Consider the following 70,309-nt stretch of genomic DNA (forward strand, 5'->3'; position numbering starts at 1 on the left):
ATGTTTTCCTAATGTTGTTGTGCAAGACTTTTGCTACAGCTTCTGTGCTGCCTAGAGCATCCTTTCCAGGATGAAAATGAGGGTGATGGAAGCAGTTGGGTTGTGAGAATCCAAGCTGAGATATTTCATCTGCTGTGCACATGAGAACCGTTTGGTGTACTTGTGCAGTCCTGCAGCCTGCAGGTATTTGCAGGTAATTGAAACCTGAGAGATTTGCAAGTGCTGTTTTTCATGAGCTCAGTGTGAGGTTTGTAAAAATGGCATGTTGATCACATGTGATTAATACTGAAATAAACATATTTTTCTACACATTCACTCAAAACAGTCCAGAATAAAAGCCTTCAGAGGAAGACCTGTTGCTTTCACTTGTGGGTGGAGGATATGTTTTAAATAAAACTTGTTTTGTGCAGAGAGGATTGGTTTTATGTGACCAGTGACAGAAGTGAAGTCTGTACTACAAAGCCACAATGCATTTCAGTATTCCTACTGAGGATGGGAGGGTTGGCTCATCATTCACCAGCCCCCCACTCCTTGTTACGATACTCTGGATTAGAAAAACAGCTCTGTTCCTGCTGCTTTCTGTGCAAGCAGCCATTGGAGGGGGAAATGTGTAAGTTGAGCTCCCTTGCTGAGGGCCCTATTTGGTGTGTTGTTTCGACCTCCACATTAAAAATAATTATGGCAAAAGTCAAATCCACCAATTGGGATGACCACTGATCCCTGTCTCAATGTAATGGCATAGCAGCACAGCACCCTGACAGGGGAGTGGGTGCAGCTGGTGGGCCCTGGTGGCTCATTCCCTTTTCCACACAGAGGCATAATGACAAACTTCTTGCTGACCTCTCTCAGACCTTGACTTTGCGACCCTGCCAGGTTCCTGGCTCTGCAGGTCGTAAGGCGGGAGGCTGTATAATGAGAAGTGATGTAGCAGAAGGCTTACCTAAGACCTTGCTGTAGTAGATATCCCATTCTCCCCAGTAGCTCTGGAAAATGTAGTCTTGCAGGTGGTAAGACACGATGTTTTTTATTCTCTCGCCGAAGGACATGCAGTCAGTGAGCTCGGACAAGGCTGCGGGCACATAAGAGGGTGGGGCTGGGATCTTGCCGCAGTGCCTCTCAACGGTGGAGGCCGGGGAGAAGCGCAGCGAGTAGATGAAGGGGATGGCCAGCTTGAGAGCCAGGAGGTCCCCGCAGAGGGTCACCGGGTCTGACAGCAGCAGGTCATAGCTAGACCCCTGCAGGTGGGCCATCAGCTCTCGGTTGGTTAGCACTGCGTCGCACATTAGCCTGTTCATCTGGTGCCAGTTTTTGGACAGTCTTCCCAGTTCCTTGTAAAACTGCCAGAAGGTCAAGGTGGTTGGCCTGTTGTTCAGCCACAGTGCCACTACATCCTCGATCAGGTTCTCAACAGTGTCTTTCTTGAAGGGCACATTATAGACCTCAAACTTCTCCGCAGCCTCAGCCCTGGGTTTAATGAAGAGGGAGGCGTTGGATGCCAGGACCGTAACGCTGTGCCCGCGGCGGATGAGTTCCTCTATAACTATCTTCACGTTCAGCCAGTGGCTGCCTTCCGTTGGCCAGACCAACACATTCCCGCAGAAGACAGGCCCCAGAAGAGTGACCTGAAAAAGGAGCAGCTGGAGGTATTTCTTAGAGCCGGCAGCTTTTGTGGCCATGGCGGGGTTAAGGGCTAGATAGCCTAGGAGTTTTCCCTTCCAGCTGGGAGTGCTGCACCTCTGTGTTGTGCTTGATGGCTCTTTACTAGCCCTTTTAGCAAAAGCAAGAGTTTACTGTTGCACAGGTGGGGGCCTTTAAAACCCACGTTTGGTCTCAGGTCTGAAAAGACAGAAAAGGATGTTTGATGATTCCCTTTTCCCTTTCTGCCTTCTACCCTGTTAGTTTCCCCCTGAGGGAGCTCCTTTCCTTGCTTAGCAGGGTGGCAGCAATCCTCACTGCTGTCAAAGGTCTGCCTTCAAGCTACTCCCTTTGCACAAGAAGAATTTCATCCTTCATTTTTTTATACCTTTTGTAGTTTTTACGAGGGATCCTTCCCATGAAATAAAAGCAAGTAACAGGGGATCTCTTCTAGCTGTGTAATTACTGTATCAGTAAACGCTGGCAGATTAAGTATAAGTATTAGCAAATAAGTGGCACTGCTGCCTACACTGGAGAAGTACTGAGATTTGCTGGAGAGTGTATGACCACATCTGATTTTAAAATGCCTGCTTTCAATTGCAACAGCCATGGTATCTGTATACTGTAATGTTTCTATTACTTATGTCAGCAAACCTACCTGTACCTAAACATACATTTTTCTTACTCTCAGAGTGTCCCAGCTTCCTCCACCTTTCTTTCCAGAAGCAGCACAGGGGCTTGCTTAGCCGACAGGCAGCAGTGCTACAGGGAGTGCTTGCTTGAAGATACTGCTGGACTTGGGGCAAGAGCCTTGTTCAACATAAGGTGGAGGGACATCTATGGTGGGACTAGCAATGGCAAATTATACCGTAAGCATCCTTAAGCCTCCTCAACCTTTCTCCAGCCATGTCCCTGCTGGTAAGTAATATGAATTACGGGCAGTCATGCCCCAGCTCCTGCAGAGAGCTGCTGCCTCTCCAGGCTTCACCATTAGTTCAAGTTGGTGCTTCTTTACAGAGGAAGAAACTGGAAGTGAGCCAGTCCCCTGGATGCCAGCCCTGATGATACTCAAACAAGTCACTTGCATTGCTCCCATAAGCTAGCGATGCCAGAGGCAGGCCCGGGAGGGAGAGGCCACAGGGTACATTTAAGTGGCTGACATGGAAGCAGCATCCTTTTTTCAGGATGAGATGTTAGAAATCCTGATGTTTCCCATGCTGAGAGAAGGCATGAGAAACAGAGAGAATCCTTCATTTGGGCGATGATAATGCCAATAATAACGTACAATTTGTTCTGATATGTGATCAGATGGCTTCCGACTGCTCCCATACAACTCAACGCAGGGATCTCATTGGTACTGTCTGGGGCACATCATCACCCACCTGGTCACGTTGTGGGCTCAGTTCAGGTGTCTAAACAAGGGTCTAGGATCCTCCTGGTCCCTAAAGGTGCTTCTCAGAGCAAAACCCACATCTCCTGGGGTGGCTTTCACTTGGAAAGTGGGTGCTTGAGTGTAAGATGCTATGTCCTGGAAGGAGCTCTTAACCACCAGGAGCCAAAATGACCCTAAAACCCATGCATACAATGATACGCTTGATCCAACGCAATTTGGGGAATTAATGCCATGCAGCAAAAAACTCTTACCTAGCAGAGTCTTCCAAGGTACATAAGCATCATGCTTTGAGTTGCAAGGTGCCCTTTGCTACACCGATTTGCTTCTGTTTCTTTCTGCTCACCTCCTCTGTGCCTGGGCTGCTCTGACGAGGTTGGCTGTCGGGCAGAAGGAACTTAAATAAGTTACCCGCTGAATTGGGCTTTTCAAAAGGAGGCAGAAATATAATATGGGATGATCACAACAAGGCATGTAGTCTGGGATTATTCATTGCTTCGTTATGCTCCAGTAATTTAATAGTCGAGAAGGTCTTCCCCGTGCTAGGGTATATTATAATTACAGAGCCAGATTCTCCAAAGGACTTTGCATCCTGTAGCTCAGAAATATGGTGTCTGACTGCTAAAAAGGTTTTTCACTCCCTTTAGAGTCCCAGCTGGCAAAATAAAACTGTTGAGTAATAGACTTGTTATAAACTGTGGCCCTTGATTCTGGAGATCTAGGCAAGTTTTTAATGACTTGAAACTACAGGAATCTGAAGATGCCCCTCCATGATTCTTAAATATTGTCCATATTATTAAACCCTCAGGGCAATTATGCCAGCATGTTTCAACAGTAATTTGGCCTTACAGACAGGAGTTTCAGTATGATCTCTCTCTATAGGCTTTTGTATTCAAGCCAATTTCCTGTTTTCAGGAATAATTTAGCTTATTTGGGAAAGTTCTATAAGAAACTTAAAGCTTTTCCAGCAGCTATTGAAAGGCCATGTTCATGTGGGCTAGGACAGATGGGAACTTGGGTTTTGTTTCTAACCCCTCAGTAACTAATTCCTCCACAGCACATGAGAGCTATTACTAGGGGAACCAGAGGGTTAACTTCGTCTTGTTGCCACGGCCAACTTTTAAAGACAACACTCAGATTACTCTTAATGCAGAGGAGGTAAGCATTCTGAGAGGATTAAAGGACAAAACCCACCAAATGAGGGAAAACTGGAGCTGAAGAAAGTAGGTGGTGTTCAGTGTCTGTATTTCACACATCTAGAATTACCAAGCAGAAGTACTGCAGACACTGATGCAACCTCCAGCCTTCTCAAATAACAACCGGCTTTTCGAGGAGAAGGCGAGTTATGCAAAAGTTAGGCAATACAAAGTAGTGTTTTCCACATACGGGTCTCTTCACCATTTTGCTGAATTGGGGTTATGGTGTACGTGGCACCTTTATTTCTAGAAAACCTTGATGCCAGCCAGCAACTCAAAAATTCAGAGCCAGGGTAGGAAAGAGAAGCTTTTTCCCTGAGAAACACCAAGTGGTTTTCCTTGCACTTATTGCAATAAAGCAGCTTCTGGACTGAAAGCAGACTTGAAAGTCTTGACTATCATTTGGGGTTGGGGGGAAGGCTGGATGGGGAAAATGCAAAGGTTGGCCCATCCCTGAGTACAGAAAAAAGTGAGTGGATTAAGGAATTTTGCAGAGGCACGTGGGCAAATGCTCAGTAAAACGCCCACTCCCATGTAATCTCCAGGGAGAGAAACTCCAGCAAAAGTTAACGAGCCGAAATAGCCCTGCCATAACCACCTTTCTCAGCTAAATTCTATCTTTATACCTCTACCTTGCAGCTGTAGGACAGAAATACCACGGGTTAGATTTATAGCGTTTCACTTGTTTTTATTAATTCAGTTTAAGATTTTCTGAACTCTCTTCGCCGCTGTTGCAATGCTGCAAGGGACACCTTGGCGCCGGGGTGGCTTGCGCTGGAGCCACTTCCACCCTGCAGAGACCAAAAAAAAAAAAAGAAATGAGAGAAGGTCCAGGCCAAGCTTTGTGTCCATGCTAGGAATTGCACATTTTTGGTGGCGAAGAGGTGCTGCACTCTGTCCTTGCCAGCTCTACAGCGAGGTGCAGCAGCAGAGACTCGCCGAAGCTGCCTGCAGGTACGGCACACCCCTGTCCGGCCAGCTCCTGCCTGACCCCAAGGGAAAGCTGAGTCTACGGAGATGGGCAAATCTGCAAATACTGAGGGCATAGACGTGATGGGACTCGTCTAGCAGCCCACCAGCCTGGAAAGGGGCAGTTGCTCTCTCATGCATATTTGCTGCTCAGGCTCCCATGCTGAGCCTCTCCCCGTGCCAGGTCAGCTTGCCAATGATGTATCTTAGCGGATGAGTTTGCTGCTGGGCCAGGGAGGAGCTGGGCAAAGACCAGGCTATCACGGAGCAGGGGTCCCCCGAAATGTTGGCCAGCAGCCGTTGCACTGAGCCACATAGTAATGTAGTCACCCGCTATAATGCATTTGCGTGTTCATAGCTCTGCAGGGGAACGAAAACTAAATTGAAATCCCTGCTAAATTTTGACTGGATCCACCGATGGTACATATACCCTGCTGCTGTACTGTAGCTTCTTGCTGGCTTTCTGGTCTAAAAATGACATTTGGAAGCAGAGCAAAGCTCATCTCTGGCCAGGGGAAATGTATCACAAATAACTTTTTCTTACTTGGATGCAGCCTGCTCGAGGTCCTAAGCCGCATCTGTGTCTTGCAGGAGCAAAATTTTGCTGTTTGACACTGGAAGCTGCTGGCACGAGGTTTGTACCCGGGCCTCGGTACACAAGCGGTACTCCCACCACGGATTCCCCAGAGGTACATCCACATGGGAAGTCCGCACCTCAGCCTCAGCATGCATCCTCGGAAACAGCCTCCTTGCCAGCACTACCTGCGACCACGACTGCTCTTGTGCTTCAGCACGCAGGGAAGGCAGAGACTGTTTTTCTTCTGATATGGCAGGTTTGGGGACAATCCGTCACGGCTCAGTCTGGAATGCAGAGGGGCATCACCTCACCTGCTGCTCATCGGAGAGTGGGGGAGTGTTTCTGCAGGTCTGGCTGGGTGGCAAATAGAGGCACCCCCTCTGCTCCCAGGAAATCAGGTCTGGAAGTTTGGACTTGGGCTTCACCTCGTAACTGTGAGGGATGCCATTCCATCCCTCGGGATATTTCACCAGCATATCTTTGGGTTTCCTCCTCTGTTTGTGCTGGATGCATGGGTGGGATTTGGGCTGGGGCTGCTGGGTCCTGCGCCTGGGGCGTTTCAAGGCTGGAGGAGGGAGAGGAAGGGACATTCTCTCCTTTGGATGTCATCAGCTTGGATGTCTGGACCTCCACATGTCATGTGGGAGCACCCTTGGCCACCCTTGCTGTGAGCCTCAAGGACTTCCCCTGAGCTCCTGCTGGCCCCTTCTGTGGTTGACGGCTCCGCTCCCGGGCGTCTGCGCATGGCCGTGAGGAGGAAGGTTTCTCCGTCCCCGCCGGGGCTTTCACCCACCATGTGTACACCTCAGCATCGACAAGCAGTGGGAAGAGACGTGCCACGTCCCTATCAAGGGATTCAAAGTTCCTGTTTTTACAAGGTTGTTTACAAGGGAGCTGCACTCATCCTGCCCTGATTTGCTAGATGGTGCTTTTGAGGGCAACGTTACTTCTGCAATCCCTCCTCTGGCCTCATAACCAAGTATTTGTTTCTTTCCCAGGGTCTTAGCTGTTTGGGTCTACACAAAACTCCTGGGACACAGCATTTTAGCCTCCTCTAGCTGGTTATGTTGCACTTCTTCAGTTGCTAACAAACACCCTCTCTACAGCAGCGAGGGCAGGTGCTGTTAGGATTGCACTTTGAGCCCGGGGACAAAAGATGTAAATACAAAAAAAACCGGTTCTCATTGAGGGTAGTGAATGAAAGCACTTCTTGAGGCGTGTTGGATGCCCCTACCCATTTCACAGCACGTGCTGTCTGAATTACGAAGAGGAAAGAGGTGTCATTAGAGAGTCATCTAACAGACCAGAGATGCTTTGGGGAAACAAAAAATAAATCTGTGTGCTTCCACACAAATGGAAACATCTAAGGAGCAAAGCAGGAACGATTGGAAGGCCTGGCTTTATATCCAAGCAGCAACAAAGAGGCATGCATGCGATTTAGGGAGGGAAGAAGATGCCTGGAACAAGTTACAGAAGACCAAGTTGTTGACATTAGCGGAGGAGCAGTGTTTGGCAAGAGAGCAGGGCGAAAACACATGCTGGTGGTGCCCAGTTGCAACAGCAGGAGTAAGAATAAAAGGAAATTCCTGTAGCAAGACATGATGAGGTTGAGGGGCTGAGAGATAAACCAGCAGAGGAAATCCAGGGCCTGAATAGACTAAGATGCCTTCAGTCTAAAAATACACAGCTAGCGGAGGCTGTTATGAGGAAAGCCTACCGAATCCCGAAGGTTGGGGAAGATCAATGTGGATGAATCGCTGGCTGTATCTCAGTGCATGAAGTAAGGGACCTCAAACATCAAGTTGTGGGGGGAAAGGGAATCCCCAGGGGAGGCACCATGTGCTCTGGGATGTGGCGGATGTCACGGGAGTCAGGGGTTCAAAGGCAGATTTGTAGAAGATGAAACTACAGAGTGACCAGACACTACAGGGAACCGTGCCTGGCTCAGGAGCTGCTTTCCTACGTGGCATCTTTTCTGTACGACAGAAGTGGCTGAAGCCACCGCTCGCCAGTTCAGTTATCTCTGCTCCTGTCTGTAATTGCCTGGATTATTCTTACTGTCTCCTCTTCTGGCACCTCTGGCTCGGTTTTGTTTGTACAGAGACTGCAAGGTAAGAGGGGAGAGCAAGGTTCAGAGCCTGCTGCGTCGTTCTGTAACAAATCACTACAACCAAGCAACACACAAACTGCATCATACAACACAGAGAAGCCCCCAGCACCTGAAAGCAAGCCAAAAACCATTTGCAATTATTTTATTATGACTTAAAATAACATTTCTTCCAAGGAGGGATCACAGTTCTGTAGCTTTTCTTTTTCTCCTTGTTTTCTCCCCACACATCCAGGTAGGTAAGACCTATCTCTGCTGCCACACCCACTCCCCTCACTTCTGTTGGGTTTGTGGTATCTAACAGCCAAACTTCAAGGATTTTGCTGAATGATGGGATTTGACTCTGTTTTGCTGCCTGTATCCCCGGACAGGTCCCAGCTTACCGTCCGTCTCATCCCCAGAGCACAGCGGAGCCGTTTCACATCCGACAGCCCCTGTTTCCACGCTGGGTTGTGCCTGGCGGCATCCCTGTCACCTGGCCTCTCCCCTAGGTCCCCGGTCATTTTTTTTTAACCTCTTGGCCTATTTTGCCCACTCCTGAGTAAAAAAATTGCATCTTCGGAGATGCTCCGTGCCTACAAGCAATGAATATTTCCTTCAGGTTGCAGGCAGGTTTGTCTTGCATGTCTACCAAGCGGAAGGGAGGGCGGTGAACGTGGGCAGGGGAGGACAGCATCCGAGGAACCGGGACCCAACAACCATCCAACTCGCAGTTTCCTTTTCTTAAATGCTTGTGGCATGTAAACAGCTATTTGAAAAGCACCAGCTTTTAGCGATGCTGTTGCAGTCCCCCAGCTGCATCGCGTGCCGCGGTGCTGCAGCGTTCCCTTTTAGCTGTGTTTTTTCCGGCCACGGTGGGAGGGGGAGCAGCTGAGGGGACCCCCCGGGGACCGGCCACACCCGATGGGCGACAAGGTTGTGGGGAGAGCAGAACAGCTTCCAGCTCCCTGGGAGCCGAACAGCGCAAAAGCAACTGGCAAAATCCTCCTTTTGCCTCCAGCTCCGCTGCTCCTGGGTGGAAGCAATCGCTCCCGAGCTCCCCCGGCTGCGTCCACCTCCCGGCCGCCCTGGGGCTGGTTTTGTCCCCATTCCGCTCATCTCCTCGCTTCCACATGGCCCCACAGTGGGGGGGTCATGGCCATCACCATGCTCTGTCCTGTCCCGTCCCGTCCCCCCCAAAGTATGATGTCAACAGGGGGGTCTGAGGTAGGAGGCGATGGCTGTGGACCCGATGTGAGCCCTGGCCGTGGCAGAGACGCGCATGTGGAAGGTGCCTGCAGCTTTTATTCGCCGTGTGCTGGAAATGCCTCTGTACCACATACTGGCTTTTTTGTTCCTCCAAAAAAAGCTGCCCAGGCGTATCCTACCGATCTCCTGGGCGGGCAACGCGGGGCTGGGGCGATGCGAGGTAGGATGAGGCGCCGCAGCACTTTGTAGCAATGCAGCAGCGTTCACACAGGTGCAAATTTGGGAGGAAGACACAGAAATAAAACTCTTTTATTTTTCCAAAAGTCCCTGTGGCGCGGGGAGGCCGGTGAGACACAGGCAGGCTGGGGCAGAGCTGCTGCCGGGGAGCGGGGCTGGGGGGATGTGCGACAGTGCTGCCTCAGATCTGGGTGCGGAAGTGCAGGTCGGTGCCCGACATCTTCTGCGCGTAGTCCTGGTCGAAGCGCTCGCTCTGGGCCACGGTGAAGTGGTTCTTCCAGTCTCCAGTGGCGCCTGGGGCCGGGTGAGACCGCGCTCAGGGGGGGCCGGGGAGACGATGCGCCGGGAGCCCCCCACGGCCGCTCACCTTTGCGCATGAAGGGGGAGACGGCCTGGTCCATGAGGTGTGAGGGCACCATGCTGTAGTTGGTGGTGGGGTTGTCCCGCATGGCCTCGAAGGAAGTGTGTTGGGTGATGGTGTCCAGCGCCGCCTCCGGCAGTTCCCGCCCCAGGAACTGGGCCACCTTGGCAACCTCCCGGCGGAGGTTCTGCGGGACACAGGCCGATGCTCATCCCTCCTGCCACCCCCCCAGACCCCACATCACCACCCACCCTGGTCCCCCACCTCCTTCAAGTCCTCGTAGAAGAGGTAGAGGATGGGGTGATCCTTCCTCCGCTCCCAGTAGTCCTTGACGTGGTCGTACCAGGAGCCATATGCCACTGCGTGGGGAGAGCGGCCAGGGGGTGTCTGTGGGGGGCAGCTCGTGGAGGGATATGGGGTGACCCACCCCATGGGTTCCCTGTCCCACCTCTGCCAGCCATGAACTTCTCCAGGTACTGGGGCCATGTCCCGGGGTGCAGCTGGAACTTGTTCATCAGGTCGAAGTGGTAGAAGGAGACAGCCACGTCCTTGGCGTTGCGCCCCACATAGATTATCTGCAGAGGGGCCATGGGGTACAAGGGGCAGCCCCAGGACCCCCAACAGGGGGGATGCTGCAGCCCCTGGGGCTCCTGACACCACTTAGGATGCTGGAGGGAGCAGCAGGGGGTCCTGCCGCAGGGGAACAGGGGGCTGCCATGCCTCATGGGGCAGAGACCAGGGTTGGGGGTTACCTTGCAGCGGTTTTCCCAGAAGGATTTGGGCAGGATATGTGCGGGCAGGTGGGTCTTCACCACACGGGGCGAGGGCATGGTGGCCAGCAGTTCTGTCCCTGGGGACACCAAAGCATGTGCCCAGAGGGCCCTCAGTAGAGTCCCCCGAGGCTCAGCCCCCGGTGGGGTGCCCACGGCAAAGCCCCAATGCCCCGCTACCTGCCAGCATCTCCCCGGGGGCAGAGAACTCCAGCATGGGCACCCTGTTGGTGATAACGTCCCGCCTGCACTTCTCGGGGTCACCGCCTTGCAGGATCATGTCCACGATCTCGCTGACCCAGGTGGTGCCTGGGGAAAGCAACCCACCAGAGGGGCGGCCAGGGCGGCGTTGGGGGGCTTAGCACCGGGCTCACCCCCCAGACCTCGACTGGGCGCCGTGGGGGCAAAGGGAGATCCCGCATGGCTCTGTCGTGACGGCCCCGAATGTGCTGCGTCCCCCCAGGCAGCGGGTCGCAGCCGTGCCACACGCGCACCCACCCGGCACCGCTGTGTCTGGTGGGCCCGGGGACGCTCACCGGATTTGGGGAAGGTGACCACCACGATGTCCTCGGGGCGGCTCTGGAAGGTGTCGACCCGCTCCCAGTCGTGGGCGAAGGCGTTGACCATGGGGATGCCGTGCACCATGCGGCAGGGCTGCCGCAGGTAGGCGTCTGAACCGGCCATCCTGCTGGGGACGGGGGTGCGTGGGGGGGCTGGCCGGTGAGGGGTGCCCCTCGCCCTCCCAGGGCGGCCGCCGGCCAGTGCAGCGTGGGCGCCTGGCGCCGCGCCTGCCCGGGCAGCGGCAGTGACACCGGCGGCGCAGGGGCCGGAGGTCGCCATGGTCCTGCCGTTGCGCCCAGCGCTGGGGACGGGGGTCCCCTCTGCGGGCGCAGGAGCCCGCCCGGTGCCCCGGTGAGGACTGGGGGTGCCCGCGGGGTGCCGGTGTCACCCCGGCCAGGCAGCTGTCCCCCTGCCTCAGCACCCCAGGGGGGCAGGGAACTGGGTCCCTGGGGTGATCACAGCAGCCCCCAGCCCAGGGGGAGGTTCAGGGGTGCCGGCTGCACCCCAAAGTACGCCAAACCCACCGCCCTGGACCCCGCAGCACGCAGCCCCGAGGGGCTGAGTGCAGGCAGGGAACCCACAGGGCGCCCCGGGGCACCCGGCTCACCTAATGCCGTGCTGCTCTGCGCCGGGAGGGTGACGCCGGGGGGCGACGCTGGGGGTTGACGGCAGCGAAGAAGGAGACGCGGGGCCTCACGGTTGTTTCTACGGGGAGGAGAAGGGAAGAGGCAGGGCGGGCGAGGGCAGCAATGTTTGCCAGCGCTGCGGCTGCCGGGAGGGAGGAGCGAGCGTGGGGACAAGCCAACGTCCAACTGACCTCCCAGTGAGGCTGCAGCGGGCACCTCCGGCCCCACCGGCCCCGCTCCCCCCCACAGGTCCCAGCCCCTGTCCCCTTGCGTGGGGACAGAGAGGGCCCCTCTCGCTGCCCGCGCCCAGCCAGCACCTTCCCGCAGTCTTGCCAAAATCCTCTGCGATCCTTTGAGACGCCAGCGGCAATACCCCCGCCACGGCGGCTGAGGGGACGTGGGGTGGCATGGGCTTGTCCCCAACCCGAGGAGAGCTCAGGGCCCCATGGGGGAACAGCTGGGTTGGGGTCCGCGCAGGTGTAGGGCAGTGACCATCCCTCAGGGGGGGGCGGGTCAGGGACGACGTTTTGTTTCTCTCCAGCAGTCCTGGGGAGGGGAAGGAGCCCCCAGCACAGCGGTGGTGCCACTGGCAGGGGTCAGATTTGGGGGGTATCTGGCAGTGCCGCCTCAGATCTGGGTGTGGAAGTGCAGGTCGGTGCCCGACATCTTCTGCGCATAGTCCTGGTCGAAGCGCTCGCTCTGGGCCACGGTGAAGCGGTTCTTCCAGTCTCCGGTGGCGCCTGGGGCCGGATGAGACCGCACTCAGGGGGGGCCGGGGGACGATGCGCTGGGAGCCCCCCACGGCCGCTCACCTTTGCGCATGAAGGGGGAGACGGCCTGGTCCATGAGGTGTGAGGGCACCATGCTGTAGTTGGTGGTGGGGTTGTCCCGCATGGCCTCGAAGGAGGTGTGTTGGGTGATGGTGTCCAGCGCCGCCTCCGGCGGCTCCCGCCCCAGGAACTGGGCCACCTTGGCAACCTCCCGGCGGAGGTTCTGCGGGACACAGGCCGATGCTCATCCCTCCTGCCACCCCCCCAGACCCCACATCACCACCCACCCTGGTCCCCCACCTCCTTCAAGTCCTCGTAGAAGAGGTAGAGGATGGGGTGATCCTTCCTCCGCTCCCAGTAGTCCTTGACGTGGTTGTACCAGGAGCTATATGCCACTGCGTGGGGAGAGCGGCCAGGGGGTCTCTGTGGGTGTCAGCACCCCACAGGGTCCGCACCCCACAGGGTCCGCACATACACCCATGGGTGCCCTGTCCCACCTCTGCCAGCCATGAGCTCCTCCAGGTACCAGGCCCATGTCCCGGGGTGTGGGTGCAGCTTGTTCATCGGGTCGAAGTGATAGAAGGAGACGGCCTCATCCTTGGTGTTGTGCCACATGTAAATCACCTGCAGAGAGCTTGGTAACACGTGGGGACTTGCAAGGTCCCAGTGGGGCAAGTCTCCCCTCCGGGCCCCTCCAGGTGCGTCCCCTTCAGCCTGTTACCTTGCAGAGGTTTTCCCAGAAGGATTTGGGCAAGATGTGAGGTGGGATGTGGGTCTTCATGGCGTGAGGGGACGACATGGCCTCCAGCTGCTCTGTGCCTGCAAAGGAGATTTCCCCCAGGAGCGCTCCCCCGGCCGGCAGGGTGCCCCCCCACCAAAACCCAGCCTGGCCCCCATCCGGCACCCGCAGACCCCCGCCACTCCCTGCCGCCCTGCTACCTGCTGGCATCTTCCCAGGGGCCGCCAACTCCGGCGTGGGGACCCGATTGACGATGGCATCCCGCTTGCATTTTTCGGGGTCGCCACCTCACGGGATCACGTCCATGACCTCACTGGCCCGGGCGGTGCCCAGCGAGGAGAGGTCAGGTGTCCGGCGGGTGCCGTTCCCACCGGAGCCCCATCTCAGGCACCAGAGGGGCACCATCCGCCGGCACGGCCTTTTGGCAATCCCCAAGCCCAGGGGACTGCAGGCTGGTGCCTCCCTTCCTGAGCGTGGCCTCTCTCCGGTGCCCGGGGACGCCCACCGGATTCGGGGAAGGTGACCGCCACGATGTCCTCGGGGCGGCTCTGGAAGGTGTTGACCCTCTCCCAGTCGGGGGCGAAGGCGCCGACCGTGGGGATGCTCCGTGCGCCAGGGTTGCCACAGGGAGGTGACCGGATCGGCCATCCTGCTGGGGACAGGGGCGCAGGGGGGGCTGGCGGCAGGGAGCATCACGAGGCCACCTCATCCCCCGGGGTCCCCAAAATCCCTGCTGAGCCCAGCCATCCCAGCCACGGGAAGGAAACCATTGCCCTGCTTGCTGGCATCCTGGGAGGTGGTACGTGCCTCCCCACAGGGATTTTGGGGGCTGGCTGGCAGTGCAAGGAGCGTGGAGGGGCGCAGCCGGCCCCGGGGGGCTCAGGTCAGTGCAGGCAGCAGGCAGCTGCCCGTACCAAGCTGGCAGCGCTGTTTCTGGGGTGTGAAAGCTCGCGGGGGCTTTGCTGGCTGGGGCTTCAGGCTGCTTTCTGCCCCCCACCCCAGCTTTTTTGTCCCCGGCTCTCTGTGGCATGGCGGCACAGGGAAGCCCTGCTCGGGGGGGCTACGTGGGGTCTGAAGGAGTTGGGAAGGGGGAGCCGGGCTTGCAGGACTGGGAATCCTTTCCGCCAGCCGAGACAGAAACATTGGAGATGCCGGCTGTGAAACCCCTCGCTGTGATTTTTGGAGAGCAGCTCTGTGGCTCGCCTCCATCTCCCAGGGGCTTGCAGGGCACCGAGTCCCTCCGAGCACCCCCCATCTCCCTGTGCAGGCCCTCCACTTGCAAGGCCAGGACACCCCGAAACGGGCCGAGCCCCTGGACCACGGCCAGGGTCTCCCTGCTACCCGCCTCTTCATTGGGTGTTCTGGCAGGGAGGAGGCAAAGCTTTGCCCGCAGCTTCGGGTGCTTCAGGCATTATTTTCCCTTCCCTGTGTGGAAGATGGAGGCGTGGGCAGGCGCCCGGGAGGCCGGGGGACATCCTTAGGGAAGGGACCTGGAGCAACCTGGTCCCAGCGCTGCGGAGGGAGGAGGGCAGGGAAGGGGCAAGCGGGCATGGGGATGCAACCCCTCTGGGGACAGTCCCCAGATGCCTGTGATGAGCTGTGCCATGCTCAGCACTCCCCCCCGCCCCCATTAAACACACAGATGGTGGCGGGGGGAAACCGCAGCTTCCCCCCACGCCCACAGAGGCAAACGCAGGGAGGAAATCCCAATCCCTGTCCCAGGGGGTCTGAACATCACCCTGTCCCAGCCTGGAGGTCACCCCCACGGACGTCCCCGGCTCCTCGCACCAGTGCAGGGCTCGCCAGCAGGTCAGGCTTTGGTCACACGCCCCCCCCAGGGCGCCCAAATACAGGCCCGAGGTGTGCAGAGTTGCAAAGCACGAGCGCAGCCGACACCGCACTTCTGGGAGAAGGGTTTAAGGCTGCCCAGTGGTGGCGAAAAGCTCCCTCCTCACCCACTCCCCAGGGGAGAACGCGAGCCGGGAGGGAGTGGGGAGGGAGGAGAGATGGCAGCCGGGCGGGGGGAGCAGCTCGCCTGTTCGCAACCTCGAGAAAAACATCCCGGATTTGTCCCCAGGGCCGAGTTCCCCGTGAGACAGGACACGCCGTGTCAGACATTTGGGTGCTTTACAGGCAGGGACATGCGCTCCCTGCCCGTCCATCCGTCCGTCCACATGCCAGCAAAATGGTCTGCGTGTGCAAAGCCTGCAGGCAAAGCCAGGAGCTGGGGAAGCGCAGAGCTCTCCATCGGCACTGAAATGCATGGAAAGGGTTTATTCCCGTGGGAGAGCTCCCTCACAGGGCTGCTGCCCTTCAGGAATCGGAATCGGGCTGCATCTCTTTAGAGATGAAACAACCCCACGAGACTGCCTTGCCGCAAAGCTGCAACCTTGGCTGGAAACGGGGTGTAACTGGGGGATTTGGGGCTCCAAAGCAAATCCTTGCCCCCACTCTGGCAGGGACTGGTTTGCTCAAGCCATCCCCGAGCAAGGGCTCGGCACAGCCGGGCTGGAGGTTGCAGCGTGGGTTGCACGGCAAGGACAGCGACGTTGCCAAAGTGGCAATACGCCGGCAGGGAGGTGTTGCCCTTCGCCTTCGCTCTGCAGACCACAGGCTGACCAGCTCCGGCTGGGCCAGGGAGCCCGGGGTGAGCCCTGCCACCGCCCGCGCTGCCAGACTTGCCACAACCCGGAGGCGTGGAAGCTCCTGCGCAGGCAAGAGCTGCGGAGGGCAGCAGCTTTACTGGCGCTTTGGGGTTTTTCCACTCTTCCACGATCTTTGCTCCCTCAAGATGCCTTGGTAGGATGGGCCTGGGGAGGCCCAAGGGGTCGGGGGCCAGTGGCAGTTTTTGGCAGCATGCCCACCCCCAGTGATGCCCAACCACCACCAGCTAAAAATCCACCGCGTGTGCCCACCCTCCTGCCCTCTGAGCATGGGGGTACCCCCAGCCGCTGCCTGGGATTTGGGGGGTTCAGCCCCTCCACCTTTCCCTGCAGGCAGTGGCTCACCCTCCGGTTATCCCAATTTATTGCAGAGGGGAAAGCGAATTGGGGCGAGCGTGCTCTGTCTGGACCCACTCTCCCTGCTGGGGGAGCAGGGAGAAGCAGAGCCCCACTGGGCAGGGGGATGAGCCCCTCATGCCCCCATCTGGAAGCGGAGGTCGGAGCCCACCGTGTGCTCCCAGTAGTGCTGGTCGAAGTTGCTCAATCTGGGCCACAGTGAAGTAGTTCTTCCAGTTCCCAGAGATCCCTGGGGGTGCGAAAGCGAGCGGGGCAAATCCTGACACTCCTGAAATATTTGCAGCTGCAGATGGGGGCTGCAATACAGCCCTGGGACACCCCTCCCAAGCCCTCCACCGCTGGCTGGACCCCACCTTTCCAGAGGACAGGGGAGAGGCTGTGGTCCATCGGGGCGGTGGGTATGGTCTCCAGTTGGCTGCAGGGTTCTTCCTCATCCCCTGGAAGGAGGTGTGGTGAAGGATCCTTGCCACTGTCCCCTCCACCACCTCCTTGCCCAGGAACCGCAGGATCATCTGCACTTCCTGCCGTGGGTCCTGTGGGGCAGCTAACATGGGGAGGCTGCCACAAAGGCTTGAGGGGCACAACCGGGGCACCCTCCCCTCCACCCCACCCTCACCTTCTTCATGTCCTCGTGGAAGAGGTAGAGGAGCTGCTTCTCCTCCCACCAGCCCTGCGCATGCTTATACCAGGACCCATAGGCCACTGTGGGATGTGGTCCAAGGGGTTAGCCAAAAAGTGGGGTGGCAGGGGACACCCTCCCCACTGGTGTTTTGGAGTGGCCACTCCAGGGCTCAGCCCCCACCTTTGCCACCCATGAAGGTCTCCAGAAACTGGCCCAGTGTGCTGGGGTTGGGGGGTGCATCTTGGCCATCAGGTAGAAGTAGTAGGAGGAGATGACGACATCCTCAGGGTTGCGGGCGTGTAGATGACCTGGGAACCACCGAGGATGTGGCTGGCGGGTGCAGAGCAGTGCCCCCTCCCTGCCACCCGGGCGGGGAGAGAGGCGGGGGGCACCCACGGCGTTACCTTGCAGTTCTTGTCCCGGGAGGAGGTCAGGAGGAGCTGAACCGGGAGATGGGTCTAACACCAGCCGTGGGATGGGGTTTTCTCCAGCAGCTCGACGCCCGCGGGACAGGGGGCTTAGCGGCGTGCGCCCCAGCACCCTCAGCCCCACCCCGTGTCAGCCGCCTCCGCACCCAGCCCAGGGGGGCAGCCGGGCTGGGGGGCTCGCGGCTGGGTGTCTCGGGGGCCTTCATGTCCAAGAAGGGCAGCCCGCGGAAGACGGCGTCCCGCCGGCGCTTCTCCACGCCGCCGTCGTGGCAGGTCACGTCCAGGATCTCGCTCAGCCACGTCCTGCCTGCAGCACCGGGGCCGCGCTGCAAGGGCTGGCGTCCCCCCGCCCCCTCCCCAGGGCCACACACGCGATTTGGGCGGGGGTAGGGGCGATGAATGAGCCGGTCATCTGGCCGGGCTCGGAAAGCCCCCGCCAGTGGGCAGCCCCGAGGGGGGCAGTGGGGCGGCCCCGCTCCTCCCCGGCCGCCCCATGGCCGACGGCGCGTCCCCGCGGCGCTGGCTGTCCCCCCGGCGGCTGCCGCGGCGGCCTCGGGACCGGCTGGGTCCTCCGGCGGCGCCGTGCCCGGCCCTACCCCCCCGCCGAAGGCGGGCGGACGTGTTGCCGGTGCCGGCGGGGGGATGCCCCGTTCCCCGGCAGGACGCGGCCGCGAAGCCTTCGGTGAGCCCGGCACCGCCTCCGCCCCCGCTGCTCCCCCGCCTCTTGAACGGGCGCCGCGGGGCCTCGGAGCGCGGGGATGGCGCTGCCTCAAACCTCCCCCCGTGGCCGCCAGGGGGCGCCGCCGCGGGGCGGGCGGGGGCCGCGGGCCAGGGGCGGCGAGTTCCAGCGGGAGGCGGGAGGCGCTCTGGCCAGCGCGGCCGTGCTGCTCCCCCGCCACGGCTGCTCCCGGTGCCACCGCCGCGTCTCTCTGCGCCGCGCCTGGGTGTCCCTTCTCCCCGGGGCTCCTCCGCGGTGGCTCCGGCCGCGACTCTCGCCGTTCCGCCACCGGCCGGGAACCGGGGGCGACGGCGTCTCCCGGCCGCCCCCGAGCTCCCGGGACGGGGCAGGGCGAGGGAAACGCGGGACATCGGGGCAGAACGGGGCCGCCCGGCGCCGTTTCCTCCCTTCTGCCCCGCTCGCCGGCTCCGGTGCGGGAGCGGCGGCACCGCCGCTGGCCGTCGGGCGCTGCCCGTAGCTCAGACCGGTGCCCTGCCTGCAGGGTGGTGCTGCCCCCGCCCCCCCCCGGGACGGACCCCCCGGGCCGGCGCCGCGCTGGCGGGTGCCCGCGTGTTTCCCGGCCACTGGGTCACGGAAGCTGCCGTCGGGGCGCTGCCTGCGCTGGCAGCCGCGGGTGCGGGGGTTGTTCTCCTCTCCCCCCACTGGTGCAAGATACCCCCGGGTGCCCGGCGGGGCCCGGGGTGACTCTCCCGGCGGGTTTCGGCACCAGCTCCCCCGGGTCCCCGCTCGGGGGACAGCAGCTGCCGCTCCGGATCTCCGCCAGGGGATCAGCCCCAGCTCCATCACGCCCGCGGCTCCCGGTCCTGGCTCCCAGCCGCGTCCCCGGGGGCAGAGGTGGCCCGGCGGGGCTGGGTGACCCCTCCCGCAGCCGGTGACCCCTCCCGCCACCGGGCTCCCTCCTCCCGGCTGGTTCCTCCTCCCCAGCTCGCTGCCGGCAGGACAGGCCCCTCCGGCCCGGCGCCGGGGAGAGCGCGAACCGGGGCGTGTGGAGCCGCTGCTGGGGGAACTGGTCCCCGCTGGGGGTTCAGCCCTTCAGCCCCGCCCGGCCTCACCCTCGCAGGCGGCGCCCGAGGGCCGCGGCCGGCAGCGCCGAGCGCTGCCACGGCGGGGCCCCGGGCCGGCTCGGGGCCCTGCGCGAAGCCCTGCTTTTACTGAAAACCTTCTTTTCCTGCTCAAAACGTGCTGCGGTGGGAGCAGAGGCCGCTCCAGGGATCCGCGCCGGCTCGGAAGTGAAGGCGGCCTGGCCGGGCACGGGGAGCGGCGGCCGGTCCCGGTGCCGCCGGTCCCTCGGGAGGCGTTGGCGGCACCGGCGAGGCCGAAGCTGGGGGAGGCCCGTCTCGGCGCCTGGGCGAGGAGCGCGGCCCCGAGGCGCCGAGTGCCAGGGGGACGCCGGCCGGGGGGTGGCGCCGGTGAGGGGAGTGCCCCGAGGCGGCGGCCGAGCGGGTCTGCGCGGTGGGACCGGCTGTGCCGGCGGGGCCCGGGGATCGCCGGTGCCGCGGGAGGGGCCGGGTCCCTGCAGGCTTCCCCGGGAACTGAGGGGCGGGCAGGGGTCACGGGTCACGTCCCCGGCCGTGGGGAGCCGGGGGCTGCCGTGCCCCGGGGCGCCGGGACCGAGCGTGCGTGAGGGAGCCGGGCCTGGCCGGAGCTCGGGGAGCGGTTTTGTGCTCGGGGCACTTTGGTTTTGCTCCTTGTCCTGCCGGCGGGGCGGCCGAGGGACAGGGAGGGCGGGTGCCGCCCCTGGCAGCGCTCCCCACGGGTCCCCTGGGGGGAAGGAGGGGACCGGGTGTGAGAGGGGCAGCACCGATGGGTCACCGTGGGTGCCAGTGCGGGTCTCTCGGGGCTGATGGGCGCTGATGGGCGCTGATGGGGTCCAGCCCAGATCCCACTGGCACTGGAGTGGTGCCAGCCCCAGCCCTGGGGCTGCTGGTCATCGGTCTGTGCCGCTGCTGCTGCTGCACACAGCAGGTGAGTTTTCAGCCAGGTTCTGGCTCTCGCCTGCTATCCTGGGGACAAATGGGACATTTTGGTGTCCCATCCCCGTTTCTCCTTCCCCTCCCGTGGCAGGTGCGTGGCGTTGGGGAGCCATTGCCAAAAGGGCTGGTGAGGGGCCGGGAATTGCTGCCCGTGCCTGGGAGGCTGCAGGTTTGCAGGGGCAGCAGCTCTGGGGGCTCTTTGGGCCATGTCATGCCTCAGGGAGCTCGGACTGTCCCGTGTTTCTGCCTGCACAGGGACAGACAGACAGACAGAGGAGCCCCAGCCAGGCCAGGAGCTGCCCAAGCCAGAGAGACCCGCGTGGGGTGTGGAGTCCCCAGGAAGAAGCCGGCTGCCTGCACCGAGGACGATGCTGCTGCCTGCCCTGCACATGGCTGGGGACGGCCCTGCCTGCGCCCGCCCAGCTCTGCCTGCCCAGAGACGCTGCGGGGACTTTGTGGCTCCAGCTCAGTTGTGGCTCCAGGTCAGTTGCTTCTGCCCCCGTTTCGTTTTGTTTCTGCCCCAGCTCGTGGATAGCTCTTCATTCGTGGCTCCGGCTGGTTTCGGCTCCAGCTCACTTGAGCTCCTGTTTGTTGCAGCTCCAGCTCATTTGTTTCTGCTCCTGGTTTGTTTTAGGTTCAGCTCCAGTTTGTTCTTGCTTCCAGCACATTTTAAGCTCCAGTTGGGTTTCATCTTTTCTGGCTTCATTTCAGCTCCAGCTTATTTATGGCTCCAGCTCATCTGTGGCTCCAGCTCCAGTTCATTTCTGCTCCAGTTAATTACCGCTTGTGCTTGTTCAAATGATCTTGTAACTTGATTGTTGTAACTTGAATATGAACTGTCATAACTGTACATTGTCTAAGTACAGACTAATGAGTCAATGACTATTCCGGCTGTTGTTCACACCTTGAATAAGGAGTTGGACACACAAAAATGGTGTGAAAAGTGCCTTTTTCCCCCAGAGACTCTCTCAGATGTTTCATTTGGCCTGGTGCACGCTGGCCTCACAAGCTTTGGCGACCAACCGGACCGGACCCCCATCTCCATCGAGGGTCCACAGATGTGCCTCCATCTTGGTCTCCACCTCACTTCTCCCTGGCCCCCGAGCCACTCCCTCCTGGCTCTGCCTCACCCGGGGCAGCTTCTGCTGTAGGTGAGCATGACTGCAGCCTGAGTGACCTCTGGTCCTCTCTCCTCTCCCCAGGCCCCCCTAGCAGTGCCCCACTGCCAGGGCATGGTGGGGCATCGCCCAGACCCTCACCTCACCCTGCAGCAGGATGCGCTATGGGCTGTGCTGGGTGCTGGGGTCTCATCCCAGAGCTGCAGGAACAAGGTCCATGTTGGTCCCATTGGTGTGGAGAGGGGTCAGAGAGAAACCGCACTTTCAGCTCCCTGAGCCCTCCAGGCCTGGGACCCATGGCCCAAACCCTTCTCCCCTGGTGGGTGTCTCTCCCCGGAGAGGACCTTTCCCAGGACTTCTCCCCCACTAGGCTGGAGCCAGGGAGATCCATCACCCCAAAATCAGCTCCAGGCTGTTGACACAAGGTACGAGCTGCAGGCATCAGCTGGGACATTCACCGGGCATGGGCTGGAAATCCTGCAGTGAGCCTGCTACCAGCAGAGAGCATGGCTGGAGAAAAAGGGGGGAAGCCCACAGGCAGAGGAGTGGGCAGTGAGCTGGAGGCGCCCGGTAAGGTGCATGGCCACTACCAACACCCCGGGCTTTGGGCCTTGGCGCCCCAGGACCACGGCATGGGGCTGGCACAAGGAGGGCTCCCTGGGCAGCTCCAGGCTGGGCTCTGCCTCTTGCTGGGGTTTCGTCGTGAAAACACAGGATGGGAGAGGGACTCCGTCAGGTAGGAAGCCGTTCCCGAGGCCGTGGGGTGACAGGTAGGTGCACGGGGCCAGTGAGGGAAGGCGTGGGAGCAAGTGTGTGCCTGGGAGAAAGGAGGGCCACTGGGGCCAGCCGCTTGCAGAGGGCTGCTGGTGACATGGGGACAGACATGGGTGACGGTTGAAGGGAAGAGGTGTGATGCTTTCATCTTCCCGAGTGCTTCAAACAGAAATGGGAGCAGACCTGCTTTCATACCCATTCTTCCAAGAATTTGGCTAGAATCCCATGGCATCATTACTCTTCCTGGTCGATGGATTCGATCCTTTCAACAGCAATCAGGGCTGTGCACCGAGCACCAGATCCAGGCAAACGAGGGGCAACACACATAGGCTAACAGAGGGGCAATCAGTGGGCATGTAACATGCTTTACTTGCAAGAGAAAACTCATTTCCATCTCTCTGTTCCTCCAAAACAGCTTCTGCCGTGGCCTGCCATCTAACACAGCCCCCTCCACTCTTCTACCTGCATCCCACCACATTTTCTCTCTCCCAATATTCCCTTTTTTTCCCCAAGAGTTCCCTGGGGGATGACACAGACTTGGATCTCTGCCTTCTGGGTGCCTCATCTTCATGCAAATAAATTGTTCCCCTTAGTAGCACATGCAATATAATAACTGCATGTAGGTTTAAAAGCAGGTTATATTTATAGGCAAGAACTAAACGTCCTTCCTTCTCCTCACAGAATTTATATCAACACACAGCTTGTGTTTTACCCTGTGTTTCCGCAATGCCTAAGCAATGCATTAACAGCAAATCGTTTCTGAAATCAGAGTTTTGGGACAGAATCAGGCTCCTCAGGGTGCACTTCTCCCCCCAGGGCAGTCTCCACCGAAGAGCTGGGGCAGCCCTGGGTCCCACCAGCACAGCCTTTACGCTCGCCAGGGCTGAGAGGCTCAGAGCTGCTCCTGGCCCAACGCTTCCCATTTGCCCCATGGCTCCCAGTGGCAAAACTGCATCAGTGCAGAACAATTGTGGGCTTTGAAGAGTGAATAACTAAGTGGAAAATGTAAATGGCAGCTTTGTGAGCCTAGTGCTACTCGTAATAGCTTCCTTCCCTCTTAAAAGAACAGTCTTTCCCCTGGCAAAGCCATACAGTGCAATTAGCAAATATAAATATTGCAGTCTGTGTTTAAAAAAAACTCCAAAGCTTGTTGCCCAAAGTTAAAAACCTGCGAACAGACTAAATGAGGTGTCCTGGTTAGAAAAACTCCTTTCTTACAGAGGCTGGGTTTGGTTGGGTAGCTGATCCTATGTGCTTACCTACAGAAGCCCTCAGACTTTTCACCACACTGACCTTTTCATTGGCAAGTCCCTAAGTAATTTCGATATAGGAAGAGGATTCTCACTGTGTCGAGATCAAGGAATATTTGTACTTAATTCTAGCAGGGAAGAAAACTTTTTCTTCAAAGTAGAGCGATGTGGCCTCAAACTGTGTTCAGTAACCACTGCTGTACCAAATTATTTTTCCTTATTGCCCTCCCCATCCATCTGTGCCTGCTATAAGATAACCGCTGCCCCCTCCAGCAAAATCAGGGACTGCAGGGCAAGTCCGTTCAGCCACAGGTAATTTCAAGGTATTTCATGTTGTGGTGACCTCATTGGTTTTGTTCTTTCAAGTGTTGTATGCCAGCCTTACACAAAACGTATTTATGCTAAATAAGACACAAAGAGGTCTAGTTCTGTCTTTTGAGGGCCAAGCTTACACAGTCGTATTTTCCTTCTGTTATGACCGAACTAGGAGTTTTCCTTCTGTCTGAAACAGAAAACGGTAGGCTGAAGCAAAATTAAACCGAAAGAGAGGGTTGAACCACTTCCCTATTTAGAACAGGATGAGGATTTTAAAAAAACCCAACACACCAACAAAACAAACAAACCACCAACCAACAAAGACTGTAAAAATCTCAAAGCCCAGAAGGATATTTTGGTAGCAAACTTGCTGGTGCAGCTGCTGCCATAAATGTTTTCTAACAAAAGTGCATTTTATGAAGCAATGTGTGACAGTTAACCCATGAAGGCTTGTGCACTGAGCGCAAGGTTTGGGGAGGGATTACCTTTGGCCGCGCTGATTTGAGGTGGGTTTGGTAATTCTGCTTTGCTTCAACTTCTGCAAAAAAATTAGAAAGCCCTTCCTAAAGTTTGGCAGGGAGGTGGTGGCATTGCGGTGGCTGGAACTGGAGAAATCCAGCAAAAGCTGAGCAAAGTACCTCCTTGGTGCTGCAGGGCTTAGTCTGGGGCAAGGGAAAGCAAATTCAGTTGCATTCTTGTGGCCCACCTTCTTCACGAGGGAAAACAATTCCTGATGGTGCCTCTGCAGCCACTTGTTGCTAAGCAGAAGACCAGCTCCAAGGAGAAGCTCTTGATTCAAAGCAATGTAGTCTCACCATTTCCTGAACAACGTGGTCTAATCTGCTTTTTATGGGAAAAGCTACTTCATGACAATGGAAATGCTCTTGGCTCATCAGGCTGCACCCTGAAGCAGCTTTTCTTGTGTTCTCTTCTCATCTTTGAGGTTCTTGGGTTATTTTTAGTTTAAAGTTACTGTCACATTTACAGTAGAGATTTGAGCAGGAGGTTGAAGCAGCCACTTTCCAGAAAATTAGCACAAGAACCACCATTCAACTTGTCCACTATTTAATTTTATACCCTCCTATTTGATTCATTGGTGTAAATCATATCAAATTCCTATCTATGTATCTTTGTCTATTGTTTTCTTGGAGAACCTTTCCCTCCGCTGGCAGCACTGATGGTGAGGACCAGGACTAGGATGCCAGATGGGGGTGTCCCGTGAGCCTGTCGGTGGCCGAAGTGTCACCCGCTGCACCTGTGAGCAGGAACTCATGCCAGTTCTTCTCAAAGTGATTGCGCTTTTACATGTGTTCACGGATTTGTTTCCCCTATTAATGGTAGATGATTTACAGGAGCACAGAGAAGAGGCTGCTCTCCGGCAGGCAATTTAAATGCTGCGTGACCTTGCTTTTTGAAGAGTCATTTAACCTTTGAATTGCATTTACCTTATGGCTTTCAAGTCAACTATCTTACATACGAGTGGTAGAGCCCCCAAAGCCCTGTTTTGGCTTCCCACCTGCCCACACTTGATTTTTGCTATTTTTGGCTACTCTTGTCTCCTATTCCTCCACAAAACCAGCTCCTATCTATCAATCCTATAAAAAAACACAAGCAATAGAAAGTTTAACAAGACCTCTACCAGAGTTTTCCTACAAGTTACCTGCTCAGAGGTCCCACTGCCATTACTCCAGTCCTTGGCTTCCCTAAGTTTGATCTGTAAATATACTACTTACAGCTGGAACAGCATCAGCAAAAACACTTCTGGCCAAGTCTCGGTGATATGGCTTTCATTCAAACTTTGGGAACAGCATATGACTGGTATTATTAGGAGGACTTCCAGTTCCTAAGATCTTTAATAAAGTGACTGCTAAAAAAGAAATACTGCAAACCTCTCAAAATGCTTATGTGATTTCCCAGTGTTAAAATAGCTGGTGCTTTAAAGGGTAACTTTGGGACACAGCGTTATAAATTTCCTCTTACCACCGACCTTACAAGGAGACCCAACTCTGCAAAACTGCATCAATACCATGAAACTTGTTTGCTGAGCACCCTTCCACCTTGCCAACACAGTGTCCCCAGGTGTGGGAAGAGGGAGCAGTTTGTCACCACTGCATATGGCAGAGAACATCACGTCCTCCTCAGGAAATGCCATAGCAAAGCCATTCCCACTCCCGAGAAGCTGGAGCAGCATGGACATGTTGCATGCGTTCTGCTGATGGCTTCTCATCCGTCACATCCCAGGAAGCCTAACTTAACTAAGGAAGAGTCTTGCAACCATTACAAATGATCTCTGTCTCCCAAGTGCTTTGGGGGAAACAGGTAACCTGGGCAGGCAAAAGGAGTAAGGGTGGGCATGGAAGACACAAGAAGGAACCTTCAAAGACAGAAGCACATCCCAGACAGAGCGAGGAAAGGCACATGAAGCACCAAGAGGACGCACTGGGAGAGACAGGGAAAGAAACACCACTTAACCACCGCAGCTTTGCTCACTGCAAATTTCAACTCTGCAACATAAACCACTCTGGGCCGTGTCCAATACCTCCTGTGCAGCCAAGAGGTGAGGAAGAGGGCTGACATGGTGGTGAGGTGGATTCAAGCCTCTCACCACTGTATTTAGAGGCAGGGTACAGGACTCGAGCTCATGATCTGCACTTCCAGCTGGTTCCAGCCTCCCCTGACAGCCAGAGCCACACACAGCCTCTGCTCAGCTGTAGCAAGGACATCCTTAAAGGATGACTTTTGGCCATCCTCTTTTCCAAGCACCCCTCTGGCTAGTGAACTGCAACTGTCCTGAAGACTTTCTGGGGAAAAAGTAATTCTGCTGATCCAGAGCTAGAAGACCAAGCCTGACCAGCTGGCTGGCCTTTTCTGCCCCTGGGCAGAATATTTAGTGCCCTCTGTTTGACAAACCACTCAGCATTTGGCCCACAAATACCTTCTCACCTGAAGGGAATAAAAATATTTCACCTCCCCACATGCAACAAGTCTCTTTTGTTAAAAGCTCTTTCAATTTTAGACATCGTCATTCATTTCTGTCGGCCCACAGAAGGCACCTCTGCCAGACCATCAAGATCTGACCGTGCCCGGCGCTACCATCCAGTTCAGTTACTGTTTCAGATCCACAAAGGATGCAACCCTGGTGGTTTCTCCAAACAAAACCCACCTTGGTCTCAGACAAAGAGATTTTCATGTCCCCTACAATAAGAGCAACATCAAGTACCTTTTGAAGACATCGGTTTACCTAAAATAAGCCCGAAAATTTCTGTCGTTCATACTGTTCTGAGTTGAACTGATCTTAAAAAACACAACTAAAAGCTTAAGGGACCCATTTCTGGTTAAAGGCACTTTTCTGACACCCTGATCTGTTTGCAAACAGCTTCTCTTTCAGACAGTGCTTAGGAGCAGGAGGCAGCGAAGCTTAAATGGCGATCCTCCACCAGTGTCCCCCAGTTTTGCAGTTTAACAGACAGTTCAGGTACCCCAAGGGACGAGAGACTGTTCACCGACACCCTCCACACAAAAAGCTCTTCCGTCTCTACATCTGCCACCCCCCCATGGCTCAAGGACAGCCCAAGCCCCTTTGGCTGCTGAGCTGGAACGATTCTGCCATAAGGGGGTACTCAGAAAGCATTGCCCAGATGAGACCACCTCCCCAAATAGCCTTTTTTTTTTTTTTTTTTTTTAAATCAAGAAAACCATTTGTTTAAACAAAAGCAATACATGTTTGGAAGAGCAACTCCATGCTTCTGAAATTAGTTAGTATTTTTAATAGGGAAAATACAAAGTAACCAGAGAAACAAAACAGAAATGAGAAGGCTCATCCCCAACTCCTGGTCACTACACCTTCCCAGGGACTCCTGCTCCTGGCCTCTGCTGCAGCTAATGTTATGCTAGGACCACGGTCTGCTCTGTCCATGCCTTGAGGTCCTTGAGGAGCTTCTTGTCTCCCTACATATAGGTCCTCCAGCTGCTCCAAGCTCCTTTCAAGCTCTCCCTGCTGAAAGTGCATGGGGATTTCGATGCACTGGTGCTCCAACCAGCTCTGTCGCCAGCAGTTTTAGGGCAAGACACGTCTGGAAGTGGGGGGATGCTTGGAACAGCCTGCCTGATCCCAGCATGGGGGCGAGACAGGGGAAGGCGGACCAATGCAGCAGATATTGTCCTGCCAGTCTGACTTTATGAAGGTTGCTGTTGTGCTGTCCCGTTTCAACTAATTAAGTGTGCTCTGTGTGTGCTCCTTAGAAAGTTTCAATATTGCTCTCACCGGCCCCTCTACCACCTCCTTCTCTGTTATTTTATTTGGCAGAAGCCAAGCAGTCATACTTTGAAGCTAAGGTGCTCCCAACACTTTTTTCCAACAATTGGGTCCCTAGGGATCCAGCCCCTCTCCTGTAAGATGGTTAATTGATTTGCCTCCAGGATTTAATATATACTCCCACTTCACCCTGGCACAGGTCTTTCTGCCATGTCTGTGCCCTTTGTGCCTCCACATTACTGCCCCACCAACACCTTCCTTCCCCACCTCCTGTGCTATGTCCCAGTGTGCTTGTTCCTTAGACTCACAGGATTTGTGCAGATTTGTGCAGAAGCACACGAATGATCCCACTAGCTTAATTTCCTTGCAGCCTGCTGGCAACATTTCCCAAGAGTTTGTCCAGAAAGCCCCTGCTGGCCCTGGCCAGCCAGCCACTCTGCTCTGGTGTTGCACTTCATACGTCAGCCTCCTTGTGTCACCAAAAGTGCTGCCAACCAACCTCCTGATCTCCCTGAGTTTATCCAGATAAGATAAGGCAAAGAGTTGCTTTCAAGGTCTTTAGTCCACATTTCTGTTTTCTCATTTGGCACCTTCCCAAGTGACAGGAGAGCTCCCAATTTTTCAGTGAAACTCCTGTTGTAAGTGTAAATCCATGGGCATATAGCATCGCTGTGTGCACTAGACATGACCTGGCACCCTCGGCAGGAAGAGGGGTGCTCCTTCTCCCCACCTGCTTCATTCTGTCAGACAGGGATGTCCCATGCCAGGCTCACCGCGTGGGCGAGGTGCATCAGCAAGACATGTCAGACCAGGAGCTGCCTCAGCTCCTCAGCTGCTGACCATCTAAGTTGCCTTTCTTCAAACCGGCTGCACTACTTGCTCTCCCTTGACTTGCCCTAAGGCTGCCTTTGATGGATGAGAGCAACCCAAAATTCCCACTCCCACCTCTAAAGCAGAGCCAAAAGCCCTCCCCATCTTTCTTTGGTAAAACGAGGAAGGCTGGGCTTTTGATCATCAAAGTTTTCTTCTTTGGAAGGAGGAGGAGCTGTCTAGTCATGGGTTCATTGATTCCCTGCCCAGCAGGAATGTTTGCTTGGGCACAGCCAAGCCACACCTCTGATGACTGTAACAGGCAACGCTCTCTGTCTTTTGATATCAGCTGGGTTTATCAAAGTATCAACACAACCTCCCCACTCCACAACTCGTCCCTTCCGGCCAGCTCTCCCTGCAAGAGCAGGCAGGGGCTGCGTGGGATCTGAGATCACCTCTTATTTCAAGGAATCTTAACAGCAGGCTTTAAGCTACTTATTTACTTTTTTGGTCTGTGCAGGAAGTCTGAGCTAAAAAAAAAGACAGAAGTATAATTACTCTGGCACGCCTGCATTCCTGCTCCAGGCTCAGGCGGGGAGAGACTCTTTCTTGTCGGAGCCAGGAAGAGGATCTGATCCCCGGAGATCACCACCACAAACGTGCGTAACTGAAACCTGCAGCCATGCTGAAACAGATACTATCGGACATGTACATTGATCCTGACCTGCTGGCAGAACTCAGTGAGGAGCAGAAGCAGATCCTCTTCTTCAAGATGAGGCAGGAACAAATCAGGCGGTGGGAGGAAAGAGAAGCTGCTGCAGACAAGGCTTCAGCAAAGAAGCCACTGCCTAGAAAAGGTAAGTCTTTGCCTGCCGGTTGCTTCTCCCTCTGGCACAGTCACCTGCTCCCTAGAAATAGGAGGTAATGTGTGCTTAGAGTAATTTCCTCTCCCAGGGACACATCATAGTCATATTTCCAAACTGTAACTAAACCCACCTGCAATGGGGTAGTTTTAGCCAGGCACTCAACGGTTTTAGTCCCTGGCCCAGACACTCTGTCCTTGACCAAATTGCTCAACTCCCCTAGCTGGGAAAGCAGGGCCTACTTGCCCCCAGGAGATGCATCTCATTAAATTTCCCACTAAATGGGGCCTCTGAATCTGTCTATAAAATAACCATGGACTTGAACGTCTGTCCTGGGGCACCAGATCTGCAGGGGTGTTACTCTTGTGCCTTTAGACCTGAAGTCCCCTTGCCAGGAATATACAGCATGCCGGCTGCTAGGAAGATAGCACTCTTCTCTCAGCTCTCCCCTGGACGCTCTGTTTGCAGGTAGTTCTCCCTCGCGCAGTTTGGGAAGGGCAGTGGTAAGAAATTAAAGCAAGAAAGGAAGCAGTGGTGAGTCTTCTCCCTTGCCCCCAGACTCAGAAATGCTCCCTTCACTGACCTGGCTTCAGTACTGTGAAACAAAATGGGAGGTGCGTGCTTTGCCCCAGCCAAGCTTTCCCCACGTATAGCTGCAAAAGCAGGCTCTGCCTGGAGAGGCTCTGCCATCGGCAGCAACCAGGAGGGCACAGCAGGCAGGACACAGGCCCTGCACAGAGCTGCTGAGCAAACAGCGTTTGCCAAAGAGCTGCTTCTTTTTCAGCCAACGGGAAGACGGTGACATGGAAGCTCGGTGCTGACAATGATGTCTGGGTCTGGGTGATGGGCGAGCATCCTTCAGATAAATCCTATGCGGCCATCTGTGAAGAGATCCAGGCACAAAGGGCAAAACGGTTAGCGAGAGAGCAAGGCAAGGAGGGCAGGTAAGCACCCTTCAGCTGGAGGACTTGGTGGGCAGACACGGAGAAGAAGGCACTTCTAGGCACCCAGAGGCTGGAGTCTTTTCTGTAGGGGCTGTGATTATCACTGTCACACTTGACTTGCAGGCAAAAAGTGCAGGCAAAGGTTGACTTTCTGTGAGTACACACAATGCTGGCAGAGACCAGCTCCAGCCTGAGGCTTGCCTCGGCTCATCGAACTTCCCGTGATACGGCTCCTGCGCGGTACCCTCTGTGAACCACAGGAAATGCTAACTCTGTTATTGCAGCAAGTGATGAGTTTGGATTGCACTGATTCACTGACAGGTGCCCGTGTACAGCAGGACGACAGTTACTCACCAGGAGTCATTAATTTAATTGTTCCACCTACCTGATTTGGAGATATGATAGCTGCCTGCACATACGTCGCTTCATCACAGCATTGCTCTGCTCACATGCAGCTTCCTCACAAGATGCTCAGAGAGTGGAAAGTGACTCCCTCAGGTTCCTAAGCCCTCTCTCTCTTGCATTTCAGAGAGACTGATTCTTCTGTAACACGGTCTCTACATCCACAACCAGGAGTCCTGGGTGAGGCAGATCTTCACAGGAATAAAAAAAGCACTGTGGAGGAAAAGAAGGAAGGTGGGAGAAATACTGCTGCTGCTACAGCAGGGAAAAGCCAGGAGCTCACAAAGGTAGTTTCCCCCCTTTTCTCCATAACCATCAGAAACATGTGCTTTGAGATCTAGGAAGTGCAGCAAATCCTGGTTGCTATAAACAGAAATTTGAAGAAGAAAAGCCAGCTAACTGTTAAGGCTTATCTTCTGTAGTGAGAGAAGAAGCCGTGGTATTACCTCTTTCCTTAGGACTCGGGAGGTCCAAGTGCTATTCTCAGTTGGGAGAGATCTGCTCTGTACCAAGAGATAAGTCACTCTGGATTCCTTTGCTTCCATTCTCCGTAGGTAAAACAAGGGTCACAGTACTTTCCCTCCTGCTCTGTGGCTGGTTTGGATGGCTTTTGGGGCAAGACCGGGGAGGCTATCCCAGGATCTGTACATGCAAGGCCACAGCCCTCAGACAAATCATCTACTTGTATAAAAGAACAGATGAAGATAGTCTTACCCACTGAAATGCATATTTTAGGAGGGTAGGGGGGAAAAAAGCATCCTCTGACATGTATATTTTAGGTTCTTCTTTTGTCTGTGTGTGTCTACTAAAATAGTTAGAAAATAGCTTATGACCTTAACAGCACAGGACAACTCCAAATGTAGTAAATACAATGTCTGGTTTGCTGTGATGTTTCATTACAGAAATATTTTTTCCAGCAATAAATACATTTCTACTTTTTAACTGGCTACAAAAAGCCATTTGCAGAGAACTGAGAAAAAGATGAGTTAAATTAACTACCCATGCAACCAAAGTTGAATGGAAGGAACAGAACACCCTGCCAATTTAATGAGAGAAGTCCAATCTCATTCAGCAGAGTTTTCATTCAGCCTTTTGCTGCTAACTTGTATGAGTGTATATTCTTTTACTATACAGCCATTCCATACTTCAGTATAAAAAGCACAATAACTGAAGGTTGGGTTTTGGCAAAGTGCTTCTGCTGCTGCTACTAAAATACGGAAGGGAATTTGGAGCGGCTGTCTCCTTTATCAAAAGCCTCTGAGTCACACAGGGTTTTTCTTAGCACTATTTGCTAAAGTTGAGCAACTATGTGGGAGATTTTTTTTTTCTTTTGAAAGGAAGCTACTAGCCACAGCTAACCAAAAAAAAAAAAAAAAAAAGGCAACGAAAAAAACCCCAAACTAAAAATCCCACCACCACCAAAAAAAAAAATCTAAACCACTTTCAAAATCTTGCACGTGGAACAGAGAGGGGTTGTATATTTTACTTTTGTTTTCTGTCATTATGTTGTTAATCATTTTTGCCAGGTTTCTGGGCCTTTTGCAATTAGAAAGAGGGATCCAGACCAAAGACCCCTGTTGCATTTTCTAGGCCTGGAGAAGGGCTTTTTTTCACCTCCCTCATCAAAATGCTTTCTCCAAGATCTAGTTCCCATTTAACCTCAGGGATCCAGGCTTTGTCTGCCACAGGGGACGGGGGGGGCTGATTTAAGAAAACAAGCTGCTTCACACACATTTGAAGTTCCTAGTTTCCTGTCAAGGAGAGAGAAATTGGAAGGCCATGTTTATATTAAATATTAGCCAAGTAGGTGATGAAGATAAAACAAAGCATGTCCTTCGTAAGCAGCATACTAGTCAACTCATTACTTGCTGTGCCGTGGGAGGCAGTCTGGGTCCAACGAGGAGGTGGGTGGGTGTTTGCTCAAAGACAAGTCTAACTGTTTGCCTTCAAAGGCAGGTCTCGGCTAGCGACCGCTGCCAGGGTGGCTAGACTGGTTTACAGGGAAGAGCCAACACGAGACATGCAGCTAGTTGGGTCAGTTTGATGAGCAGGGGTTTGCAGCACCCCAGCCACAGCAGCAAACAAGCACAGGCAGGTAAAGCTGTGGACGACAGGTTCTGCTAGGGCTTGCTTTAGAGGGAGGGGGGAAGGGACTGCTCCCTGGGAGCACTTGGGAGCATCACTTAGCAAATCTAGATGTGCTTATGACAATCCTGACATCCCTGAGTTCTCCTGTGACATATTAGGCCTAATATGATGAAAAAAAGATGTTTGTCAGAGAAGGCTGGCAAAATTTGTTAACATAAATGTCACATCACTGCTTCTGCATTAAACACCTTCGCTCCAAAGAGCAGCAATGGTCCTAATGCTGCATTTATTTCTCACCGATCTTTTCCTCTGCCCAGAGGGAAACCAGAGATGTTCACCAGATGCTGGCAGACTGCCACATGAGGAAGCGTGGCTTCCAACAGGTAAGTGGCAACCTGGGGTGGTCCTAACACATTGAGTGGGGCCCAGACTTGATTCTAGATTCAGTCAGCCTCAGAGCCTCATCTGACCCAAGAACATCCTCACCTCTTGGATCAGTTTTATCCAGCGTTACCACGCTCCTCATGTACAGTGTGATGATTTGGAGATGATACAAAGCAGGCCAGGCTGGCAGACTGGGAAGCAGCACAGGGAGATGCTCCTGATGATTTCTGGTAGCCTGTTTTCCCTTACTTCCTCTGTTGTTGCTTGCAGTAAAGACAGGATCTGTATGTTGTTGAAATTGGAGAGATTCAGAATAAAGAATGGAGTTCCCAGTATTTCCAGGCTAGCTAAAAAGCAGGGTTAAAACTAGCCCGGGACAAAGCTGAACATACTGTTTCTTTCATAGACGAAGGAAGCACAGAGGAGAAATTCAGGAGAAGAGACCACAGCTGCCCAGAAGGTGATACCACAGAGCCACCCCAGCTTGGAGAGCCAGAGGATGCTGCAGAAATCAGATGAGAATGAGCCTGAATGGCAGGAATCCTGTAAGATCTTAGGATGACCTTTTCCTATGGGGCTTGAGAAATCCTAACGCTCTGTGGGGTCATCTCAATCCTTCTCCTGCCACACTGGAACTGAATAATTGGTCAGTGGGTGGAGAGTACTGCCAAGAAATGCAGCACTGCATTATCAGAAATATTTCTGAGTCCCCACAGCATTGAGACTAGAGCTGGGCAGGGAAATGGAAAATGGTTCCCACAGATACGATATTAAAACATGCAACAAATAGGAACCACATGAGTATAGCCAGGATAATTATTTTAAATTAGAAGCTGGCTGCCTGTAGGACTTTGCAGTAACCATTGCTCTTGAGGACAAGGGTAATGGGTGAGAGGGACTAACTAAAAAGGGCTTCCCCGTCATCCAAGTACAATCCGACCTAAGCAGAGCCTTGCTGCACTGTCTCATGTAATGAATCCAAATGATAGGAAGGAAAATGGCAAACAGTATGAGACTTGCAGTAGCATCCATCACTGCTGCCAAATACTTCCTGAAGGAAAACCTGATGTGTTTTTTTGACCTGTTGGAGTGGGTCCAGAGGAGGGCCACAAAAATTACCAGAGGGATGGAACCCCTCTCCTGTGAGGACAGGCTGAGAGAGTTGGGGTGGCTCAGCCTGGAGAAGAGAAGGCTCCAGGGAGACCTTATTGCAGCCTTCCAGTACTTAAAGGGGGCTCATAAGAAAGATGGGGACAGACTTTTCAGCAGGGCCTGTTGTGATAGGACGAGAGGTCATGGTTTTAAACTAAAAGAGGGTAGGTTTAGACTAGATACAAGGAAGATATTTTTCACGATGAAAGCAGTGAAACACTGTCACAGGTTGCCCAGAGAGGTGGTAGATGCCCCATCCCTGGAACCATTCAAGGTCAGGTTGGATGGGGCTCTGAGTAACCTGATTTGGTTGAAGATGTCCCTGCTCATTGCAGGGGGGGTGGACTAGATGGCCTGTAAAAGGTGCCTTCCAACCCAAACTACTCTATGATTTTTTTTTTTCCCCCCAGTTCTTCCCCTGCTGCTCAGTAGATGGCAATGCGCTACTACCAATTGTTTCCATGTCAGGCCAGGGGTTTTATTTTTCTTACTGATAAAAAAAAAAAAAAATCTGAAGTTGATTACAGAAGCAAGGAAAGAATTAACCTAACTCAGACCAACCGGAGAGCTGGTTACTCCTACAGACTCCAGGATGAGCTGGACCTAAACAAGGCAATTTTACAGCAAAAACAATACCCAGCCAAGTTCTGCACTTTCCCTAACAGTTTCAGCAAGACTCCCTTTCACCCTCAGAAAATGATCAGCACTTTCAAATCCTTCAAAGGATTGATTTGGAGTAATTTCAGCAGTTTTTATTCCATATGCCCTCCCCACCCCTGTGGCTCACATGGAAGGCATTACAGAAATCTATGTCTGAACCAGGAGTCAGCATGCAAAACAAAGCCAAGTAGTCTCTAAGTACAAAGGGACCTGGTGCCCAGAAAGAACCCAGATTTTTAATCTCTTGAAGGAATAAAAAATGGACCCTGTTAAGTTGCAGATGCCCAAAAGTCACGGGAGACATGTGGCAAATGGTGTCACAATTTGAGTGCATCTTTCACCTTGTGAAATGGGTTGTTCTTCCACTTCATCAAGCAGGAAGATGGCCAAAGGGCAGTAAGCTTAAAACTTCCCTGCTTGTTCGCTCCTGTAGGAATCCTTTTTTGTTCCAGTGCGGAAATCCAAGGCAGCAGATGAGAAGAGACGCTCCCTTGCACGGCAAGCCAGGGATGACTACAGAAGGCTTTCACTGCAGGGCATCCACAGGGGGAAGCAGGCAGATATTTCCAAGGATGCCACAGCAGGAGATCGGCGACCACTCCAATATCCGCCTCTCCCCCCCAAACCTAAACTTCTACCTCCTGCAATGGCAAACGGGAGAGTGATCAGGTAAGGAAAGCCCTGTGCACTGTGGAGGGGAGAAGGGATGAAATTATTCTTCTCTAGCATGGGGTGGTTGAGATGGAAACAGCTAGCTCTCCTCCTCACTTGGAGGAGACGCCCCGCAGGGAAAAATACAGAACCTAGGCTATATTCCAGCCTAGGGTGTGATAAGACTTATTTGTTCACCCCAGGAGAGTAACAAATTTATTTAGTAGAGTGTCCGAAGCCTAGAGTGCATACACCCTATGTGCTAGTTGTCCACTGAAAACCATATAATATTGCTGACAGCTACACTAGCGTAAGCCTTCTGTTTAGGGCTGTTCTTAACAAAAGGACTCAAAAGTTGTTGTTTGAAGCTCATGCACAAACCACAGCCTTTTCTAACAGGAAAGAGGGAATCCAGAGGACAATATCCAATTCCACTGAAGAAAGCATCATCAAGTGGTTTAAAGAGGAGCAATTCCCTCTCCGAGCTGGCTATCAGAAAACCACGGACACAATAGCACCTTGGTTCCATGGTGAGTCCTGAGCGTTTCTGCCCCAACCCAACTCTTTAAGGAGTTGTTTCTGCTAACATGGCTGCTGCCACAGTCTGGGTCCAGGAGCTTTTCAAAGATGGCTAGGTTTTCCATTTTAAATATCTATGAATGTTGTTTAAATTCCTTTAGCATTATGACAAAGGTCAAGCTAAACTGTTAGAACAGACGCCAGATCTTCAAAATACCCTGTACCTCTGTGCCACCCCTGCCTCCCTGTACTGGATGCATGGTCATCCTGGCAATGGTTTGGACCACAGTGAGAGAGATTTGGGCACACCTCACCCTGGCCTCAGGTCATTCTCCCTCCATATGTGCTCATCATGCATAACCTTTCCATCCCATTTCTAATGGGTTATCATGATCCCATCCATCTCCCTTGCTTTGGAAACCCCTTCAACCCAAGACTGCAGCAACGAAAGCGTTATCCTTTTGTAACAGTCTTTCAGTGCTTGCATGGCTTTCTGACAGGACCTATGATCGCTGTCTGCACAGCCCTGCTACACTGGAATCAACACGTAACACACTGCAATGCTGTTCTCTCTCATAACACAGAAGCTGTCCTTTTGAGCCCTGCACATCTATCATTCATAATTGGCTATGTCTGGAACAGTTAACATAAAGCACAGTTAGCACGTGGCCATGATCTCTTACTCGCAATGGCAGTACTGTTCTTCCTGGGCTACTGGGCAAGAAAACAATGCAAGGGATGGAAGTGCCACGGACTGGTTTTAGAGTCATAAAACAGATTTGTGAGAACTGCTCCATCTTGTGCTGCACAAATGCTTTTCCCCCTTCAGTTTTGTGTTTTGGTTTTGAACAGGTATCCTAACCTCTAAGAAAGCAGAGGAGCTTCTGGATAAAACAGTACCAGGGAGCTTTCTGGTCCGGGTCAGTGAGAAAATCAAAGGCTACGTGCTCTCCTATCGGTCTGTGGAAGGGTGTAAACACTTCCTCATTGATGCCTCAAGTGATTCCTACAGCTTCCTTGGAGTGGACCGGCTACAACATTCAATGCTGGCTGACCTTGTAGACTACCACAAGGTGAACATCTAGCAATGCATTTGTTAATTGTTTGTTTAATTGCCTCAGGGCACTTCAAAATAAGAAATAATATATTCAGTTGTTTTAAAGCAGGTAACTAGACCCATTTTAGCTGCTGTTGTGTACCCTGTGTGCTGCTCCAGAAAGGTATGCCAGCCTGATGGGTATATCTCAGGCAACCTAACACGTCTCAAACACCTCAGACCTTACTCACTCCCCCTCAAGTGCGCAGAACACCTTGCACACAGGGCTCAAGTTACTCACTATTTGGTAGGAATGCTGATAAGGTGAGAGGTGACAGCATAATCACACAGACTCCTTTTTTTTTTTTTTTTTTTTGCATTCTCTCAGTGGTTGTGGGGTCCCAGCAAGTTGGGAAAGCAGAAAATCCTACTTGCCTTCCGCTTCAGCATGAAAGAGAACAAAGTATCTTTATAATCTCAAAGCAGGCAAGGTGCGATACTGAGCAAAGATAAAAAATAGAAGGGAAGGAAGAAGGTGGCAGGTTCTTGCAACAGTAACAGCAGCGTTTACTAGCACTGACTGCAGTTACATGGGCTCCAAGGAGGGCCAGATGCATTGTTCATCCCTTTGCTATAAGATCTGCTCAGGAACAGGACAATCATTTTGCCTAAAGGTTCATTTAAAATCCATGTTTCTTTTAAATAAGAGCCTCGCCTAATACAGACATGGCTAAACAAAATTGGACGTGAGGAAAATATCTATGTTCATTCACTACTTGGAGCTCTACCTGGGCTACCTGAACATGTGTCTTGCATGGGTTCCACAGTTCAGGCTGAAATTGTTGAAAGCAGGAGCTATACGGCTATTGGCACCAGAGCCAGAGGATTTAAAGCCTGGCTGTGCATATCTAAATTAAAGGTAGAGCCATGCCCACAGTCTGCAAAGAATCCTACAGACCCCCTGCACTACAGCAGACGTGGGCAGGGTGAACCCACTCTGCTGAAGTGCTCTAGTGGGTTCTGCTTATCACTCACTGGGTGACCACAAAAGAAAGCAAGTTCCCACCATGCATCTGCTGCTAGGGTGGAGAACGAGACGGGAAGCAGAGACTGTACTGTCAAGGAATTCCCTTAGAACAGGGTGTGCCTGAGCAGAGGGCATGTTCTCACCCTGGGATCCACCCTCGTCCCTCCCACAAACGCAGCCAGAAGCACAGTCCACAACCACCCAGTCCTGCTTACCTGCGTGCTGCACAGTCCTTGCTCCAGCACTGTCTGGGCAGGGCAGCATTTCACGCCGTAGAAGCTGCAGTCATCTTACGAGACTAGCACAGCTCTTTCCGAAAACTGCCAGAGTCATGTCACCAGGTTACTGCACCAAGCACAGACATAGTTTTATGAAGACAGAGGTCAGCCATGCAGGTCCTTCCCCGAGTTCCCCAGGGCACCAAGGTGTATCTCACGGCAGGATGAACAAGTCCACACCTGAACAGAGGCAAGGGAGACTCCACCCCATGATGTTGTGATAGGTAGGGTCTGTTTGAAAGGTGGTGTTTAATCGTATCCTATATTAACAGGACGAACCCATCACTTCCTTGGGGAAGGAGCTGTTGCTTTACCCGTGTGGCCAAGAGGACCAAGAACCAGATTATGTCTCTCTCTTCGAGTGAACCTCCTGGTTTCACCGTGCAGCCCCATGCCTGTATTCACAAAGACTGAACTTCGAACCAGAGCTGCTCATGCTTACCTGAACCAGTTGCCATAAGTGCCTCTATTTTATATCCTTCACAAAGCAGTAGGAGGATAAGTACTGTTGTGGGCTTGTCATATCAACTGAGTTAAAGGATGCATCAGCCCAGCAAGCTGCAAAGCACCTGGATGTATCCTGCACAGTGGAGTGAATGAGGTGATGAGTAATTGGTTGAACAGGGAGATACTGCCATGTATTTTCAGTGGATTTTTGCAGATTTCCTGGGGGACTTCTGTACTCGAGCTGCCTTTTGTTCCTGAATGCAAGGTTGTTTGCCACCTGGGAAATAGATTAGTATCTATAGTTGAATGAGATCATACCTTCCTGAAGGCACAAAACAACTTGGAGAGGTGAATTGGTCTTGATAAAGTAATTTGCAATAATGTGAAGCTTAATCCTCTAAAATGCCATGCTCTTTGAATCAAGGATGTTCAAGCCAAATGTTCAAGCAAACCCTCGGTGTCTTTCAGTGAAAGGTGTTCTCTGTGAAGCGGGATTTTTATGAGAAGTGCATTTTTTAAACCCCTTTAGCCTCTGAATATAGATCCTCACTCTTTTAACCTGTATTTAAATCCCACACTGGCCTTTCCACATAAAGAGGGATTATCACTTTGAAAGGGAAAGGAAAAGGGATACAGGAATTTGTATGAAAGGCTACCACATGCACAGAGTCTAAAAAATGTAAGAAGCAGTGCCTGTATCAGTATTAGTACAGTTTACAGAAAAGTGTTTGCCAGTAAAGAATGCTATTTTCCAAAATGGAGCTATTTATTGCAAGTTGTGTCCAGATTACTGAGATGCATCTGGTGTAAACTTTAACATAGAACTTGTTCTTTCAACATAATGTTCACTCTTCATATATGTTACACTGCTTTTTAAATACATAATTCAGAGTATTGGGGGAGAGGCTGCACAGAATCACATAACAAATTAATCCTCACCCAGATTCCCTCATGTTGTTGCACAAACTGTACAGCTGAGGGTTGTCGTGTGAATCTGCTAACATCATTGTTTAGAGATACAATCCTCAAATACTGAACAAGAGTCAATCTTGTTTCAGTTGTTTACCTGCCCCCTCCTTTCTGTTGGATCTGCTTGATTTCAGGAAGCAGTGAAAAACTTCAGTCTTAAATTGATCTGTGTTTTGCAGAATACAGATTAAAATATATCATTGTAATAATCTAATCTTAAAATTTACAACTATGCCGATAGGTGGTTTCCATACGAGGAAAGAGGGGATAACTGCACTGCAGCTACAGCAGGTTTAACTTGCTAGAGATAAAGTCTTAATGTAAAGTGAGGTTCTGAAAGTAACAACACTCTGGCAGGGAAAATCACTTAAGGAGCTTCTTGAGCACTATATCACATGTATCAAAGAGATATTTTCAACATAATCTGCATCAATCATGAGAGGGAGTGCTAGATTATTTGTAGGGGGGAAAAAAATCTCTCCTTCCCTCTTCATGAACTGTTTCTTTTGAAACATATGGCCAAAATGAGAGGTCATTCAGAGATCCTAGAGAAAAGTTAACATCTGTTCTCATGTGAAGAACATGCCAAAGCTGTTGTCTGGCTGGAGACAAATCACGAAGTGTTTTGTATACCTATGGGCTGGTAAAGACAGGGGACAAATTCTCCCTTAAAAAGGCAGTTTAAGAGACACGGTGTTAACTTGCAGAAATAAGGTGCAGGCTGATCTGGCATGGACACAGCAGGACTGCAGGACGTGATCAATTTTAGCTCTAAGATCTATAGTGGACCTCCTCAGGGTTTGACCTGCTGACTAGTGGACCGCTAGCTTCACATACCTTTATAACTACTTATTTGCAAATGTTGGCGCAGTGGAGCCCAGGGAAAGTCATTATCAGTGTTCACATCTATCCCACATGGTTGAGAATCATGCCTCAGTTTTTTAAAGACTCCCAGCTTCACTTGTCTGCTATGAAGGAAGACACCTGAAGTTTTATATCTACACATTTAGATTACTGCACTGACTGCAAAGGCAGCACCCTTACCAGAACATATGCCTTCAAGAGTGGCTCTTCTATTGCTCTGAAATCTAGTTATCTTGAAAGTGTGTGGAGCACAGATGACTTGCAGTGGTCAGAAATCAAGGGTGCTGGCTTGTCTTGGGGAGCTTTTCTATAGAATTTTTCTTCAAGGGATGCTGTGCAAGGATTACAAGAGTAGTCACATTCGAAAATTGCTTGCTGGACAGATCATGACACCTGGAAGGATATGGCAATCGTTTTTGCCCCGTGCCCCTATGCTTTTAGCCAGAGCATGCAACAGTCATCAAAAATTAAAGCAAGGAGTCCCCATATGGCCTCCCCATCTACACAGGGTGATCTCTATTCCCTCTCCAACTAAGATACAGTCAGTCACCATTCTGAGAAAGATCATAAGCAGTTTCTGGGGCAAGGAAGGCAGAAAGCTGCCTGGCTATGGTTCTGTTGTCTGCTCTTTTTGGATTTCATCTTTTTCTAACTGGTCTGGAAGACGTGTTACAGCTCCACTTGGCTCACAGAAATGTAGCTAACAGCAGCTTCCCTTTCTCATGTTCTTCACTTCCCCCATCAGTGCAGTCTCCACCTTTAAGAGAGCCCTGCCAGACTTCTGCTGTGATTAGATTCTCCTGTGCAACACTGAGGTGGCCAACGACTGCAGGCTGACTTTCTCCATCATTGATTCAATCTCACCTCTTGCCAAACTGGCTTCTGCAGACAAGGAACAGGAACTGCATAGACAGTATTCTTCTCAGCGGGAAGAACAGCATCTCTGTGGAAAAGGACATGCAAGAGAATCACAAAGGTGCTATTTAAAAACTTTGACAGGGGCTGGATGACGTGCTTGCTAAGGTACCCAAAGTAACAAGTATTGAATTTACAGGTGTTCAGTGCTTAGAATTAGAGACTAATATGGGTTTGAAGGGACTTCTGGATATCATCTGATCTAGCCCTGGTCTACAAGTGTGGCCAACCTCAAAGTTACATTAAGTTGCTGAGAGCTTAGGGAAACCTAAGGGAAGATAACAAAAAAACATCATGGAAATAGTTAAGAATAGGCTTGAGGAGGGTTATGATTATGAAACTTTTGTAATATACATCACCCAGTTTCAAATTCAGTTTAAGTGGGACTGTAGGATCAACTATCACCTTGGAGCAGTTCCGTTACCACAGCTCTCATATGCATTCAACAAGCCATGCCTGTCTCCTCCCACTGCATAATGACTTGTAAAGTTACTCCATCAAAACAAAGGCTTTTATAAACAATTTATCATGTATTCTGGGAACAAAAAAGTTCTACTTGAGACCTACTTGAGTTATTGATGAAGCTTTTCTGGTAAGTGATATATCTGGGGATTGGGTTTTTTAAGCACACAGAGTTCCCATTCTTCTTCTACTTTTGCAGTGGTTTTGGACATTTTGTGATTTGCAAGGGAAGTCCAATGCAGATCATTTGAATCCAACAAAAGAGTAAAACATGTAAACATGTGTAGGGAAAAGGTACTTACAGTAGCATGGTCTCTGCAGATTCTGCATGCAGTGCTTTCAAAAGTGGTTCATAAGTGCTCTTCCTACTGCACAGTGGCATGACAAATAGCATTTTATTCATTGTTCGGTGCTATCTTGCATATTTTGCAGCTTTTACAAGCCAAAAACCGAATTAGAATCTGGTTTCAGGCTGTCTTGAATTAATCTGAAGCTATAAAACAAAGAGACCACTTGGAGAAACAGCATTTAGGTAAGCAAATGGGATTTTCAAGCCCTTGTTGGCTAGTATATATTAAGATGATAAACAGCAGTCAGCATTAAAAGAAAGTGTTTTATAAGGGCAGTAACTCATGCTTTCAACAGTTTTAGGCAATTGAAAAAAAAACTATTAAGAAGGAGACTAATTTTTAGGATGCACCTATAATTATCATAAGAGAATTTGCAGGGTCCAGTAATCCATCACAAAAATTTATTTTGTTAATTACAAAAAGCTTGCTATGCCCTGGGCAATATTCTATATTTGGTTTAGAAGGAATACTTTGGTATAAAGTCAGAAAACGTTCATCAGTTTTGGTATCTGACATTCAGAGTTTAAAGCCTCCTACTAAATCAGTACTGCAAGTTAAGATGTATTTCCTTTTCTTCCGCATGGTAAAGCTTCGGCCTTCCAGCACCCAGGTTGTGTAGAAGAATCACTTCACTTGTCTGAACCCAGTTCCCATCCACAGGAAACACAGATCTGCAGATCATTTTCCAGGTGTTGGAAGGCTGCACTATTTCCTAGTAAGGCTAGAAGTAGAAAATTTGAAGTATGAAAAAATAATTCCCAAGCAAAACCAACTTCATTTAAAAATAAATCTTGAGATACTTACAGTATTTTAAAGCAGAAATACACCATCTGATTCATGTGATACAGACATGGCTCATTGCTTTTTTTCACTATCCACAGAAGAGAACAAACACTACCCTTCAGTGTTTTTGAAACATGACACTTGACTGGTAGGGCTTTCTCTTTCTGAATTTTAGAAAGCATTTTCCAAGATGCTTTTTGTCTCTGAATGAACTAGGAATACCCTGTTAGTGCACTGCTGCTGTCCCCCCACCCCAGCCCCTTAAGAGAAAAAGATTTTTGGTCACTCTAGCTTAACCATTGTTAACCATCAGACGTCCTTCTCAGAGCAGGAGCTCTGTACTTATTAAAAAATAGCCCTTTTTAGATATGTCAGGTTAGATTTACACAATAACTCATTATTATTGGCCCACCAAAGGGTCAATCCTTTAAATAACTGTACACATCTTACAAACATTTCAACAGAAGAGCACATCATTTGTTATTGTGAATACCAGACTGGCATTTATGTAACGTTTGTTGTCTCTGTGACCTCGAATCTCATCAAGTGTTCAAGTCTCCCCCAGAAGCAAGTGCTGAACAGTCAGGCTAATGGAGCATTTAAAAGCCCTATTAAGAAAAAAACAGAAGGAGGGAACAGCACAGAGCATAAGCACTTTCCCCTCATCTTCTTTTGCTGCCATCCTGCTGGAATCTCCATCCTTTGAGTCTCATCCCATCTTTTCTTGTAAGCAACTCTTTTCCAAAACACCCTATAGGCCAATTCAGAGGCTTTTGCCTCCCTTTCTGGCTTCATGTCTTCTTACTGCTCAGTTTCTGTCTATGCAGGTGTGTCTCAATCTCTTGCTTGAAAACAAGCATCCCAAGCTGGCCATGAGAAGCCTCATTCATGGCCTTGGACTGCATGCACATTTTGTACTGCTCTGGGGTCAGCTCGTCCAGACATTGCTTTTCATGCCACAGATGGAAGAGACCCCTGACAGGCGTTCGGATCACGATGAGGTTGCTGTGAAGGTATTTGCGGTACAGATGTACATCTTCACCACCCCAGCCTTTAATGTCCAGATCAAAGCCACCTGACACAAACAAAATCCAAAATAGAACTAGAAATACATACTAGCAAACTCGATGCTATTAATTGCACTACAGCTTTTTTTCTGCCTCCAGTCAGCCCTTTAAAACAGCCATACTTTCTGCCAACATCAAAGTGTCCAAATTTCTTAGCTTCAAATTTTTCACTATCAGACAAAATTGCTTTATTTGTACTGAGCAGCACTTATATTCTGGTAACCTCCATGGCACCTAGGGATGGTCTGAACATCTAACCAGAGCACTGGTGCAAATTAGAGGCATAAACACACTTGGCTAAGGAAAGGGAAACTGATCACAATTTTCTATGTTTCAGTAAAAAGGAAGACATATTGGAGTGTATTTTTCTTACCTATGTTGATAAAATCAGATCTGTACTGGCAAGTCATCCCAAAACCAAAGTCTCGCCAAAATCCAGTTTCTTTTTTAATAATCTGCATGGAGGGAAAGGAATGTTTATATGGGAGCAGAAATGTTTTCAGTGTGAGCAGCAGACAAGTCCCTGAATGTGGTCAGAAATAGGAGCAACTGCCCTTTTATTCTTCCCCACGTAAATCCATGTCTGATCTTGAACCAGTTTTTGTAGATACTCGTTGCATGTTTTTGCCCCCCAAAAACAGCCATGTCTTAGCTTGGATAAACCCCCTGATCCAGAACAACCAGGTTTCGCTCTACTCCTGCTATTGTAGACCAAGTGGAGTAATATCACATCATCCTCTGGAGTTTGCTTCTTCACAGGCAAAACATCCTCCAAAACTGTTAGTTTCTGCAGGATTCAAATCTGATGTAAGAATGTACTGGTAAACCAGGGAAGCCAGACTGCTGTAGAGCAGATGGTGGCATCTGGATTGTGGACCACAAGAGCTCTGGAAGAAAACAGTGGTTCTCATCTGATCACACAACTGACAGCTGCTTTTGATTACCTTAATTTTGACAATAATTAGGAAAGTGGTAAGAATAGTTTTCCAGAACTGCTAAACCCAGGTAAAATTGAAGTTCAGAAATGTTAGGTGGCAGATATATATCCCATAAAAGCCTTTGTAATAATGAATGCACATTCTACATTATGGAGATGGGCCATGAAAATATTATGTATTACAGGTAGAAAATCAGAGCAGTGATAAACCATGGCTATCATTTTCAAAAGCAGATATCCAAGTATAGATCCCTCAGGTCATAATTCATATGTGTGAGTGATCTACCCCAATCTGATAAGACATCCAAGGGTTTCAAGGGACTGGGACAGGTAATTAAATCCTCTAAGCAAGTCAGAAGTACTTCACACTCTTGAAGGTCTGGCTACAAACCTATCCCTTAGCAGCTATTTTTGAAAATTTTGGCTTCACTTGTGGAAAAGTTACAGAAGATGAGGAGACAAAATTTCCATTTGTGGATTTACAAATCCCAGCGTTTCCTTTACCAAAAAATCCTCTTCCAAAATAATCTCTCCTGATTTCTCATTCATGCCTCCCCTTTTTGTTCATAACCTTTGTCACTTTAATGGCTTTTTTTTTTTAATTTTACTGCTCACGTTGCTATCTCTTTCTTTTCTCATTTCTCCTTTCCTTGAAAAAGCCAAGCCACTGCAGAAGCCAATTAAAAGGAAACAAGATTGTATCTGTCAGGTCTGCACTGTAGCAAGAAATCTCCATAACGATGCCCTTACAGCAAGCTACTCGTATGCATTAGCATTATCAGTTCCCATTAGTGCAAGTGGCTGCTGCACAAATCAAATTATTTCAAAGATTTCTGAAGGCTTTTTTTAAATCAGCAGCCTGAGTACCAGGACAGATAGCTAACACTGCCTTGTTTTAGTGGCACAGATCTGGCCTCATGCCTGGGAACTAATGTGGGCTGAAAATATAAAAATCTACATAAAAATGAGATTGGCAGTACTACTTTAAATCAAGAAACTTTTCTGACATATGCATCACATTTTATAATTCAAATATTAGCTATAAATATTTGCACAATCCTGACAATGTCTTTTGTGGAATTTATGCTAGCTTGAGAGCTAAACTCTATTTCATTTCCTAAGCACACTGCTTACAAGCCTGAGGATCCCTGGTGGGCTCTCATCAGAGAGAGAAAAGCTAACGTGAATTCCCATGGTATAATCAGAACAAGTTTTGTCTAAGAAAAAACAGTGAAAAGGATTTTCCAGACTCTTCAGTAAAAGACTTTCTGGTTCCCTGTTGGATAACACAGGGAACAGACAAAAAATATTTTAAAATATTTTGGGTGGACTTTTCAAATTCTCATTCTTCATTTTTCTAGAGGGATCACACGAGGTGAGGATAGTGATGACAGAAGACTGGACTCAGGCTCCTAGGGATCTTTTTCAGCTGTGACTGTTGCTGGGCTCAAAATACCCCTAATTCTTACTTACTGAGAACAACCATAGAAGTTAGGATGCTCTGGAGACAGTGTCTGGCCTTGGGACAGGATGAGCCCTGACAGGTGCCTGGCAGTAAGAGGGGCAGCTGTGGCAGGCTGGGACCTGACCCAGAGGAAATGAATGAAGCTGCATAGCTGGCTTACACTTTAATTTTAAAATTCAGCCACTTACCAGCACTAGTGGGCAGAGGACTGTGACATGCTGACTTTGGAGAGAAGCAAGAGTGGAGGGTGTACATAAAGGGTAAGCCACCACTTCTATCACCCCTTTAGCTTCAAGACAATGCAATGCCAGAGCACAAGAGAATGGAGAATAGCATCTGCAGCAATGCCACGCAATGGCTCTGCTGCTAGCATCCATGTGAACTTCTTGTCTGTGTGCTCAGCTTCTTCCTCACAACAGCTTCCTTCTCATCAAGGAGATTCACCTGGGTTTAACTACATGTTTTAATCCTATGCCTTATGACAATGCTTTTAAAAAAAATGCTTTGTTCTCACACTGAAGATAAGCAGGTGAGATGAAAATCAGTGGAGTTATGCTGTGTTATATCAGTGACAGATTAAAGCCAGAAGGGACAGCTCCAAGCATGTCATTTGACTCTGAGACAAAGTGGTACACTTCAGAAACACACTGTCTGCTCGCAGGCAGTTTATTCACAAACAGTGGGACGGGAAAAGCCATCGGAGGTGTTCAAGTAAGTGGGGGAATAACTGTGACAGCCCCTGGAATTCTGTTTTCACTGACTCATCTAAGGATATCTATGCTTTTTACAAATGTCAGCTCTTCAAGATGCAAGCAAAGAAACTATTCAGTGCAAGGAAGAAATGAGAGCAAGATCAGGGACTGTCATCCTGAGACAGTATACCATAGAGGAACTGGTGGTGGGGGATCAGGTTGGACGGGGCTCTGAGCAACATTATCTAGTTGAAGATGTCCCTGCTCATTGCAGGGAGGTTGGACTAGATGACCTTTAAAGGTCCCTTCCAACCCAAACTAGTCTATGATTCTAATTGCTCACCAATTAGAAATTCCATTCTGGCAGAGAAGCAGACATGGTTTAAATTCTTAAGTTACATGTATAAAACATCAAACAAGGGTTAAAATAAATGGTACAAGATACTTGCCTGTGAAACTTAACTGCAGAACTCACAGTATGGTGACTGCTGTCATCAGTTTTGTCTGTGTGGTAGTCACTGTGCACAAGGAATAGGGAAATGCTACCCAAGAGCACATGCACTTTTAAAAAATGCTTTGTCCAAATAAAAGCAGGCATTCATGTATGTCGTGGTTTAGACAGCTTCCTGTGCACCCCCAGTCTTCCTGCTAGCAAGCCAGCATGAGAAGCTGGACTGTCCTTGACTACTTAGCAACAACTCAAAACATCAGCACGTTATCAACATTTTCTCATCCCAAATCCAAAACATAGCCTCACACTAGCTTCTGTGAAGAAAACCAGCTCTATCCGTGCTGAAACCAGGACAATGTACTTACCAGCTGCTGTTCTAAAGATGGAATGGAATCATGGTGGCCATAAATTATACTGGGGTTATACTGGCTGAAGAGAACAGGATAAAACACCTTCTTCCCTGGAAATGACAATGGGTTATTTTTTTAAAAAGCTGTATAAAGCACAGTTCTCTCTCTTACAAGATGCTGTCCAGGCCAGACTAAATCCAGACAAAGTCACACAAGTTTTGGACTGAGTCTATGTTCTTTGCATGAAAATGTGACTGTGAGGATATAATTAACAAAAAGATCCTGTTCCAGAAAGCACAGGTGCTGAAGGCAAGAAATTCAATCACAGTGGGAGCAGGAGTGTTATAACCTTTCAAAAGCCAACCAGCAATGGAATTTCTATACATGTCTTAATTAGTTCTCCAAGTTTCAAGAATGATTTACAGCAGCTTCATTACCAATTCCAAGGCAAGAATACTCTGGTGAATGCTGTTACGCAATAGGTAAAAATCTGTTGAAAAACAATACACTTAATGAGTAGCAGTACCTGGCTGTGTGTTCAATCTACAGGAGTTCAGGAATTCAGCTGTGAAGTATATGTCCACATCGCAAAAAAAGAGAACAACGTTGTTTCCTTTCCAAAATCGAGCACCAACATCTAATCCTTTGCCCCTGGAAAATTCTTCATTCAACTGGATGAAGGTGAAGTTCTTGAAGTTGGCTGACCTAGGAGAAGGAAAATATTCAGCAGCTTACCCTGCCCTTCCAGATCTTAGTACAAGTGGGGGCGGGAACCCATATGAAGCAATTAACCTGGAAATCTGTAGTATCACAGTTCTGAGAGCAGTTTGAGGGAAATGTCCTTTTTGAGTCTTGAGAGTTCCACAATGTCTACATTCAGAGCTTGATCTGTGTACTCCTACGCTAGCATTCCTGTCACAGACATTCTTTGGGCAGACCTCACAAAAATCCCAACAAGGCTTAGATGGACAAAAATATCTTTAGTAGGCAAATAAAAAATACCTGTGGTCATATTGCTGTATCTATACAAGGGCCTTCTTCCCCCATGGAGATGATAACAAAAGGCTACACTGCCACATGTTCTTGACAAACACAGCTATGCAAGAAAACACAATAGACCAGACCTGGCCAAAAGCATCTAGTTCCTATGTGCTCTACTGAAATTGTCTGCACCTGTCTTTGGAAGTCAACTTTCAGTCCTAACAGTTAAAGCCACTTTCAAAAGGACTAAAGAAGTTACCAGTGTGGGGGGAAAAAAAAAAAGCTACACTGAGGTAAATTCAGTGAAATCTGCTTTGTGGTTCTAAAAACCAATATCACAAAACCACAGATACAGGACTGTCAGGGTAACACCATTTTTATCTGATACAGAGGAAAGAAGGCCATTTTCTACAATGCAATTTAGAACTTTTTGGCACAACTACGGGTTTGGACAGCTATCTAGTCTCTAATTCATGTTATGATCGCTGTGTATGAACAGCACACATCAGATATTTCAGGTACTTACTTGGAGGTATTTTCAAGTATCGATTTGACTTCATCCATTTGTTCTTTTCCAAAGTAAACTACAGTGAGGTGAATTCTCCCATCCTGCTGAATGCCCGTTTCCCTGGAGAATAGAGACAGATTTGTGACTTGCCCCAGAAGTTAGCTTTCTTCAATAACCTACACCCACTGGGGAAGGCAGAATAGGGTGAACCTTGGAAGGCATTCCTGAGGGCATGATTCACTGACAGAGATCCTTGTCCTGACAAAGGGGCTCACTGCCTCTGTCAGATGGGACAAAAGATTATCTTTCAGACAGATTAGGAAAAAACTCTCTAAGCAGTGTTTGTTATACTGTTAGAACAAGCCATCCAGCCCCAGGAAGAATGATCGAGCAGGCAATAACTCCTGCACTTAGAGAATATGAGAAGAAGGATTTTAAAGAAGCTATACGTACCCTACCTCTTAACCTTGATTTTTTGTAACAGATATTCCAGAGTTCAGATTTTTGGCATTTTGTTAAGAAACATTTAAGAAAATCTAAGTTATCAACCAGAGATCAAGCCAGTAACCTAAGGATATGACCAGTCTGAACTAATGCTAGACGTCATGCCTCTCTTGCACAAAGTTTAGTCAGCAAGAGTTCATCTATAATCAGCAAAGAGATCAGCATGACCAGAGGGTGATTTCTCCCATCCTAAAACAAGCATCTATCAGATGGCTAATTTAGACAAGCAGCCTATTTTTAGATGGCTGTAATTAGGCAAAACAAATCCTGTTGTAAGAATCAGTATCTGCTGCTAACACAGTCTTTTCTGGGCAGCTATTTAAAGCTACATCTCAATTAAATTCTCCCTCCAAACATTGTCTCTGTGCTGAAAAAGAAAAGAAATTTAAAAGTAACTATCCTGAAAGTTCTAATACATTTTCTTTTTGCCTCCTGTTGCCTTAATCTTTTCTCTAACAAGGCCTGACAAAGTGTCTCAGAGCACTAATTCCCTTTTTCCTTAGAAATGTTCCTTTGCAACTAACGTAATGAAATTCTCATGTTGCCACAGTCACATGTGCCCCAACGAAACAGATTAAGACATGTAAGCCAGGTACATGCAAATCAAAAACCCTGATGACTGGAATATAATTGCTTTTACTACTAATCACAATGCATTAAGCAGCCGAATGCCTTTCAGTCTCTATAATCTCAAAAATGACTTCTTAGTGGAACAATGAAATGTTATGTAAAAGTTGCATGATTTTTACTGACTGAGGCCTTCATAACTCCTGAAATTGTATCTTTACTTTCCAAATAAGAAAAAGCAAAGGCAGCACTGGAATGAAAACCCACCTGAAATTCTGCATGAATTGCCGAAATTTGCTGGTTCTCTTGGCCAATGGTACAATGACATTAATAAGTGTGTCAGCCATATTGACATTTTCATTTTTCACTTTCATTACAGGACCAAATGGCCGGAATAAAACAATCTTCTTGAACTGATGTTTTGTGTCTCCTTTGAAAGTCAGCTCATACAATGTGCCTTTGTCTTTTTCTGTGCGGTAGATCCCTGTGTGAAAAGGAAAGAAAGGAGATTTTGGATTAAAGTTGGGCTCCTGGGCAGGAAAAAAAAAAGATGCAGTCTTCATGTGTTACACCTTAGCTGAAAAGGCAGCAGAGACATGATATTTACTTTTAAACCAGTACACAATCCACCATCTTTTGGAGGAGGCTGTCACTCTGGCAGGGACACAGCCCTGGTTGCAGGAGCTATTTGGTATTCTCACAGGCACATTCCTAGGCTTGGCTGAGTTACAAACCCCTGAAGGTTACCAATTGCTCACACTCAGTGTAACCCAGCAGACATACTGTCCTTCTTTTTCAGACTGCTCCAACTGCACACTGCAGGCATGCATGGTAATGGTGATGCAGAGAGACTGCAAAAGCCAGCCTGTCTCTCTGAAATATAAGTGATTAGGCCATCTCCCAGAAAAGCAATTTCCTGATGAGCACATTCATTTTATCTGTTCTGTGAGGTTCTCTGGAAAGTCCCCCAATAAAACTATGCAACCAGGCCCCAGCAGCCATCAACTTCACCCACTGCCAATCAGGACAAATCTCTCCTGTTACTCAGCTTTCAAAGAGATTTTTATTTTCTCTGTGGCAATGATGCCCACTCCTGGGTGAGTTATGGTCTGCAAGGATGACACTATGGAGTTTGTCAGAGGCTAGACCCAGGACGCAATCCCGGAGACTACATTAGACAGTTCCCAAGGATATTTAATTCATACAAGCATGGACTTATTTCCTGTATGGAATGAACTTTTAACATACTTGATGGGTAAAATTGGTCCCATGCTGAGGGCTGGCATGAACTATAAAAGTATTGGTCATGCCCCACTGAAACACTATTCTGATACCTTAAGTGAGACAAAGTTGGCAAAAAAGCTATAGATTGTACCCACTCTAAATGATACTTCAATCCCTACAGTGCATACTGAAATAAAGCTTTTTCAAAGCTATATCTGTTTACGTTTAAGAAGGAATAATTAAATGCTAATTCTAACTACTTGTTAAGCCACTGTAAATACCCTAAACAACTTCCTCAGTAGAAGAGTATAATTGCATTGCCTTCCATCTCTTGAAGAAACTCAAAAGACAAGCAAAACATAACTGGAAGAAGACTCCTCCGCTTGACTTGTTTCTTTTTTTTTTTTTTAACTCCCCATCTGGTTATGAAAAACAGCTTGATCAAAATAATGTTTTTGGGTCTTTTTTGTTTTAATCTTAGTCATTCCCTGATGTGTAACATTGCTGTGCATCCAACCCATAGACTGTCAGCTCTGTCTGTATTGCTTGGGAAGGTCTGGGTCAAAGGTTTCTTTGAACAGCAAAGTGACATCAGCTCTTCATCTTGTACTGTAGCTTTTACATTGCTATGTCCAGAACATTGAAAAGATTAGTGAGGTGAGTTTTTATCTGGCCAGAGTTCTGTGGGCTATCTTACCTTCACTATCATTGTGTAAGTGTTTTATTCTTAATGAATACTTCAGTTGGTTAATCTATATGCAGATTTACGCATCTGTTATTCACTTCATGTTTTATTTTTAATACAAGCTGATTCAACAAATGCTCCAATCGCCCCTCCAGCATAGCAGATGAATCTAGTGAGATAGCAGCTCCATCGTTCTTTTACTGCTAATCTTTTAAAGCTGTGCCTTTGACTCCCCCTAGCTTTTTCTATACAGTCTGCCCAGGGTGCAGACCATGAACTACATCTGTTACTGAACTGGAGCATGAATGGTGACGGAATAGGTCCTGCATTTCCTCCTCCTGGTGGCCAGAGAATGGAAATCCGGGCCTTTGAGTTCTGCCCACCCATTTATTCTTACAGAAAGCCTGCTGATGATCCGAGTGTGTTGCTCGGTGCACTCATTTACTCAGGCACTTTTTGAACACAGGTCTTGCCAAGGAAGTTTGTGTTGTGGAAGGTTAAGGTAGCCTTTTGACATTAAGATAAACAAAAATCTAAATTAAATCTGATTTGCATTTTCTCTATAGAGAAATGGACTGTTTCACGTTTGACATAGTGAACAGGTATTTTTCATAATAACAAAGATCTAAATTAAATTAACCAATTTAATACTAGCTATCATGCAACATCTCAAAGGCTTTGCTTCTACATCCTCTTCTACCGCAGCCAAGAAACAATGACCCCACAAATACCACTTCCCCAGAGATATGTACTACACTTCTGGAATAAAGGAAGCTTTCCCAAATAAGCAAGAAGCACCTTAAAGTAGAATGCACGTTGTGACCCAAGAGGTCCCTCCTAGTGCTATACACACATCAAGATAGGCTACTTCTAACTCTGCACTTTTGTTCTTATTCAGGACTTCTACTACAGATAAAAACAAGCAGTTTATGTGAAGGCAAGGTTCCCTTGCACAAGATATTAACCGAAGAATTTATAATCCTAACATTTTATCCTGAAGAGAACTGCATGCAAGTTTAATGCATGTAATTAAATATGGTTATTCTTGACTCACATTTAAACCATTTGTTTTCCTTTTTTAAAGCATATTCTTTCCTTTTTTAAGTATCTTCTTTTTAGAAGCAGAGAACACAGTGATTTGCCCAAGGTCAGGCAGTAAGCCTTGGAAATGAGCTGAATGTCTTGAGTCACTCTGGGGACTCACCCGACAGAACATCCTGCCTTTCACAAGATTTTTCCATTTCTGAAGGCACTACTTCATTTGTGCCATCAGTACTTTTTATGTCATTCAGAAGCAGCCTCAATTCTAAGAGATGAGCTACGAGGAAGGGAGAAAAGTAGTCTCAGAAAAGTAAAACAAAAAACCTTTTCCTGAAAAGGTTGCTCCTGCAACAAAAGCCTTGGAAAGGCTAAGTGTTCGCTGTGGATAAAAGAAGGTTAATTGATCATCTATTGCTTCCATTACAGCAGCTATGTTTCAGAACATGCCTTTCAGAGGCAGGGAGAAAAGTCAAAGCCTTTAGAAACCCAATGTAAAAAAGTGAACAGGAGCTTTGGGCCAGCAGAGAGACTGACCCTAAAATGAAGAAAAAGGATAAGTAAGAAGCAAAAAAAAGACCTGCGATGAAGAGTTGACTAAAGAGCAGTAAGTGTCCAGTCTTCGGAGCAGCAATTCCCAGGGCTCTTTAATGAAATGGAAAATACCTGATCTCTACTCTGCAGGGCAGGCAAACAAGTTTCAGAGATCTACATGGAACTGATAACTAGCAAACAGCCACGCAACCTTAAACAAAATGCTGTTGAGTGGATGACAATTTTAGCCTCAGTTCCGCAGACCATAGGTTTCAGGTCTTCCACTCTCAATAGAAACACTCCCTGGAGCCGTGCTCATTACTTATATTCTGTTAGATGTTGTAGGAACCGCTGTTAGGATTTATCTGCATTCATTGTCCCCATTTTAACTCAATACGACAGTGGTCTTCCCACTTCACAGCCAGTAAAATACAGCATCTTATGCTTTGAGGAAAGGCATCATTCTTTCTCCCAATAAGCTTCCAGGGCAAAACTGCATCAGGTAGCCCACCACCAGTAGCTGTCAATTTAAGAAAGTAAAGCTACTCATTTTCATTTGTCTCTGAAACCTTATTTAAAATTCCAGTCACTAGACAGCCTTCAGGTAGACATACTTCAGGTAGGAAAACTTATGGTACAGCATATTTGACAGTGCCATGGCAGGGCATTTCTGAAGCAATCCAGGGATTTTCTGGAACTGTTCCTGTTGGGAAAGAGTATCATCAGACAGTGATTACATTCACTTATGGAACACACCACTCAGGCTTGTTGGAGTCTCCAAGTTATTATCTCCATCTCTGAGAAAATGAGTGACTTCCAAATCTATTCAGCTTTGCTGCCATTTGCATAAATTCATGACCAGACCTGTTATTCTGCCCACTGAGCAACTGGCTTTCTATTGGAAACAGAGCAGTCCTTTGCCTGCTTATAATACACTGAAATTTCTGATCTTTTCCATGTTGTTTCTTGCTGGCTCCTCATGGCAGAAAACTAGTGAACTCGGTATAGAAGTGGGAGGAATAAGGGGGAGAAGAGAGGATTATAGCAGCTGAACAGCCCAAGTGCCTCTGTGAAGAGAGAAGCAAAGCAGCAAGCAGCCAGATGGATACGTTTCAGGCCCCATGGAGAAGGTGTGGCTCTCTTGGTTTTGAATATGAAAAAATGGAAAATTCCACCACGTGTCAGCTATTACTCCTGGAAGGAAAACTGTCTGAGAATCCTATCCAAATTTCATGTAACAGCAAATCTGCCGAGAAGGAGTTTAGCTCAGATGTAAGGTACCAGGGTCACAGTCTAATTCCCACGCACAAGTGGTTCTGTCTAGAAACTGCAGAGGATGCGACACTTATTTCAAGAGATCCCAGCCACAGAGACAAAACATTTCTCCTTAAATGTAAGGAGTGTTTGAAGAAACATTTTCCCTCTGCAAAGACAAGAATAAAGGCACAAAATGGGAAAGAGGAAGAGATTCAGACCCTAATCAAATTTATTGCACCACACCACCACCCTGCCCATTGGCATATGTTAGCAATGAACTAGTACTGAAAACGTGACAGCAGATACCAGATGTGACCCACAAGAAAAATCCATGCAAGAAGCAAACAAGATTAACTTGCACCACTCTATATGCTAGACTATATGTGAGACTTAGGATCAGCAATACACTTGAGTAAAGCTGAGTAAAGCTGGTGTCAAAGGCTTCACTTAATAGGGCAGAAACAAAGACACAAGTCTCACATATCAAGAGCAGCAGCTCAGGTTTTGAATCCTGTCTCTGACCCCGATTACCTGATTTTCATTTCAGCACATCCCTCCATCGCTCAATCTTAACACAAGGGCAGTAGCCCCACCTTTAACATAAGGGATGCATACAGCTTTTGTGTGCTGTTACTGTTAAAGCAACTGGAAGATAAAAAGCTTACAGGGTTAAGTGGTTTCAGTGCAGAACTGGGCCACATCTCCCAGAAAACTCCAGCTACCCTGGGCAGTTCCAGAAAATGAAAACAGCGGGCTTTGCTGGCTGGGTAATGCCACTCATGGTTGCTGTGTTGCTGGATTGGTACAAAGCTGCCAGAAGCTGCCATGGAATCCAGCCTGTTACTAACTTGTTGTGCAGGCAGTGGCACCTGCAAAAGCACTGTCTCCAAAACAAGTTCTGAGTCCAAAACATATTTGAAATGCAGAATTGGAACAGAAAACTCAGTCCTCCCTTCTCCTGCTCAAGTTATACAGAGCAATGGACTTGCTTGTGCTTCGATCAGCAGTTTTTGCCATTCTTGGAGAATGGCGGATGGGGGAAAAGAGACTGCCAAGAGACGACAGAGACTTCCAGAGGAACTCTGCATGGAAATCTTCTGCCAAGTCGTCTCTGTTTCCAGCCCTGATGCACAGATCCCTGCATTTGCAAACAAATCAGTTTGCACTGCTGAGTAAGAGTGAGAATTTATTACCTTGCATCTACAGAAGCAAGGGCCTGCCCTGCAGGGGAGGACACAAGGAAGGTTTCTTGAGCTCAGACTGAGCTGAACACAGAGCTCCAGTTTCTGAAGCTCCGAGTCACATGCAGGGCTTCTTCCTCCTGGATTATTTCACCACGGTATGTGAAAGCCAGCAAGGCCATTAGTGCATGATGAACCTCCACAGAGCCAGCACTGCAGTGTGCATCCCTTCTCTATGCCTTTCTGCACACCACGTTCTGTCTTGTTCCCCAAGGACAGCACTGGTACCCAGGCAAAGACCCTTGATTGTGCATAAAGGAAGGCTCTAGGCAAAAGGGTAACTTTAAGGGAATATTAAGCAATGTATGGCAGGAAATATCTCCTCCTTTCCCCTCACCCTTTCCCCATGAAAGAGCTGGTGCCAAACAGTCATACATGCTTGTTCAGCTCCTATAATAAATAGTAGAAACATATTTTGAAATTATAAATTGAACAACAAACAGAAAGGAGGAGACTGGAAGCATGTAGCTCCATGATGCATTCAAATGCTGGCAGCACTTCCCAATTCTCTGCCCATGCCCTGGTCCCATGTCTGAGCAAGAGGAATTTGACTGGTATGGAAGAAGCTCCTGGACCAGAGTGGAGGCAAGACCTGCCTCAACAAGGTCTCCACAGTCTGAACAACTCATGTCCCTGCTGTGGGAGGCACCTGCCCAACTGGCAGGTATATCCCAGCACGGTCTCAAGAACGTATTGTCTCTCGATACCATGGTCACCAGAGAATTATATACAGAGAGTGGAAATGAACAACTGGCCATTGCACAGCAGCAACAGTTTGTCCTCATCACATGGAGGATGCATTTTGCTCTGCTCTATTAATAAATATTAGATGAAGAAAACAATCCACAGCAAAATTGCTATTGATTCGGGATAAGCATGGGGGCTTGTGCTCAGCACGTTAGAGTAGTTATTCCATCAAAGATAGGCATCTTACCCACATGCCAAGTCTGCAGTACAAACATCTGAAGATGAGGAACAAGTTTTTCCCCTATACCAAATTCAGCTAGGTTAGCTGTGGATTAAATCTCACTTACAAACAACACTATTGAACAACAAGCAGGTAACATGCTGGTTCCTATGAAGTGAAACTAGGACAGCCATATTACAAGTAAAAATGTAGCTCTCTTACTAAATGAGAAACAGCCATGAGCCCTTGGAAAGAAGATCTGTGAAATCTTGTGTCATATCATGCTTCTGCTGCACATGTTCCTGCCCTTTTAACTCCGAGCTGTCGTGCAGCAGGGGCTAACCTGAACAGGTATCAATCACAAAGACATCACAACTCCTGGAATACATCTGGTACCTCTGCCTGGCTGGGAAAAAGCAGCCTGACTGGAAACAAGTAAGCACTTCACATTTAGTGACAGAAGACGTGAAGTAAAAACCCACTGCTGTTAAAAGTGGCACTTTAGAAATCCACACTTATTACCTCAATATTACATGTGAGGTTAAAGACTGTTTAGCTCATTTTAGAATCCAAGGGCTAAGGTGCACCACTCCCGGTATAGGAGATACCTTGTAAAGGTTAAGCTTTCCTAGTTATTTGAAGTTATGGGTGATACCAGCTGAGTTACTGAGCTCCTCAGCTGCTGTCCTCAAAACCTATCTTGCCACTCGGACTCTGGCAGAGCTGTGCAGGTGGAAGTAACGGTAACACTGGAGTTTGGATTTGAACTGCAGCTGTCAGTCTTAACACTGGTAACAGATCTGGGATTGCAGCCTGGTCATTCACTCCTTGCTTTGTCAGTTCAGGCAAGCCCATGACTAGAGAGCTGTGAGCACACATTGGTGGTCACTATGAGAGACTGGCAGGCTCTGTTGTCACAAAGTCCCATTCCCCAGGAAAGCTGCCATTCTGCAGCTGTGCCTGAGACAGCATCGCTGGGTCACAGCACTAGCACCATCCCAGAAGACATCTGTGCTCTGAGATAACGCCCATCTCCCTCAGCAACACAGTCACACCAGACCCCCTCACCAGCACTATGTGGACCTTCTAACCTGCTGCCTGCATACAAACCTTCAATGAAGTCGGAGGCTGAGTATACATGGTGTTTTGCATTGCCATTCCCCTCTGGATTGTTCAAACTCCCAACAGCTAACTCGATCACCTCTATCAACTCATCTCGCTTATCCTTCCTTACAGGTTTCTCTTCTGGGTGGCGTGTCAGCCCTGTCTCCAGTTGGTACACCTTCTGCAGGGTAAAGCTCTCAAAGGGCACGGCTGCATACTCCGTGGACAGCTTAACGCCACTGTGCACCTCTGCTTTGTCTATTTGGGAACGGAGGAAAGCCAGCAGGTTAGCCTGGGCCTTCTCTGGGTTACTGTGGTCAAGTTGAATGTCCACGGGGTCTGGGTACTGGTCCGGCACGTTCTTAAGCTGCTCGCTCCTGCCCTGGAGCTCAGCCTTCAGCTGGGCAATTTGTTTCTTCAAACTGATGACGTAGTTGCGGTGTTGCTCTTCTTGCTCTTGCAGAATGACTTCATATCCCTCTTTCGCAGTCAGACTGTGCACCCTGGGCAAGGCAAGCTGCTGGTTGTCACCCTTGGGTGTGCAAGCCAACATATAAACAATAGACACCGAGCAACAGGCCACCACCAGCAGGCCTGCAAGTCGGGGGAGAAATAGAATAAATCCTCGTCGGAGCACCATCTCTCAAAAAGCAGAGTCTAACCCCACACACGCAACAGTTCTTATGTCCATGCAGTGCCACAGAGGCCCCTGGACTTGGAGTACTCTTACACAGATGCATGTATGTGCAGGAACTGGCTTGTCAGCTCTCTTAAAACGTGTGCTCTGCCTCTATATTGGGCTGTCTCTGGTGTTTACCCAACAGGAACAAAAGACAAGCTGAGAAGCAGACAGGACATTTCCTGATCCTCATGGCAACACCTACGCTGCTGCAATGTGATCAGGTGGTGGCTGATGGAGCCTGAGGACCTGAAAGACAAATGACAAGGACAGTCATTCAGGCACATTAGAATTTGGTCATTCAGTCCAGACCTTTGAGAGTGTTCTAAGAATTTACCTTGTTTCTCAATTGCTCTGGCAGATCTGAGAGTTGTGAAGTGCTTGTGCTAAGACACAAAAGGTTCCAAGACCCTTACGTGGGAAATCCTGTATGCATGCATTTAATTTTAACAACATGACTTGGCCCATTGCCGCTGAAAAAGTAGTCCAGGCCTCAAAGTCTGCCATGCTTTAGAAATGGTAGGAAGTCATAATCTGTTACTTTCTGGTGAGATGTTAAGGTGGATGGCTCAGTTCATCTGAGCAATGATGGCCCTCCAAGTGTTATCAACTCCTGGAGAACTCAAATCTTACAGGCAGTCAGTCCCACAGATACAACATACATTTCAGCTTCCAGGCATGTTTTTCCAAAGCACCAGGTGACAAATGTGGTCCCATTTGAACATACAAGCCTGACCTGGAGCAGAAATTTGATAAACAAGAAACTAGAAACTGTTATCAAGGCCAATTGCTGCAACTAACATTGTTTGACATAAGCTACCAGATGCTCCCATAAAAACCAAAGAACTAGGGGTACGATTTTTTCAGGAGCATTCAGACCAAGTCTTACTCAAAATCAAGGGAAGCTTTGTTTCCATCTAGGAGGCTGTCATCATTGCACACTATGTTACCATTTTAAGGCCCTCTTCTGTTTCTCATAACATTATAAAAAGTCTTGCAACAATGTACAGTAGTACTGTGTTTTGCACATATGCTCTCTGCCCAGGAGTGAAGATCACAGAGGAGGTTTAGGGAAAGCTCACTTAGGCATTTTTTTAAAAAAAAAGAGAAGTTAAAACTGTGAACATTATCATTTTTACTAAGACTTCCTCAAGTATACTTAGAAACACGAAAGAAAAGTTAGATGACTGAACACGAATGTTGATCTAGCTGTAAGCTACATTAAAACAATCATGCTGAGAACACTACCAGTCGGATTTTCAAAACCCCTCAGTTTTGGCCCAAATCCATGCCGATGCAAAGAACGTCATCATTTACTCAGCTGCTAGTAGACTTAGGCCTGACTAACATCCTAGATTACACTGTGATACTGCATTGTTAGACTCAAACACAATCAAATTAAGACTTGACGCTCTCCCCTGGGATGCATGCATGACATTATGACGCTATGACACTGCTTTTGACAATAGAGATTCATAGTCCTTTTAGTCATATATCGGTGCCAGCAGGCCCTTAAGTAAAAACAGTTTATCTAAGAATAAAGAGTTTCAGAGTTATTTTCAGTTACTTTTAGTTCTGAGTCAAAGTCTTCTGTAAGACTTTTTATCAACTGCTATATGACTTCCCCCCGCATCTTGATTGACTATTACTCTATCTACAGCAGTCATGCAGAGATATTTCTGGTCTTTGAACTGTTACCAATATTTTATCAGTCTTCAGAGCTTCTAGGAAAAAAATCCCACTTTTAGAGTAGGAACTGAGGGGCTTGAGTGAGCTACAGAAGTACTACTGTATTTTCTCAAAGTAATGCTGAATGACTATTACAGTATTTATAGGATTCTCCATAAAATGTCAGATTCTCCATAACATCAGAAAATAATTCTTCCTGTCAAAGGAAGAATTATTGATATTGAAGAAAATATTCAAACAACAGGAAAAAGGACAGGATGAAGTTGGCACCCTTACCTTTTTGTTGTGACCATCTCTTTGGAACATCTTGGTCTGCTACATCTACTTCTCAGCTTGCCACAATCATCTCCTGTTTATCTCCCTTCTTATGCCCTTCCCAGAAAACGTGCATACTATAAAAAGCACTGTCAACCTCAGAACATCTCTTCATTGCTTTCACATTTGCCAGCTGCCTACATCTTCAGTCTGTCTCCTGCGTGGTGAAAGGCTGTAGTGGAGACGCTTCCTATGGATGCACTATAAAAGCTGGCCTCTTGCAATGTAAAGGAGCTTGTCAAAGCAGGGAAAATTAATCTGGGCATTTCTAACTCTACAACAGATCTGCCTAGAAGGCTGCAAGAAGGTAGTGTGCAGTGAGACAGGGTCAGGAAGTGGTAAGATGTAGTACATAAAACACTGCTGTGCTTGTATGCTTCACTCCACACAATTAGTCCATTGACTGAATTGGCAGAAGCTGAACATCACTGAAAGGATTAGTTGTGCTAACATGGTATAAACTGAAATTACATCTCAATGGCTTAGATAAACACACAATTTCATTTCTATAAGCAGCAACAGATTTGAGTTTTGGGTAAAGAGCTCTTCAAATGTTGACCTTAAAATATATGCGTGTATATATAGCTATCTTCATTAAAACATACTGGGTCTCTCTTCAGGGTATTCTTTCTTTCCTATCTAGTTTTCTGGTTTGTAATCTCACCCATCAAAGATGCATCTTTAAAAACACTTCAGGACAGTAAATTAACCAAGGTACTTTGTCCGTTGAACAATCATTCTCATAACAAGAAATTCAGGCCATGGGGATTTCCAGCTTCTTCATGGGGATTTTACCATCATGACTGGAGGCATCCTGACGACAAGCACTCATTACTTTCCCTCTGTTGCTAGACCTGTCTTACAAAATTGTACTGGTGGCTTCAGTGGCACTGCCTTATAGTGACTGACATTTAAATATACAGCTGTTACTGTACTACTATCTCATGGGCATGCTTTTGAAAGCAGTCCCAATCCATGTCAGTGCCAAAAAAAGCAGATTACTTTAAGTCAACACTGAAGGTGGTCACAGCTAAAGGCATCTCAGCTGCACAGACAGTACCAGAAAGCTGGGGATGGTAACTCCTCCTAACAACCGCTCTGTTGATTTCACCAGACCGACACAGTTTCACACCAACTGAGAACGCCTGAGATGAAGGGGAGACAAACTGAAATGTCAGTTTTTTCCTGGAACTGACAAAAACACCTCTGTATTTCACAGCAGTCAGCTGCATCAAGTAGTATTACTCTATTTGCAAAGAGAAGCTTTAATGAATATGCAGTTGTTAGTCTGATAGCAGAGGAAAAAGGACATTAATTCTAAAAATGCCTCTGTTTGCAAAAACATCTTCAACCTCAGCTTGACCTGTTAGCCCAGCCAGAGGTCAGCCCAGCTCACAAAGGTGCTTTTCATTTGTTTTCAGGAAACCTGGGCCCAAAAATGATCTAAACACAGAAACAGGTTCTGTCATCACTGTAAGCACTGCGTAAACAGCTGTGCACAGTGGAAGGTGCTGCACCCAGCCATAGGGAATGGCAAAACTTAAGAAAATTTGTTAGTTGAAAGTTTGGATGGTATGCACCCACCACTGTTACTCACCAGCATCTGGATTTTTAATGGACTGTAGAGATACAGGAAATTTATCTCTACACAGAAAAGACAACATATATCAAGCCTGAATTTTTGACTCCCAGAAACCAGCCTGAGAATTTGTGCAGAAGAAAGGGAGTCAAAACAATATATGTCTTTATATGTATCTCCCCTCTGAGCTCTAGACTCTCCTCGCATTTAATGTTGAGGACAGAAATGGATGGCAAAAGAACAGTCACATTTGCAGAGGCAGCAATCTCTCAGCACATATAGCATGGGTAATGCCAAATAATTCCATGTTTTGAAGTACTTTCTGCCACAGCTTCCTATTGCAGATGTAATGCAGAATGGCAACTACCATTTTAGCTCACAACATTTTTTGAAATTCCTTTTTCTTTTTTTTTTTTTTTTATAGAGGCAAAAGCTGCAATTAGTTTTCGTGTAGGTGTTTGAAACCTCTTCACTGAACAGCAGCACATGTCATTGTGAGATTTTACTAGAATCATATTAATCTCCAAAATGAGCTGCAGGGAGAAAGTCTGGGTGAAACATCTGTTCTAAGTGCCTTACAAAAAAAAAAAAAAAAAAAGCCAAATGCCCGTACTTGAACACAGTAGACAACTTACTGTAAAAATCTTAATTTCCTAATCTTTGATTCCAGAGTCATCTTCAACAGAAAATCTTACTTGCATTGCCATGTGCACTCTCAAAGAGAAAAGCCTCGGTATCTAACCCTGCCCACAGAAAGACAATTACTCTGTTGCCCTCTATAATTAACGATTACAATCTGATCATCATGCAAATAGATTACAACAACTATTAGAAGCAGTCTTAAGCAAAACAAGAAACCCTCAAAAGCATTAACATTCCTGGAAACAATATGTTTTCTTTTTGTGAGGGAACTGAGAAGTGGCTGGTTTTACATTCAAGATACTGCTATAGGCTTTTCATTCTGAAAGTTACAAAACCAATGCTGAAGTTACAACTTTTCCCTTCGTTAGTACTCTGGACCCCGGTGCTGCTAATTTAATTGGTTCCCTCTTACCAAGGTAAATCTGTAACTTTACTTACCAGCAGCTTCTGCCACACCAATTCAGCTGAGTTCTGAGGTCCATGGGTACTTGTGTTAGACCATCCACTTACACACAGCCTCAATGCTCGTGAAAGTGATTTTCCCAAAGACAATCAAGAACAGAAATCAAGAGGCACTCTGAAAGCCTTCTGCTGTTATATGCAGTAAACATCCCAGAGTTGTTTCAACTTTTACAGTAGTAATTTTTTCTATTACAGTAGAAATCCAGTAATAATTATTTCTCTTACAGTGTCATTATTTCTATTTAAAAAAAAAACACTCAAAAGGAGTATCGGGGTTCCTTTGTCCTCCCAGTGCATACAGATTCTGTATGTGAGTGTATCAATGCGAAAACATACACAAGAGTGAAAGCGCCATTGCTTTCCACTCTGCACTGTAAATCAAACTAGTTTTAAAGTAAAAAAGCCACAAAAGTTAAACACCAAGTAAGTTCTAACTACATCTGAAAAGAACCAATGTAACATCTACAATTATCTCCACACACTAGTAATGTCATTGTTTATTATAAAAAAGAACTATTACTTTAAGTAACTGCAACAACACTCCCAGAACTGCTTTCTCTCCTCCAGAACAACGTTATCTGTGAAAGACTTGGCAGTTTTCCACAGATCAATAACCAGCAATTGCAAGAGTCTGTATTATGAATATTATTTTTGTATGAGACACTCATTTCCACCTTACAACCAGAACATACTACCCGTCTCTGCTAAACACACTGACTTGTAGGTACACAAACCCACACATCCTCAGTACAATTCTTAGTTGGGGATACCATAGAACACTTCTAAAAGCCTTTACAGGACTTCCCTGGAAGCTTCCACCACTCTGTCCTCCAGCAGGCAATGTGACAGATGCATGCCCTGTCAAGCTCCAAAGAGAAAACGCAGAGAAGAGATGACAAGCATGCAATGATGCTTCAAAGATGTTGTGACTCACTAAGACCAACTCCATGTTACTGCAGGAAAGAAACAACGATGCTCTTCTCTAAAGGACCTTTTTTCATTAGCAAGTTCTGACCTGAAGTTTTAGGAATTCATTTGCTCCAGAAGTGTTTTGAACTTTGCTAAAATTGAGATGAAAAATATGCATTTGAGTTGACCCAGAGTTCAGCCTGGCCTTTTAAGAACAAATTAACAAATCATCAGAGTTACCAGTCCTAAAAATTAATGGTTGGGGTGGACAGATGAGACATCCAACTTAGCTGGAAGACCAGCACCTTCTGAACATGACCTTCAATTTAATTTCATTTAGGTAAGTGCCATCTCAGTTTTGTAGATGTGTCAAAGAGGCGCACTTTATTCCAGTCACATGATACTGCAACAGCCCTATACAACATCAAGGATGACAGCATGCTAAATGAGAATGGTTTCCTTTTGCAGGAAACTAGCTAGCAAAACAAGTACAAGCTACAGCCAAGGAATAGCTAAAAGATACTATGCTAATTTACCTCATTTTAAGATCTAATTCAACAACTGCTCTGCATATGGAGGGCTTCCAGAAAGACTAAACTCAGTCTTAATGTAACACCAAGCTATATCAGCTTCTGAAACGGCTCAGAATAAGATGGATAGAACACAAAATCCTTTAGTATTTCCTGATTAAAACAAATAATAGGATAAACTTTGCTTATCCATTTAAGTCTGGACCCAGAAAAAATGCTGTTATTTCACTTTGAAATGTTTACACATGCACACTCAGTGATTTACACAACCAAAAGAAAACTGACTGCCACCACAGGAATGAATAGTCATTCCTTTTAAGACCAAAGATGACCACAGCCCTACAAAAGCAGGTCAGGTCAGCAGCAGCAAGACCTGTACAAATGAAGGAATCTACACCTATGTAGGGACACACTGTGAACACTTGTGGGTTTAGACACATCTCTTCATGACTATGTCACATTGATAGTTACTTAAAATATTTTTTGTACAAAGTACATACTAACGTCACTTTATGCCAGGAGCCCTAAGGATTTTGCCAGATGTACAGCACATTGTACCACAGTCAGACTTCTGATAAAATCTGGAGCCCAGTACATGCACATAGACCTGTGGTGTAAGTCATGAATCAGTGAAGGGTTTAGCATGTGTCTAATTAAGCAGGAGAGTAATTTTTCCATTGATAAAAATGCACAAACATACATGACTAAGTTGTGTTCAGAAACAGGAAAATTTAGCTAGGCTGAACTGCAGAGTGGAAAGCAGTTTGTGTGTGTCACCGTATTTATCTAAGACTGCTTTAGTCAGAGCTATATAAGCACTGATATGTTTAGCTGCCATCAGACCAGCCTTTCAGCTGCACCTGCAAAGTGCAATGAAAGACCACTGCTTTGAGAAAACCTGTTAGGTGACAAAGTACAGTTAACAGTGACTTAAGGTTTCTATCCTATCAAAGTCCTTGTAAGGTAGCAATATAGTTTTAAGATGTCTGAACAATCCAGTCTGACCTGGAGATTCCCTCCTCCTCTCCTTACCAGAAATCCCACGGTACAGCTAGAATCCCCTGTACCAAGCTAGATGGTGGACTTGAACTTCATTAACTCCAGCAGAGTTGACAGCGGAGGAGGTTTCCTCCTTCCTGCAGTTGCAACTGAGGAAAGACATCTGTTTCCCACAAGCCTAATGTTATGTCCTCTCAGGGTAATGCTGAGCCCTAAATTTTGTGCTCCCTGTACTTCAAATGAAATTCACTGGGTAGTGTGGTATCATGACAGTGCTTCAAATAAAATAATTAAGAGTAAAAGGGACAAGAGAAAAAACATCTTGGTAGACAAAGTATAAAGGGTTATCTAGGCTGAGCAAGAATTATCAGGACAGGGACCAATATTGCTGACCAAGACTACTGTTCAGCTATGGTTTATGCTACAAAAGAAAATCAAGTTTCAGACTATAAACTAATAACAAGGAAGCCAATTCAGTACTGAGATAGGTTACCCAAGCTCCACACACAGCTCTAAAACATGCAGCATTAACAGCTCTCATAGCTCTCTCACCAACCCCCAAGCTCTGCTGATCTGCATTTCCGTACCAGTCTGGGCAGTACTGATCGACAGGAAGAGGCCAGTCTCCCGACTCAGCCCCCATTTCCTTCCTCCTCCAGGTAAGGGCTTACTGTGAAACAACACGTGCTGCAGAGTCCCATTTAGTTCATCATCACTGTTTTGATATGTGGTTTTGGTCAAAGACCTAGTATTTCCTTGATATATCAGAAGAGAGTCTCCTAGTAATTCTTTGAAAAGCTCAAGCTGTTTCAGTTGTTTCAGTAAAACAATTTTTGTCTTTCTAGAGAAAGTTTCCCAATGTCTTTTTTTTTTTTTTATTATTTGAGGCTCACGTAATATTTGAATCTCACCAACTTCACCTTCATCATTAAACTAGCCAATTCTTTATTATGGGAACTTGAAAAGATAAATCACAGCAAAGTCTCTGCAGAAAAGGTCCAGGCAGAAGGGAAGGTTTTCTCTATTTAGTATTGTACAGTCTATCTACTTGACCATGAAATTCTTCTTCCAAAAAGGAATTGAAAAAATACCTGAAGACAACCAAAAAGTAAAGAACTATCTTGCAAAACACAGCTATCTACAAAGTTTTACTTGGGTCAATTCATTTCAACAGAATGAAGATGTTTATCTTTGTATGATACTCTATGACTTACATGGATTTATTTTTAAATATTTCAATAGGTTGAAAATGTTTACTTAACAAATCACAGTGCTTTAACTTTCCACTTCATGTCAGGTTTTGTGGGTTTCTTTGAAAACACCAGAATGCACACAGGCCCAAAACATTGCTTTTTGTCAGATGGCTATAAGAAAAAAATTTTTTTTCATTTTAAGAAAAATGTCATCACATTTCTACATCCTTTAGTTAAGGAATCCAAGCCACATTTTCAAGTGTTAATGAGAGACCTGCTCACAGTTACTTTGATTTCTAAGATTTCATCTCTGGTGCTCAAATCATATTGAAAATGGGCTCTATGCTTCCAGTTTCTTTATGAAATAGTTCAATTCAAACAAGTAGTCTGATAAATTAATGTACAGCTGTCTGTACTAATTTACAGCTATAAAGATAATGTAAGTTCTCGCCGGTCATCAAGAAATTTCAGTTCCTTCACTGAACTCTATTGAACTCTGGGATTAAAACTGTAGTTTATTATGGAGATTTTAATTGCAGTTATTGCGTAGTTGTTAATAGCTCTTAAAAACCAGCTATTCAACTAGAAACGTGTTAAATGTTAACAGTTCACACGAGAGGCATCCTGATTCTCTAACATAGAGCTGATTGATGACATAAGCAAAGCCAGTTTCCCTTGCCAGTAAAAGCTATCTTTTTCCCTCTTTTGTTACACAGGAGAAGTACACCCCGCAGTGAGGTCAGCATTTCCTGAAAGGTTCCAAAGAGCCTATCTCTTAAAACAACAACTTCAGGCTTCCATCAGAAGCAAAGCACGTTTCATGCAAAGTTATGAAATAACACACAAAATATGAATTTACACTGTAACCTTTTTTTTCTCATTGTACTACAAAGATACCTGGCTTGGTTTGATTTTAACAAGTCATGTATCAAAGTTGATGCAAACCTAACTCCTTTTTTTATTTTTTTTTTTAAGGATAGTTAATCTTTTTTTAAAAAAACAGTTTCCTGAAATTAGGTGCATTTATAAAGCTTTTCAGAAAACAGGAATAGAAAAAAAGAAGTATAATTCTCATAACCTACCAGAATATTTGAAGAAAAGAGATTTCCTTATGAGATGAAGCTTCATGCTACTGAGTCTTTGTTTCTGTTCATAGGGAAACCTGCCTGCAAATGATGGCATTATTTTTTATTTTAACAAAGATTGGCTAGAATATATGCTGGTACAGCTATGCAAGCTAATGAAATAAAAAGAATAAATCACTGCTGTGCCTTTACAAATTCCTCCCTTCCCCTCCTTTTTAATGCAGTTTTCTGTAGAATATTAAAATCATACCATTTGCAATGAGAGCCTGTGGCAATTTAACTCAGAGGAAGATATTCCCACCCCCAAGCCAATGCCTTCTAGTCTGCCTGTTTTCTAACCCGTAGAAAAGGAAATGCAGCTGTTTTCTGTAGTCACTTGCAAGCATCCCATTAACTTCTCTGAAGGGTTTACTGTAATCATGCAGTGCAGTTTGGATTACAGGTCTAAAGATTTAAAGTCCTTATGCTGAGAACTGATTACTCCTATTGATTTCATTGTTAATAAGCTGTATGTAACACTCAGCTGAGGAGTAGATATGAATAAAGTTTCTGCAATTTATCTCACACATCAGGGACGGAAATCCCATCACGCTAATGAAATACCTGAAGGATTCACTGGATGAGACCTATGTTTCTTTTATCATTACACCTCCACCAGCTTCTTTCTGTATATTGTTCTATTATCACAGACTTAGTTCAACAAGGGCTATTAGAAACAGCAACGAAATGTCTCACTGCATGTATTTCAATGGTTCCTAAAAGAATAATGGTTCTCCTGTTGATGAGAAATCATCTCCTTTTCCTTGCTGCAGTCAATTTAACAGGCAGAGCTTTCCGGGACTGGCATCTTAAAAACAAGTTACAAGAGAATTTAACACTTTCTTGCCTAAAAGAGGAAGGAAAGCAATTGCTGGTGGAAGATGTTAGCTGGAAAACACCCGCTGAATGATCCTATAGGAAAGAATGAAATATGAGCAAAGGGTGTCGGCATGTGGATGTGGAGCAAGTGAAAAAAAAGGCAACTCATACCTGGTTTAAACAAAACTCCCATAGAAAGAGAATTTTTAAATGCTAGGTAAGAGCATGCACAGGGGATTGTGGTGTTTTAATTCTCTCCTCTGGTATGTAGCCTTGACAACAAACATCTTGACTTTGCATTGAAAGCATGACAAAAAAAGTCATCAGTAAAATTGGAGAAGCTGAGGAAAATCGTTGTGTTTTTAAAGGAAAATATGGGTAAGAGAAGCTACTTGACAGAGCACAGCAGATCAACCATCCATTTAATGGTCTACATTGCTTCTCGCAGAGGATACAAAGTGCTTTGGAAGGTGCAAAAAAATCTTATATAGCAGAGGAATATTTCTAACCTTTGTAATTTTGATCATCAATGTACTCCCTAAGCATAAGTTTGTCTTTTGTAACAGAAATGCACTAGAAACAATTCTCCTATTTGGGAAATGTTACATTTCTTCATTACTCCTCTGAATTTTT

General features: G+C 48.1%; 5 protein-coding genes across 5 annotated transcripts in view; 1 reads left to right on the forward strand and 4 right to left on the reverse strand.

The window, feature by feature from the left end:
- LOC309404378 (UDP-glucuronosyltransferase 2A2-like) overlaps window positions 1-1,676 on the reverse strand; it is a gene marked incomplete at both ends in the record, with an annotated part of 13,248 nt that extends 11,572 nt beyond the window's left edge. Inside the window, one exon of the mRNA XM_081998823.1 lies at window positions 941-1,676. Within this exon, the coding sequence (XP_081854949.1) occupies window positions 941-1,676 (736 nt within the window). The remainder of the gene's footprint in view (window positions 1-940) is intronic.
- A 7,674-nt stretch (window positions 1,677-9,350) lies between these two features.
- Window positions 9,351-11,458, reverse strand: LOC309404781 (sulfotransferase 1B1-like). Its single transcript, XM_081999364.1, has 7 exons — window positions 10,967-11,458; window positions 10,611-10,739; window positions 10,413-10,510; window positions 10,109-10,235; window positions 9,925-10,019; window positions 9,667-9,847; window positions 9,351-9,593 (listed from the first exon to the last, which is right to left on the reverse strand). Exons 1-7 carry the CDS (start codon window positions 11,268-11,270, stop codon window positions 9,481-9,483), a joined length of 1,047 nt encoding a protein of 348 aa, XP_081855490.1. The 5' UTR covers window positions 11,271-11,458; the 3' UTR covers window positions 9,351-9,480.
- Window positions 11,459-12,244: 786 nt separating this feature from the next.
- Window positions 12,245-14,710, reverse strand: LOC309404995 (sulfotransferase 1B1-like; the record flags this gene model as incomplete). The annotated part of the gene is given in 9 exon segments (XM_081999669.1): window positions 12,245-12,357; window positions 12,430-12,610; window positions 12,688-12,782; window positions 12,885-13,011; window positions 13,109-13,206; window positions 13,327-13,414; window positions 13,418-13,455; window positions 13,632-13,726; window positions 13,728-14,710. Coding segments are annotated over 9 exon segments (927 nt in total). The 5' UTR covers window positions 13,820-14,710.
- A 14,402-nt stretch (window positions 14,711-29,112) lies between these two features.
- SH2D4A (SH2 domain containing 4A) lies at window positions 29,113-38,799 on the forward strand (the record flags this gene model as incomplete). The annotated part of the gene is made up of 9 exons (XM_081999263.1): window positions 29,113-29,287; window positions 30,078-30,237; window positions 30,767-30,926; window positions 33,045-33,110; window positions 33,518-33,656; window positions 35,376-35,592; window positions 35,974-36,104; window positions 36,946-37,166; window positions 38,707-38,799. 9 exons carry the CDS (start codon window positions 29,113-29,115, stop codon window positions 38,797-38,799), a joined length of 1,362 nt encoding a protein of 453 aa, XP_081855389.1.
- Window positions 38,800-44,015: 5,216 nt separating this feature from the next.
- CSGALNACT1 (chondroitin sulfate N-acetylgalactosaminyltransferase 1) lies at window positions 44,016-59,376 on the reverse strand (the record flags this gene model as incomplete). Its single annotated transcript, XM_081999261.1, has 7 exons — window positions 44,016-44,299; window positions 44,665-44,746; window positions 48,202-48,296; window positions 48,713-48,891; window positions 49,694-49,795; window positions 51,014-51,230; window positions 58,743-59,376. 7 exons carry the CDS (start codon window positions 59,374-59,376, stop codon window positions 44,016-44,018), a joined length of 1,593 nt encoding a protein of 530 aa, XP_081855387.1.
- Between the last annotated feature and the right edge of the window lie 10,933 nt (window positions 59,377-70,309).

This window comes from Phaethon aethereus (assembly GCF_964289735.1).
Source record: "Phaethon aethereus genome assembly, chromosome: 4".
Lineage (NCBI taxonomy): Eukaryota > Metazoa > Chordata > Aves > Phaethontiformes > Phaethontidae > Phaethon > Phaethon aethereus.

Bases quoted from the DNA above. Each gene is read 5' to 3' on its own strand.
- LOC309404781 (XM_081999364.1), bottom strand. From the start codon at position 11,270: ATGGCGACCTCCGGCCCCTGCGCCGCCGGTGTCACTGCCGCTGCCCGG. The intron at 10,236-10,412 runs GTAACCCCCAAC...GCCCCTCTGCAG, and splicing joins TCTGGGAAAACCGCTGCAAG to ATAATCTATGTGGGGCGCAA. The intron at 10,020-10,108 runs GTGGGACAGGGA...CTCCCCACGCAG, and splicing joins GAAGTTCATGGCTGGCAGAG to TGGCATATGGCTCCTGGTAC.